This window comes from Hyaena hyaena, unplaced genomic scaffold, assembly GCF_003009895.1.
Source record: "Hyaena hyaena isolate Hyena2069 unplaced genomic scaffold, ASM300989v1 scaffold_35, whole genome shotgun sequence".
Classification (NCBI taxonomy): Eukaryota; Metazoa; Chordata; class Mammalia; order Carnivora; family Hyaenidae; genus Hyaena; species Hyaena hyaena.
The window spans coordinates 1824479-1887301 of record NW_024080667.1 but is presented as its reverse complement, the minus strand read 5'-3'; the positions used below and the strand labels follow the sequence as shown (position 1 = coordinate 1887301).

Below are 62823 nucleotides of genomic sequence, written 5' to 3'. Positions count from 1 at the left end.
AGTGGAGGAAATAAAACGTACAACGACGACGCTACCTAGTATTTACCAACATTTGGATTCACAATCCTCATCAGAACAATCAGAAAGGGTTGTCCCTTTGACAGAGTAGGAAATAGGTCCAAATGGAGGACTCGCTCAGGTTGACGTGCGGAGTCCATGTCTCCCTGCTCGGGTGCCTCAGGGATGGACACGTGGGTGCGCCAGTTTAAACAACGCCAGCTCCTGGAGTGATGGCTCTACTTAAAAGTTGGGGGTGGGGCATTTAGCTGGTAAATAATATCCAGTGTTTTGATGCTAACATAAACGTCCTATGAACTTGAATGAGGTGACACACATTTGCATGATCAAGCGTGAAACTGCAAAGCGACATTGTGCTGGAGGGAGAGTTACTCTGAGCTGTTGCCCCAAACCCACAGGAAACACGAAGGAGGTCTCCCTCCTGCCATAAGTCATTGAGGTACATGGATGGTGGAGCAAGGATTTCACGTTTTTCCTGATCTCAGTTCCTGTACTTGAAAATGGAGAATTTTAAGAGTTCCAGAGATAGTGGTTTGAGCATGGGCTTCAGCAGAACCCTGAGCCTGTGGAGATGAGGGTCATGTGAGAGAACATTCCAGGCTAGGAGATGGCATGAGCAAAGGACCGGATGCAAGAAACTGAGGGCTGTGTAAGGAGGACAATGGTCTGAGGGCCAAGGACGGGAAGATGCATGAAGGGAAACAGAATTAGAAAAGTGGACTGTGAGGCACCTGGGGGGCTCAGTCGGTTAAGTGACCAACTTCAGCTCAGGTCATGGTCTTACAGTTTGTGAGCTCAAGCCCCGCGTCGGGTTCTGTGCTGACAGCTCAGAGCCTGGAGCCTGCTTCGGGTTCTGTGTCTCCCTCTCTCTCTGCCCCTCCCCTGCTCATGCTCAGTCTCTCTCTCTCTCTCTCTCACAAATAAATAAACATTAAAAAAAAAAAGTGGATTGGCTTCATGAAGCGTTATCTGGTGGGAGAGTGGAGACACCAAGTGGAAAGCTAGAGGTGGGAAGGCTGGCACCCCAGTAACAGCAGAGGGAGCTGGTGGGTGGGGGCGGGGAGGCTTGCAAGCAGGAAACTCACAGCAGGGGGCAGAGAGCAGGACCCAGAAGGAGGTAGAAAGTCCTGAGCCACCCGAGGTGTTCTCAGAACATCCAGGCGGGGAGTTAGAAAACGGGTAGCTGGAGCCCAGGGCTGGAATCGGGGCTGCGAATCGCCTGCCTACGTAGGTGAAAACTGTCACCTTGATTTTGCAAGAGATTGTCATCAGGGAAGGAGCCTCAGGAGAGCAGGGCCACGCCTGGTGGGAGGATTAAAGGAAGGGGGTGCTCAGCAGTATCGAAAGATGGGGAGAGGCTGGAGTTATTGTCACATAGCGCCTGGCACACGAGAGGCACTCAGATATTTGTGAGAAAGAAGAAAGGCTAAGCCAGGGGGTTAGAAATCGAGAGCCGGGACGAACACTATGGATGAGATGGTGGTGGAATCTGCCCTTAGGGGTGGTGATAGGGATCCTTGCCTTTTTTTTTTTTTTCCTGGAAAACGGCAGGGACCTGCTCTGCAGCCTCTTGCGACACTGAACACCCGTGATTGACCATTACGAAACTTTGCCCCTATCCTGCGGGGTGGAGGCGGGCCCTGTGGGTTTAAGGTGTGACGTACATGTGAAGGTTATGAGTTAAAGCGGGCCTTTTGCATTCAATTTCAACTTCTAGAGATTAAAAATGTATATACCACCACCATATGCCTCACATAACTTCATTACAAGTCACATTTTCTTTCCCTGGTGTCTCTCCCCCCCACCCCCCCCCCCCCCCCGTAGAAATGAGAAGGACTGCAGATTAAGGGGCCCCCTGGCAACGTGACCTTCACCACGCTGGTCTCTAAGTCCTTTAAAAAAAAAAGGTTATTTAGAAAGACTCTACCTCCTGGGGTGCCTGGGTGGCTGCTCAGTTACACAGGCCTCTTGATGATCTCTCAGGCCATGATATCGTGGGTCAGGTGTTCAAGCCCAGCCTGGGGCTCTCTGTACCTGCTTACGATTCGGTCTCTCCCTCTCTCTCTTGCTCTCTGCCCCCCTCCCCTGCCCATGCTCTCTCTCTTTCTCTCAAAATAAGTGAACTTAAAAAAAAAAAAAAAACCAAACCAAAAAACACTCTACTTCCCGAGAATCTTACCCCAGACATTTCATAATATATTAATTTAAAAAATGCATTTCCAATTTCTCTTCCTTAGAGAAAGCTTTTTCCCCTTCTTTAAATCTGTTTTTAAAACTATTACTCTGAAAGGGAGAAGCAGGCGCCAAGGGCCTGTTTCTGCGGGGCGCAGACACCAAGGGACAGCGTGGTGGCCGCGGGATGGGGGCGGGGGATCCCCGGGCCCGGTTCTATTTACCGAGGGAGCCAGAGGCCGAAGTCCGAAGAGGGGGCGGGGAGAGTTCGGCCCCTCGCTCTCGATCCCCAGGCCGCCGGCCCTTTGAGCACAGTCGGCGGCTGCTGGGACCCGGCGGGGGGCGCGACATGCTGCGGCGGCTGGCGTCCAGCTGCGCCCAGGGACTGGGGGCCGGCGGGGGCCCGCATCCTGCCGCGGGGCCCCGCCACCTCTGCCGCAGCGCCAGCCGCCAGGCCTCTGATGCTCCCCGGAACCAGCCCCCCAGCTCCGACGTCGTGGCCCGGCCGGTGGGCGTCTGCTCCATGATGCGGCTGCCCGTGCAGGCCTCCCCCGAGGGGCTGGACGCCGCCTTTGTCGGGGTGCCGCTGGACATTGGGACCTCCAACCGGCCCGGGGCGAGGTAAGGCCCGCAGGACTGGGGGACACGCGGCCGGCCGGACCGCCCGATGGCCCCAGGTCGCGAAAGACATACGACGGCGCCGCCCCTCGCCCAGGGTGGGTTTGGAAGAAGGCCCCTCATAGTTTAAGAGACCCTGGGTTCCCTCCTCCCTCATCCCACAATGCTGATGGCACCTGATCTAGATGTCACCCGATCAAGAATTGCTCAAATACAAGGCCTTTTTTTCTTTTTTTAAGATTAAAAAAATTGTTTTAAAGTAACCTCTACCCTCAACGTGGGGCTGGAATTTACAATCCCAAGGTAAGGGTGGTAAGCTCTAAGGACTGGGCCCGCCAGGTGCCCCCAAGGCATATTTTCCTAAGATGGTGGCAGAGAAAGTAAAATCTGTTTTCCTAATTAGTGAGCATCCCCCGTGTCTGATTCAGCTCAGCCACTTTACAGATGTAACTGCTGTATATACTGATAATCTGAAGTTTACCCGCCATCATTTATTAAATGTCCACTAAATGCAAGGCACTTTGCATAGATGACCTCAATTCTTATAACACAGTAAGGCAAATATTATTTTACAGATTAGGAAACTGAGGATCTCGGAGATGAGGAAGTTATCTAATGCCATTTAGTAAATTGGTGATGGGTGGGTTTCTAACGCTCTGCCTTTAATCTCGTCCGCATAGAGCCTGGGTTTTTAGTGGTTCTCAATCAGGGGTGATTTTGACGCCAGAGGACATTTGGTGGTGTCCTCGGAGGCCTTTTTGGTTCTCACAATTAATTGGCTCCTGGCATGTAGTGGGTTACAGACCAGGGAGGCTATCCAACAATGTACCGGATGGCCTCCCACATCAGAGATTTATCCAGCCCAATGCCAGCAGGTGCAGAGGCTGAGAAACCCCGGCCACAGCAGGGCCTCTAACCTCGGAGGGACGGTTCACAGCATATGATTCTTCCTCCTCCAGATTTGGACCCCGGCGGATCAGGGAAGAATCAGTGATGCTTCGAGCAGCCAACCCTAGCACGGGGGCCCTCCCCTTCCAGTCCCTCATGGTTGCAGACCTAGGCGATGTGAATGTCAATCTTTACAACCTTCAGGACAGCTGCCGTCTAATTCGAGAGGCCTATGAGAAAATCGTAGCAGCTGGCTGTATTCCTCTAACCTTGGGTAATAACATCTACAAGGGCAAGGGCAGTTCTCTGCACAGAGGGTTTATTTATCATGGGAAAGCTGGTCTGAATATGGAGACAGTAGGAAAGAGAATGTGTTCAATCCATTTTTTTGTGTTTGTTTATTCTTTCTTTTACTTAAAAATTTTTTTTTAATCTTTACTTATGCTTGAGAGAGAGACAGGGTTTGAACAGGGGAAGAGCATAGAGAGAGAGGGAGGCACAGAATCCAAAACAGGCTCCAGGGTCTGAGCTGTCAGCACAGAGCCCGATGCAGGGCTCAAACCCACAATCCGTGAGATCATGACCTGAGCTGAAGTCAGACACTCAACCGACGGAGCCACCCAGGTGCCCCTATTTATTTATTTAGAGTGGGGGAGGGGTGGAGAGAGAGAGAGGGAGAGAGAATCCCAAGCAGGCTCCATACTCAGTGCAGAGCCCAATGCTGGGCTGGATCCCACCACCGTGAATCATGACCTGAATTGCGATCAACAGTTCAACGCTCAACTGACTAACTCACCCAGGCGCCCCTTTAATTAATTTTTTTTACCCCCTGGGGAGAGGATATTTACAGTTTTGGATTGGTATCATTGACAAGAATGGACTAGGGTGAGGGAAGCGAGGCATTCACTTTAATGTTTATTTATTTTTGAGAGACAGACAGATAGAGCCTGAGCAGGGGAGGGGCAGAGGGAGAGGGAGACACAGAATCCGAAGCAGGCTCCAGGCTCTGAGCTGTCAGCACAGAGGCAAGGCATTCACTTTGGTGCAAAATTTAAGGGTGGGGAGAGGTGTCAAAAAAGTCAACAATAAATATGATTGGCTTTTCCCTTTTGCCTGAGGCTCTGAGAGGGCTCAGAATAGCACTGTTTCTGATCCTATCTTTCTTTAAAATTTATCATGGATTTGAGGGGACATTGATTTTGAATTTTAAAAGTATTACATTAAAATAGTATTTATCTAGGGGTGCCTGGGTGGCTTAGTCGGTTAAGCGTCCGACTTTCGCTTAGGTCATGATCTCGCGGTTCATGGGTTCAAGCCCCGCGTCGGGCTCTGTGCTGACTGCCAGCTCAGAGACTGGAACCTGTTTCAGAGTCTGTGACTCCCTCTCTCTCTGACCCTCCTCTGCTCACGCTGTCTCTCTCTCTCTCTCCTAGAAATAAATAAAACATTAGAAAAATTTTTTTAAATAGTATTTATCTTAACTACTGAGTTTTGTTTTGTTTTGTTTTTTGGATGTGCCTTAAATTTTGCATCCTAGAAAGTGCCTCTACCCAGCTCACCTTTGTCACCTCACCCCTTGATTCCAGGCTTGGGGAGCAGCTCACAACAGGGGCTCAGTTCTGAATTCTTAACTATTTCAAGAACATGCTTTTCTATGACTTTGTTTGAGAGAGAGCAGCAAAGGGGCATTTTCCTCCAAATCAGGGTTTCTGCTGATCAGTGGAGCAGTTTTCCCCTTCTCCCCCCAGCCCCCTCCCCCTCTTCCATCTCACTCTCTCCCAGTTTGCAGAGTTAAAACGACACAGACCTTTTTCTAAATATCCAAGTGTATTTTTGCCAAATGAGTGGGCCTAGCCTGCAGAACATCGTGCGTGGTGTGGGGGTGCTTCTGGAGAACACGGTGTGAAATCTCAGCTTTGCCTCCTGGCTAGTCATGCTTCATCTCCTCACCTGTAAGATGGGAGTAAGGGCACCTGCCTCATTGTATCATGTGAGCATATAATGAAAGTGTATATAAAGTGCCCTGCATCATCACTGGCATATTTTAAGCTTCCATAAATGTTGCTATTGTTGTTATTAATAGTAATCCATAGTAATACGTCTCCAGACCTGAGCTGGCCAGTGCAGTAGCCATTAGTTACATATGGTTATTAAAATTAGGGGCACCTGGGTGGCTCAGTCAGGTAAGCATCCGACTTGAGCTCAGGTCATGATCTCACGGTTCATGAGTTCAAGTCCCACGTCGGGCTCTGTGCTGACAGCTCAGAGCCTGGACCCTGCTTTGGATTCTGTGTCTTCCTCTCTCTCTGCCCCTCCCCTGCTTGTGCTCAGTCTCTCAGTCTTTCAAAAATAAAATAAACATTGAAAAAAATGAAAATTAATTAGGGGTGCCTGGGTGGCTCAGTTGGTGGAGCGACCGACTCTGAATTTCGGTTCAGGGCATGATGTCACAGTTTGTGAGTTTGAGCCCTGCATGGGGCTCTGTGCTGACAGTAAGGAGCCTGCTTGGGATTCTCTCTCTTTGTTTCTCTCTCTGCCCCTTCCCTGCTCGTTATGTCTCTTTCTCTCAACATAAATACACTTATAAAAATACAATTTAATTAAAATAAAATTAAAAAATTTCAGTTCCTCCGTGGCATGAGCTGCATTCCAGGAGGCCCATATGGCTAGTGGCCACCACACTGGCCAGTGCAGCAAGAGAATATGCCCATCACTGCAGAAAGTGCTACTGGACAGAGCTGTTCCAGACATTTTACCTGCAAGCTTTGTTTCCTCTTTTTAAAAAATTTTATTTATTTATTTTGAGAGAGAGCAAACAGGGCAGATAGAGAGAGAGGGAGAGAGAGAATCCCAAGCAGTTTCCACACTGTCAGCAGAGAGCTCGACATGGAGCTCAGTCCCATGAACTGTGAGATCATGACCTGAGCCGAAATAGGACACTTAACAGACTGAGCCACCCAGGTGTCCCCATTTTCTCTTTTAAATGAAAAATATCCAGTGGCCATTTCCCCACCACTGGACAAGATTTTACTTTAGCTGAGTATGTTATAGTTCTTCAGTCTAATCAAAAAGGGTGGCACAGTTGGACAATTTGAAGATTGTCCTACAAAATCCATGGTCCCCCCAACCCCCATCTTATTCATATTCCAGATATTTTCTTTTTCCTCTTTGCAGGTGGAGATCACACAATCACATACCCTATATTGCAAGCGATGGCCAAAAAGTAAGTCCCAACAGTCTGGTTGCACACGAGGTTTCAAAATTCAGGGGCTATGGAATGAGTTGTGTGCGGCTCCAGGGCATCAGGTGACCTCTGCTGGCTCTGGTTATTTGCGGTGACAGGAAATTCCCGTCTGAGTTGCTTCTGTGGATCAAAATTAAGGCCGAGCGAGCTCCAGGTGTCTCTTGTCAGTCACCAGCTGGGAGCCAAGACGATTTATTATGAGCACTTCTGGCCGCCCTTGCTGGCCCCGGATCTGCTCATATGCCTCTGTTTTGGGAAGATGAGCCCCTTGTGAAATATACAACCCCAGTTCACTTCAGGTTCTGTTTTTGCTTCAACGGCCAAATACACGATGATGTTGCTTGCTAGGGAGAGGCCCTCTTTCTTCCTGAGGGCACCCCTTCCCCCGAGAAAGAGAAAACGGATATTTTGCCAGGGATGAACTAACTTTAGTTAATTAGTTTGCAAAGAGGCAGGAGTGCCAAGGTGGTAGTGGCTCCGGAATTCATACGAGGGGAAGACATGAGGGTGGCATTCTGGTGGGTGGTGGGTGGGATGGTCTTTTCTGGAAGCTGGGCTTTCCTGGCATTTATCTATCTATCTATCTATCTATCTAAATTTTTAAAGAATGTTTTTTTTATTTATTTCTGAGAGAGAGGCAGCGTGAGCAGGGGAGGGACAGAGGGAGAGGGAGACACAGAATCCGAAACAGGCTCCAGGCTCTGAGCTGTCAGCACAGAGACCGACGTGGGGCTGGAACCCATGAACCGTGAGATCATGACCTGAGCCGAAGTCGGATGCTTAATCGACTGAGCCACCCAGGCGCCCCATGCCTGGCATTGATTTAGATGATATGTTTCTTTTGGGCGGCTGGCAGGGTGGATGGAGATTGTGAGAGCGCTGGATTTGAAGCTGCTTCTTGGTGCTGCTGCTGTTGTAGAAAGGGTGGGCTCTGATTGGTTCAGCGGAGCTCACCTGCGCCTCCACCCTTCCTTCCTTATCTTCCTGGGCTTCTTCCAATCCGGTGAAGAAAATTCATGGTGACAGGTAGTGCGTGGGGAGGCTGAAGCACCTGCCTGTTCTCTGCCTGACTTCTCGGAATTTAATGTTCTGAGATGCTACATGATTTGCAAACAGAAACCAGGCCGGTCACTGACGGCGGGTCTCCACTCTGTGGCTGTGACCTGTGGAGTTTGGAAGTCCGGGGAGCCTGGAGGGTGGCTGTGCTCAGGCCCCAGGAGGAGGCCTGGCCTCTGAGCTGCCTGTTGTCGTCAGGCACGGCCCCATGGGGCTGCTGCATGTGGATGCTCACACAGACACGACCGACAAGGCTCTGGGAGAGAAGGTCTATCACGGAACGCCCTTCCGCCGGTGCGTGGACGAGGGACTTCTGGACTGCAAGCGTGTGGTGCAGATCGGCATCCGGGGCTCTGCCATGACCCTGGATCCCTACAGATACAGCCGGAGCCAGGTGACACACCAAACGCCCCTTCCTCTGTCCCCAGCCTGCAGAGCGCCTTTCTGTCCGGTGCCCACTCAGTGACAGCTGTAGATTCACCAGGGGCTTTAGTAACCAAATTAAAAAAACGGCACAGAAGGCCGGATTTTCCATCAAGAGGGTCAGGCAAAGGAGGCCTCTCATCGCTGGGCGGGGGAGACAGGCAGAAACACACTGATCCCTGGGGTGTCGCTGGCTTGGAAAGGAGCTGGAGAGGCCCAAGCTCAAGGCGAGCAGCCACCATTCCGGTCCTTGTCCTCTTCCCCAGCGGGCAGAGAGGCTCCTAGGTGAACACATATGACAAGCTCCCAACAGGAAAGACCGAAGTCGCCCACTTTTAGGGTGCACCGAGGCCAGTCTTCTGGACAGAGCCGTTGGGGAGGCACTAACACGAGTGGACCCGAGTTTCTGGCTGTCATCCCAGCCCAGCACCTCTCGGATCCCGTCCCCGTGGGGCAGCTTTGCCTGACTGCCTGCTTCTTCACGAGCTCTCCTTCCTTCCTCACCAGTAAAACGGGGATGATAGTTCCATCCTGGTGAAGATCGGGGGTCAAACGGGATGCGTACACAGGCACTTAGCATGGGGTTGGCACAGGAGAAAGGCCCAGTAAATGCTGCCACGCAGGGGCCTCGACCTCCTGATGTTTAATTCCTGCCTCCTCAGGGCTTCCGGGTGGTCTTGGCTGAGGACTGCTGGATGAAGTCTCTGGTCCCTCTGATGGGGGAAGTGAGGCAGCAGATGGGAGGCAAACCCATGTACATCAGCTTTGACATTGACGGCTTGGATCCTGCCTATGCCCCGGGGACAGGAACACCCGAAATTGCTGGTCTCACCCCGAGTCAGGTAAGGAAGTTCCACTAGTGATAACTCCTGGGGGGGGGGGGCGGTGGTGAAGATTCTTAGCGCTGCCACTTTCCTGGGACTTATAGTGAGCCTTCAGGATCAGGGTAAGAGCACTTAGGCCTTTACTGTGCTCAGGGCTGATCGCAGGGTGAACATTCTTCTTGCGCGAGGAGTGGACTGATTTTGACAAGGGCCCTCATTTCTTCTCTGGGATATAACTGTTGTTTGAGCTTTGTGCCTCTGATCCACCTGTAGTCGGTTCATGGGGACAGTTTGCAACTTATCTTTTTGGGGTTAAATTTAAAAAGTGCTCACAGTGGGACTAACTGCCTAGGTAGTTCAAGAGTTTTAGAAACACTCAAATAAAGCTCTCTCTTTTGTTTTGAAAGAGAGAGAAAGAGAGAGTGAGTACGTGCATGAACAGGGGAGGGGCAGAGGAAGAGGGAGAGAGAATCTCAAGCAGGTTCCGTGCCCCGTGCGGACCCTGACATGGGCCTTGATCTCATGACTGTGAGATCATGACCTGAGCCAAAATCAAGAGTTGGACATTCAACCGACTGAGGCACCCAGGCGACCCTGAAATAAAGCGCTCTTAAGGTGTGCTGAGTGTAAATAAATGCAGGAGGCAGAAGTGGAGTGTGGTTATAACTGGAAGGTAAGCTGCAGGAGGGTAGGGCTTTTATTTTGTTTACCACCCTACCCCTCAGTCTAGAATAGTGACTGACTTAAAGGGTAGGAACTCATAGACACTTGAGTAAATAAGTTGAGGCGACTTACACCTGATCAATCACCTTATCTCCTCTAAGAAAGGGGCATGTTAGCAGCTACCTCTTCAAAGCCATTCTCCATCTGTTCCCCTCGGAGAAATTTCTAAAACACGATCCTCAGGGGCGCCTGTGTGGCTCAGTCGGTTAAGTGTCTGACTTTGGTTGAGGTCATGATCTCACGGTTCGTAGGTTCGAGCCCCACGTCGGGCTCTGTGTGACAGCTAGCTCAGAGCCTGGAGCCTGCTTCAGATTCTGTGTCTCCCTCTCTCTCTGACCTTCCCCTGCTCACACTGTCTCTCTCTCAGAAATAAATAAATCATTAAAAAAATTTTTAAACACGATCCTCATTCCTCAGTGTATCACTCTTCTGGGCTTTTCATCAGCACCAGGGAAACTCTTTTAGATGACCGTACTCCTTGCTACTGTCCCCCTCACTTATCTAGTCTTCTGGCCGCATCCAACTACTGGTATATCCGTCCATCTTGGGGTCTCTGCATGTATCTGTCTGCCCAGCAGCCCTATCCCTACTTATCTGGTCAATTCCTTGAGCCAAGTGTTCCCACCTTGGGGAGGCCTTCCCCCAGCTCTTTGGGCTGTTTTGTATCATACTTTGCTACGCTTGTTTTTTGTTATTTTGTTTTTTAAATAATCTCTGCACCCAGCATGGGGCTTAAACTCACAACCCTGAGATCAAGAGTTGCACGCTCTACTGACCGAGCCAGCCAGGCACCCCTACGCTTGCTTTTCTTGAAGCTTTTAATGCACGGGATTGAAATGATTGGTTTGCTTGTGTCCATCATCACACGATGGACTCCTCGGGAGCGGTGGCTGCGTGTCAGTCATTTGTGTCTATGTGATGGCCGAGCTGTGTGCCTGGCAGTCGATCAGTGTTTATGGAGGGAAAGCAACAGTTCCGAGTCAGAGGGTGGGCATGCCTTGGGAGAGATCCACTGAGATCTCTGGAGTTGCTCTTCGTCGTCCATGGTTACTGCCATGGATAGCTCGGGCTCCGTCTTGAACAGGCGCTGGAGATCATCCGTGGTTGTCGAGGCCTGAACGTGGTGGGCTGCGATCTCGTGGAAGTTTCGCCGCCTTATGATCCGTCTGGTGAGTAAGCAAGAGTACCGTGACCTGTAAGCAGCTGCTTGTTTGAATTCTATTAACCCACGTAATAAGCCGAAGATGGATGCATCCTTTTGTATCAGTTGGGAACCAGCTGAGTGTGTTTTGCAGTGAAGAAGATGAACCTGTTCCCGCACACCTTACAAACAGGAGCTAATGGTCTCTAACACACACCCCTGGGAGGTGGCTCCTAGCGGCCCGGCCTTCCGGTAGCCAAGGGGAATCCAGCCGGCAAGAATAGGAATCGGGTAATTGTGATAGGGTAGCACAGTCCCCTCCTCCTTTGCTGTTTCCCCGAGGAGAAGCCTAAGTAATATTTGTTAGTATTAAAAAAGTGGGCGGTTAGCTGGTTTAGGAGAGAGATTCAAAGCAGATGCCGTCTCAATAATTTCAATTCGGAGAATTTACAGACTGAGGCCTGTTAGCTTCGCAGGGTAGGTGATAAATACATTATATACGGTTATCATAGGCTTTCCTTGCAGGGGTGGGGGGGTGGAATCTGTTCGTAAACAAAGAACCTTCTGCATTTCAGAATACTATTTCTGAAGGAGGCCTGCTGGAGCAGAGCACGGGGGGGAGGCGTGCCCACAGGGTGGCTGGGCAGCCCCGCGCGGAGGGAGGGAAGCCGGCGGGGGCCCGCGAGGCTCGGCCTGGGTGGTGGCGGGCACCGTGTTCACCTTCATTGTTTTCACTTGGTAGGAAACACGGCCCTGCTGGCGGCTAACCTGCTGTTTGAGATGCTGTGTGCCCTCCCCAAGGTCATGGTCGTCTAAGCCTGTGCTCTTCCGGATAAACAGCAGCTTGTGTCGATGACAAATTCTTAGGAGTTTACGTGCCAGCGGTCTGAGTGCTCAGACTTCCCGCTAAAGAGTGTCACTGGGGACTGCAAAATCAGGGCATTCAGAAGTCAGACCCGACAGCTAATACTTCTAAGGAGTCTGATTTAACTAAAAAAAAAAAGAGAAGCATGTGTGTTGTTCTGACGAAAGATGGTGGAGGAGAGAGGGGAAAAGGGACGGAGCATTTAGTTTATCTAAAAACTGGAGAAATGAAATAATAAACAAGCGTAGGACAGAATGCCATACAGACCGCTCCTATCTCTAGTGTCTCTTCCTTGACGCTGTAGCTTCTCCTGAGGAACTCGGGGTTTCAGGCCATCTGTGAATGGAAACGAATAGTTTGAAAGTACCATGTAGGCCCTGATCAAGAAACTGCCCGCCCCAAAGCCCAGGAGGGTGCACGGAATGTGTTTTCAACCAGACACTAGGTGGCCTCAGAAGTGCCCGTGGGGACACTTCCATAACCCAGTCCCGGACTCGGTCTGCCCTGCCTGCTCCTCCCCGCCCTCGAGGTCAGCAGCAACTCCTGGAATCTGCACCGGACACTCCGGCCTGTGCCCCGTTACACAATTTTGCTGCGTGCGGGTCCGCGATCAAGTCGTCCTCCCCCGAGGCAAGGGCGACGCGTAATCGTCACACATTAAAATAGTTTATTTCTGTCTCCAGTCTGTAATAGTTTTAGAACAAAAATAACATCAGCTTCAGTGCCTGTGCACAATACAAAACAGAAAACAACATAAAAAAAGACACCATTTGCCAAATAAGTTATTTGTTCCTAAGAGTATCAAAAGTGCAAAATATTCACCTTCTTTTCAGACTGCCCTCTAAGGTGTCATCCTCCGCCGCGACAAACCGAGTGGACAGACTCACAGCTGCCACCCGGCATTTGTTTCCAAGGGACAAGGTCAGGCATTGGGACGCAAGTGATTATATTGTCTGTTAAAGACATCCTGCGTCAGCTTCTACAGAATTTTACTTGGGAAAAAATTCGAGTGTTTGCTTCCAGTCTCTTTTCCCAGACAAAGCAAACACTTAAAATGCATTTAGATTTCATTTCTTTTTAAATCCAGAAAACATATGTGCCAAACGAGGAGGAAATCAACCCATTAATTTGAAAAGTACAGCCGGATTTTCATGGTGGGCAAGTGATGGCGGAGACAGACCCTGGTGCCTAATGGAGGTCATGGCCATCTTACTCATCGAAATGTGGCTGAGTCAGAGCTGACAATCTCTTAGACCAATTATGCCACCAGCACCTGGATGATGAAAAAAATCTTTTAAGTGGGCGTGTGTTCTACAAAGACTTGTTTTGGGCCCGTTTTCATCCCCATCTGCTAAACATGATGCATAGTCTCTATCAACCAGGAAACCCTACTTCTAAAAATAAAACAACATTGACAGTCTCAACATACTTAAAGGCCGGGAAGTGCACCTAAAACCGAAATTAGGCCTGTGTGATCACGCACAAGAGGTGGCATTGGCTGAGCGTGACAGTGGCTCATACATTTGACACAAAAGCAAATAAATTCAGGGAAACGGTCAAGAGGAAAGGCTTGGGTGGTCGTGGGCGAAGTTCAGTTTAAGTAAAACCTCCCTAGTGTCCTCTTGGGGGACATTTCTTTCAGCCCCAAACAGACCCATGTAAGAAGTTTGGGACTGAAAACATTTGCCGGGAATGTTTAATCCTATCCTCACTCTCCTTTCCTGGTGCAAATTGAGGGTGTGGGTGCCTGTCGGAAGGTGCTTTTGATTTTAATGAGAAGCGTTTTTAAAATGAACAGAGCGGGGGAGATTTTGTTTTCAGAAATCAAGGTCATGGGTCCCATCAGTACCAGAAGTTAAAAATAAAAACCCACCACTGAACCAAAACACTTAGCGCAGCAGCAACTTGGCCATAGAAGATCTAGAAAATCACTTGGAAGATGGTGCCTCAGGGAACCCTGTGAGTCCCTTAATCACGCCCGCCTGGGCCAGGCGCCAGGACAGCCAGCCACCTGAGTAAGCAACCAATTTTTAGAGGATCATGTGGAAAAAAAAGCAGCCTGGCAGTGATTTCTTTTTCTTTCTTTCTTTCTTTTAAAATAAAGTTATAGACTCCACGGAAACTACAGGAATTCCCGGGCTTAAATAATTAATCACTTGTCTCTATAGCTCGAGATTTAAATTATTCGAGATCCAAATTGCTTCGTTTCAAGCAGTTGTGATTAAAGAAATACTAACTCAGTAAATGTCCCATCAGTGATTCTGCCCCTTCATTTTATAAAAGAGCAAACTTACTTTGATGTGTGAACTGACCGCTCTTTGAAGTTGTTTCAACTCCACCGGTGCTTTTGCCCTTAAAAAAAAAAAAAAAAAAAAAAGAAAGAAAGAAAAAGAAGAAAAGGCCAGCTCTGTCACTGGCTGCTGTGGCCCACTGCGCACTGGAGCTCGGCAAGCTGGGTGCTGATGGCAGGCCGGACTCTGTCACTGGTGGAGCAGTTGTGAGTTAGGAGTGAAAGCGACCAAGATATGGGAATAGAGGCCAGAAGCCCAGAGGAAGCCTTTTGCCAAACAGGGGTCTAAAACAAGTCTTGGCTCCCCTGTCACAAAAGAGGGCCCCACTTTTGGGGGAACGGTGTTCAAAACACAGCTGTCGAGAAGAAATCGGAAGTTCCTTGATACAAAGACAGGTCTGGTATTTTACTAGGGGGACCCCACCGGAGTGAAGAGGTTCCTTGGGTGCGGCTCCCGGCAGGCGGGAAGAGGGTGTCTTCAGTGTAGCATCTACTGGCTTAGAGCAGCTTAAGTCTACATCCGGAGAACAAGATCACAGATTATGGCTCCTAAGATTCATACCCTAAAAGTGACAGGGGCCGAAAGGCATGTGAAAACGTACACATGAATGGCTCAAAGTCATTACAGTACTTGCTGCCGTGCAGATCCCTCCCTGGCGACCTTCGTGCTGAGGTGGCGGCTGATGGGACGCCATGGAGGGGTCACATCGGTCACTGCCCAGCCCTCCTTTCTTCTGTTGTGGGAAGAAAACCACACTCCCACGCAGAGGCCCCACCCGTCCCCAGCCTTTGAAAACGGTGGCTGCTGAACTGGGTGGGGGGGGTACCCCTCATTTTAGCCACTGACTATGGGAAAAATGGTCAAATGTTAAGACTGCCTGGAGCCAGGCCACTTTTGGGATGCAGGGCCCAGAAGCTGCTGTGGGTTGTTCCAATGAGAGCATGCGCCGGGGCAGGAGCACAGCGGGGGTGGGCCGGGGGCGGGCAGCAACCCGACCAGCACTCCGGGCTCACGGGGTTCCATCCAGGTACCACCCCACGGCTCTCCCACAGCACAGGGACAGCACAGGGGAGGGAGGTGAGCACACGAGGGGATGACTAAGGAAGAGGGGATGAGCAGTCTGCCTTAAATCGTGCGGCATTCAAATGAGGCGGGGGCGGGGGGGGGGACCCAAAGGAAAATATTTTGATCTGGGGGGAGTTGAGACTTGAGGTGTTTTTCACTCCTAGGTTAGAACAGGACAAAGGCAGGATTCTTCTAGCCACTGTTCCAGAAGAATGATCTAGAATCTATTCTCTGTCTGCGGTGATAGGTCGAGTCCTGAAAAGGCCTGTTCGCAGGGCCTGTTAAAAAGCCTGAAGAGTTTACGTCCCCCTCGAGCCCCTCTCAGTCTAGTTCGGGCCACGACGGGATATAAAACCTCTGTAAGGAACCTTCCAGCAGGCGCTCCATCCATAAGGACAGCTTGCTCAGTTTTCCTTTGATGGGCCTGGGTCCAAGGCCACAGGAAGATTTCCCTCGAGAATCGCCCGGATGGAGGGAAGAGTCAGGGGCCCTGCCAGACCCCAAGGCTTCCTCCTCTTCCACCGCCTTCTGGGGCTTGAAGAGGCAGAAGTACTTCTTGTGGCCATTCAGGGCCAGCACGTAGCCCGTGTAGTCACGTTCCATGAAGTGCTTGTCATACTGGTTTGGGATCGGGGCTGCGTCCTGAGCGAATTCCAGTAAGTACTCCAGCCATTCTCTGTGTTTGTCCAGGCTCAGGAAGGAGAAGTGCAGGCAGCTGCTCCTGTGGGGGGGACAGAATGGAGTCGCAGGTTCAGCCCGGCGCACCCGACCGCAGGGAGCACACGTGCCTCGGCCAGATTTCAAATCACGGGAGGAGGCTCCGCGCTGGGCGGGGCCCGAGCACGGACAGAACGGAGGGGTCCCGGGGACCCCAGGGCTGCTTCAACAGGGGCCGCGCTCTGCTCGCCCATCTCCCTGTCTCGCCCGGTGTCCGGCTTCGGGAAGACACACGAGAGTGACGGGCTAGGGCTCCCTGAAGGGCTCAGGGAGGAAGCCTGGGGTCGGGCTCTTCTGTGCAGAAGCATCGGGACATGGATTCAGCGGGAGAAGGGTCCCCTCGCGATGCCTCATGTTTCCGGGCTGGACAGGTCACAGCCAACATCTGGCTGCACGCACAGGGCCCCTCATGGTCAGAGAGGAATGTCCTCCAGCTCCCTCCTCAGCAGAACGACCCCCTGGCCCCGCGGGCTCACCCAGTGAACGTGTAGACCTCCAACGCGAACTTCTGCAGCAGGCTGGTCTTCGTGGGGCCTGACAGAATGAGGACCACGTTCATGTGGCCGGGCCTCAGGCGGACCAGGTTGCTGGTGTATGTCACGTCTGTGAGTTCCGTCACCTCCACAAAGCCCTTTTTGGGAATCTTGCTGTGGGGAAATAGTGAGGAATTGAGAGGTTATCAGGACAGGGGGACGCCGTTACTTTGAAAAGGAACAAGAGGAAGGAAACCCTCTGTTCCAACCAGCCTGGATAGCATATTTAACCTCCTGGAGCCTGGCACACTGGGCCGGACGGGGCCGGTCCCTCCTTGGTGGTCCTGCGCCTGCCCAGAGCCTTTCAGACGCTGCCGTTCAGCTGGTGCAGAAGTGGCTTTAGGACTGGATGAAAGAGGTCGACACAGTTACGGTGACGCCCTCGTCTCTGCTCCTGGCTCGTCTCGCGGCTGACATGCTTTGCTTCCTGCCCCCATTATTAAGTTTGAGATCGAGAGCCTGCAGGGACTGAGTAGAAGGTAAGCAGGTCCTGGGTCTAAAGGCTGACGGGGTCTCAGTGACCACCAGGCAGCGGCTGACTTGCCCCTAAACTCCCATCTCACGCACGAGGAGGTGGACCCGAGCGCGTGTACAGACTGGTACTGGAGCACTGCTCTGCCAGGACCCCCGCCCGGGGCTCTCCTGCTGGGGTGGGGGTTGGGGGGTGGGGGTGGGTCTGGGGTCCTGTTAGAGAGACCTACCTGCTGTTTTCTTTGGTGAAGCTTGGCTCAGTCTTCCCGGCCTTCTCGTGGACTTCTTCTTTATCTGGAGGGTTCGACTCTCGCTCATCGTTCGAGTCACTAAAGTGAGAAACAAGGAGTTTGGGGGGCGCTCAGGGGGCTCAGTCGGTGAAGCGTCCGACTTTGGCTCAGATCATGATCTCACGGTTCATGAGTTCGAGCCCCGCGTCGGGCTCTGTGCTGACAGCTCGGAGCCTGGAGCCTGTTTCAGATTCTGTGTCGCCTTCTCTCTCTGCCCCTCCCCCCTTCATGCTCGGTTTCTCCCTCTCAAAAATAAACAAACATTAAAAAAAAAAAAAGAAAAGAAAAGAAACAAGGAGTTTACAGAGGAAACAGTTCAAACAACCCTGAGGTGTGGGCGCCCCCTTGGGAAGTCCTACTGAGAAGCCACGGAGGCATTTACCTGAAAGCCTGAACGATGACAGTGCCGAAGAGGATGAAGAGGGCAGAGAAGACCAGGGACAGAAGGGGCATCATTTCCCGCCTAGAACGAAGGGAACAAGCTCTGGTCAGCTCTGGGCGTGTTGCTGTAACCTCGGCTCATGATACGAGGTGTCTTCTCTCCGGCTCAAACAAAACCAAAAAAAAACCCACCCCAAACCAAAAAGCTTTCGTATCAATAAACACTTTCTAGTTTCATACAAATAGAGATTTCTTTTGAGGGTAGGGGTGGCGGTGGGGAAAGCGGAGATTTCCCCCTCACCATTTTAATTCAGACTGCTTACTCTGAAAGCCTGATATTACGGGGCGCCTGGGGGGCTCAGTCGGTTAAGCGTCCAGCTCTTGATTTCGGCTCAGGTCATGATCGCATGGTTTGTGAGTTCGAGCCCCATGTCAGGCTCTGTGATGACAGCGTACAGCCTGCTGGGGATTCTCTCTTCCTCTCTCTCCCTCCCCTGCTCATGCTCTCTCTCTCTCTCTCAAAATAAATAAACTTAAAAAAAATTTTTAAAAGCCACACAATTTTGATATTTTGTCTCAACGTAATAGGTCCTGCTTACTAAGTCCTGTGGGAGGAAGTGGCAGGATTTACGCGGTGCACGTGGACGAGCACTCTGATGTCAAGGGTGGCACCGGTGACTAAAGTCTGTGGGATTATTCCCTTTATCTGGATGGTTTTTCCCTGGCTGGAGGAATTGAGACGCGGCCCAAAGCGGGGGCAGCAGGAGGAAAAGCTGACCTTGCACGATTCCCTCCAGGACCGGTGCTCTGAGATTTTAATCAGCCGCCAGCACCCCTCCAAGACCCGCCACCCGTCAGCAGCTGTGCTGGGCGCCGGGGGTCACAAACAGGAAGGAGGTGAGGCTCTGCCCTTCAGGAGCTCACAGTGCTCCGGGCGGCGGGAGTGGGCTATGCCTCCCTTCTCTGGTTACCTCACTGACGGGTTTGCACGTGTCCACGCTGGCCCCTACGCAGGCCATGGGGGCACCAGGGGCGCCTCGATGAGGAGGACGGGCCCAGGCTCCGCGGTTTGCGAGGGCGGCCCCGGGGGGTCCTTTCTCACCCGGCCAGTGCGAGAGGGCCAGTCCGCAAACACGTGAAAAGGGAAGTGACTGCCAGAGCGGAAATGGGAACAGGTGGGGAAACGTGTATGCGTTCTTCCGCTTGCCCGTATCGAGCGTGCACTGAAATCAAAGGAGGACCGAGTTTTCAAGAGGAAAACACTGGTGCTACTAGCACTGGAGCGAGAGAGTCAATCTAACAGTGTTCCCACCAGTTGTCGTGAAATACGCTGTCCCAACAGTCCGAGACGTAGTCGGAAGCGGAGTAGAGCCACCGGAGGAGAAAGATCTGTTGGGAGAGGAAACGCGCGTCGGTCAGGACGGGCCCCCCCCCCCCCCCCGAACCCGGGACGGAGAAGTCCTCGCCCGCGACAGCGTGCTGCCAGCCTCCACTCGGGCTCCTCGCGAGGCCCGCCCGGCGCCCCCCGCCCCTCCTGGCCACGTGCTTACAGGCGCCAGTTCATCGGTCAGGTCGGGGAGCACCGCCTCCGAGGACAGGAGAGCGGGGTCTCTGCGCAGCTGGTCGAGATAGCCCAGGAGGGTGAATTTATCGCTGTCACTCCCCGTCCAGGGAGCTTCCAGGGTCCTGTACACCACCCTTCCTCCCGTGGTGCGCCTTTCCAAGATCGACACCTGGTGGGAAGAGAGAGGAAGCCCTCAGAAGTCTTTGCAAAAGAATGGGAAGCTGCTGTTTGGTCTTTTTCAGGGAGGATGGAAAAAGGACCCGGCGGGTCCGCACTACGCTGGAACACCAATACGGATGGCTAGAGAATATGTGCAAGAAGGGGCGCCCGGGGGGCTCAGTTGGTTGGGTGTCCGACTTCAGCTCAGGTCATGATCTCGCGGTTCATAAGTTCCAGCCCCGCGTCGGGCTCTGTGCCGACAGCTCAGAGCCTGGAGCCTGTTTCCGATTCTGTGTCTCCCTCTCTCTCTGCCCCCCCCCCCCCCCCGTTCACACTCTGTCTCTCTCGCTCTAAAATAAACATTAAAAAAAAAAGAAAATACGTGCAAGAGATTCACATTTTTCTGGTAAAGAAGAGACTGTGGTGACTTTGCACAGCTTTTGCTAAAAGTTAAAGCTCTTTTTTCTGAGTAGACTTTTTTCTATACCCTCTGACTTAATAAAGAAACCTCTGGGGCGCCTGGGTGGCTCAGGTGGTTAAGAGTCTGATTTTGGCTCAGGTCATGATCTTGCACTCTGTGAGTTTGAGCCCCACATCAGGCTCTCTGGTGACAGCTCAGGGCCTGCAGCCTGCTTCGGATTCTGTGTCTCCTCCACTCTCCCAGCACCCCCCGCCCCCCCTCCCCGCCCGCCTCATGTTCCATCTCTCTTGCTCTCAAAAATAAATAAAACATAAAAAAAAAAAAAGAAACCTGTGTTTTTTAGAGAGATTTTCCACGATTACCAAAATGATGACATGGACACAGAAAATTTAATGCTTCTGTAGAGTGATGACAAAGGAGGGGACAGGAAGGAGAGATCAATTAAAATGGAGTGAAAGGAGGCAGATGTAAAGGAGGGAGAAATTTTGAAAGCCTTTCACTGGTAGCCTAAGCAAGATTTTCAAAGTAGGTACTCTGAGACTAGACTCACCATGGCGAGAAAACTGGTGAAAAGAACTGCACTCTTGAACCTCTACTCATAGGAAAGATGCTTTCTGTGAAGGTCTAAGGCTGAAAATCTAGGAGGTAAAATCCCTAGGGTCAAAGACTGTTTTAAGAGCAGGCTTTCAAAACAGGCTCAGAGATGTCTGAATTTCCTGGAATCTGTATTCAAAACACCCAGAGAAGGAGGAAATAGCATCAGGGGCCATGAGCTTGTCAAGAGCTCAGAGTCAGAAGAGAATCCACGACTCACCGCTGATTTTCCTTGAAACGTCTCACTGTCTGGTAGTAAGGTGTCGGCAAACTCCTGCTGCCGATGGCTGTGGACGTGCACGAATCTCACTGTGTCCTGCGTGTTCGCCAGCGCAAAGGACAGGAAAGCCTCAAAGGGTTTACTCAACTTGGTAGCCTCGGGGGTCAGTAAGACCACACAGTACCTGCACCACAACAAAAGAGAAGGCTTTACAAATCAGTCTCTGAGGCCGGGCTACAATCTGTAACGGCAGGTGAAGGTGGCGAGGAGCAGGGGCCCACCTTATAGATGAGAATATGTTTGACTGACGAAAGCTGTGTGTTACAAGTCTCCAGTGAGGGATTTCAAGTCATCAATGACCTATTTTTTTCCAGACTGGTGAGGTCTTCCCCAAACCAAACTCTACCACACTTAGGAATTTCTAAGTGTGTTTATTTATTTTTGAGAGAGAGAGAGAGAGAGCGCGCGTGAGTGCGCGCAACCAGGGAAGCGGCGGGGGTGGGAGGGTGGGGGGGGATCAGAGAGCAAGGCGGGCCGGGGATCCGGAGCGGGCTCTGTGCTGAGAGCAGAGAGCCAGATGTGGGGCTTGAACTCTCCAACCATGAGATCACAACCTGAGCCGAAGTCAGCTGCTCAACCGCCTGGACTTCCCAGGTGCCCAGGAATTTCTTTTAAGGCAATGGCCTCTCAGTCCTTGATGCAGAAGGGCTTTCAGAAGTCACTTGTTTGGTTCTCTTCTGCCATAGGCAGGGCTGTTCCAATCTATCTTGGGCCAGGGGCTCTCTGAGCCTCATTCTGAAGGGCTTCCTTTGCAATCATTCTAATGGCAAGTTTAGCTAATCATTCATTCATTCTCCCAAATATTTAGGAAGCGATTACTGTCTGCCAGCTAAGATAGACCATGTTCTTGCCCTTGAGGAGCTCAGAGTACGGTGGGAAGACGGACCACACACACACAGCTACGTCGTGACAAGCAGTAACAAGTGTTACGAAAAAGAAGAAGAGAAGGATGGAGAGTGTCCGGGGTGGGGTGGGAGTCTCACTCCCTTAGACAGATTGCTCAGGGACACGTCGCCTCCTGGAGGTGAGCAGAGGCCTGAATGAAAGGGGTCAGAGCATCCGAGGCAGAAAGGAGCGCAGGACAAAGACCCCTTGGTGGAGAGAGAACTGGGCCCAATGCCCAGTCCCAGGGAGATCACGGCTGGGGTGTGAGAGCCTTCTGGAAGGCACAGGAAGGGTACGGAAGCAGAGATTGGCTAGAAGGCTAGCAGGGTCTCGACAGGTGCCGGTGGCCTGCTCTGGGGCGGCAGTGGCGAGAAAGGGGAGAAGTGCGTGGATCTGGGATATTTTTTGAGGGCTACGTACACAATGATGCTTAGGGTCCAGGATACACTTCTTTATATCGAACTAAAGTCTTTCTTCTCTCTTAATGTTACAAAGGAATCAGACAAATCTGGAAACCAGGACATTTTCTCACTTTAAATCATATTTTGGTTATATTTTCAAATAAGATGAGCAGTACGTTTTCCTTTCGTATCTAGACACGTTTTGCAGTGAACTAGCCCTACGTTTAAAGCCACTGATCCATTAATCTGAGAGATGTCTATTTTAAATAAACATTTTCCCTGTATTTCCAGACTTTCTGGATACCCTGTACGAACAAGTGAGCCTCAGCCTTCCCACTCCCAGCTAATTATCTGACCATTTCCTCAGTGTCCTACTCTTCCCTGGGGTTAGTTGCTGTCCCAGCCCTCCCGCCCCCCTCCCCCCCCCGCCATGTGGGATGTTCATGCAGAGCAGTGGCTCCTCTCGTATCCATGCTTCTTTAAAAGGACCCAGACTCTCCCTGACAACTGGCCCAAGTCTATTCATCCTTCTGGCCTCCGCCAAAGGATTATGAATGAGGGAGACCTTCTCTGACCCCTGGCCCAGGCTGGCACCCTGCATTCACACAGCCCATAGTGGGGGCTCAGTATCTGTTATACACAGAGTGAGTTCTGATGGTCACGGGTAGGTGTTTTTTTTTTTTGTTTTTTGTTTTTTTTAATTTTTATTTATTTCTAGGAGAGAGAGAGAGAGAGAGAGAGAGACAGTGTGAGCAGGGGAGGATCAGAGAGAGAGGGAGCCACAGAATCTGAAACAGGCTCCAGGCTCTGAGCTGGCAGTCAGCACAGAGCCTGACGCGGGGCTCGAACCCACGAACCGCGAGATCATGACCTAAGCGAAAGTCGGACGCTCAACCGACTAAGCCACCCAGGCGCCCCATAGGTAGGTGTTTTAATTGCCCAGTAGAATAATGGGCCGTGGCCTCTCTATCGCAGTGACAGACAGGGACAAAGCCTTGAGTTCTTACTTCCTCTGTCGGTGAGACCGTTTCACAGGGCACAACTCGTGGAAGAGCTTCTGGCTGGTGAGCCTGGCTGCCAGCAGATACTTGTTTTGGGTGATGAAGTCATCAATGACCTGTTTCTTCATACCTCGGGCCTGCAGAAAAACCAACAAACGGTGGATTTTTAGTCACTTTCCTCACTGCAAAAGGGCTTTACTTAGAAGCTTAAAAAACACGTGGCTGATCGTGAAACTCTAATAGCATAGCAAAGTGACAGCAGATGGCGGCCACACAGGCGGTGAGCACAGCATACAGAGGAGCTGGGTCACTACCTTGTACACCTGAAGCTGATGTAACATGGGGTGTACATGATCCTCAAGAAAAAAATTATATATAAAAAAATAGAACTGAAAGAAAAATGTGGCCAACCCTGACTAGAGTAATACAATAAAGAAGACAGATCTGTGGGAGCAAATGAACAAGTGGTGATCTGTCTCAATGGTGTGGGGCTGGAAGCAACGACGGGGCTAAGTCAAGTCAAAGGAAAATCAAGTGCTCTTTCCACGCAGAGTTTCTGCATATGTTTTTTTTTAAAATGTTTGTTTGTTTATTTATTTATTTATGGGTGGGGAGAGGGAGAGTGAGCACATGCAGGTGCACAGTGGTGAAGGGGCAGGGAGAGAGAGAAGCCCAGGCAGGTTGCATGATGTCAGCACAGAGCCTGATGTGAGGCTTGGACTCATGAACTGTGAGATCATGACCTGAGCTGAAATCAAGAGCTGGGGGCTCACCCAACTGAGTCACCCAGGGGCCCCTGTATAAGATTTTATGCTGGCAGATTTTTTAAAATGTTTTTACTTATATCTGAGAGAGAGAGAGAGAGAGAGAGACAGTGTGAGCAGGAGAGGGGTAGAGAGGGAGGGAGACACAGAATCTGAAGCAGGCTCCAGGCTCTGGCTGTCAGCAGAGCCTGATGTGAGGCTTGAACCCATGACCCGTGGGATCATGACCTGAGCCAAAGTCGGACGCTTAACTGACGGAGCCACCCAGGCGCCCCTATGCTGGCAGATTTAAAAAGTCATTTTTTAAAAAAATATTTTATTTTTAAGTAGGCTCCACACCGAACATGGGGCTCAAACTCACGACCCCAACATCACGAGTCATGTGCTCTACCAAATCAACCAGCCAGGCATCCCTTAGAGTTATTTTGATTTCCAGGCAAAGTTACTTCCATTTAAGCTTGGCAGTAAACCAAACAATTAAAAATAAACTCCAAAGTACCAGAGTTACTAAGTATAAAAGGCAGACTGCAAAACTGTACGGTGGTCACTTTGTTTTTACTAATTTTCGTGCATTTTGAAGAACTGAAATTCTACATATAGCAGATTGACCACAATCTAGAAATCCATATAAAACCTTGTATTTTAAGAAACACACTTTGAATCACCTACTTAGCTAAGAAGAGCCTATCAGATATTAAAAAAATACTCTGAATACGAGTAACTCGTGAAAATACTATTTATTTTTATTTATTTATTTATTTATTTTTTAATGTTTTATTTATTTCTAGGAGAGAGAGAGAGAGAGACAGCGCGAGCAGGGGAGGGTCAGAGAGAGAGGGAGTCACAGACTGAAACAGGCTCCAGGCTCTGAGCTGGCAGTCAGCACAGAGCCTGACACGGGGCTCGAACCCGTGAACCGTGAGATCATGACCCAAGCGAAAGTCGGACGCTTAACCGACTAAGCCACCCAGGCGCCCCGTGAAAATACTATTTATACACGCTCGAGTGCACATAAAGTAACACTTGGAGGGTAATGTTAACATGAGTAAAACAGAAAATAAATTAATGACCTAGAAGCCTATATCCAGAAGTTAAAAAGAAACAGCAAAAAATATGAGAGAAAGAAGGAAATAATAAAACAGGAGATCCATGAAGCAAAACAAACATAGAAAAAGAAGAAGAAACAAAGAAGCAAGAAAGCCAAAGCGGGCTCTCTGGGAGAAGCTAATAAAACTGACAAATCTGCGGTGAAACCCATCCTGAAGATGAGACAGAAAGCACGAATGACCATTATCAAGGATGATGAGGAGGCATCACCATCTGTGTTGCATAAGTTAAAAGAAAGTTATTTGAGGATGTAGATGAAACAGAAAAATTTCTCGAAAAATACAGCACTATCTGAAAAAGACAGAAAATGGAAAGAGCTGTATAACCATTAAAGGAGGTGAATTGGTGGTAGTGGAAGATCTTTCCTTAAACACAAACTCAAAGCCCAGATGGTGTTACAGATGGCTTCCATGGAACTTTCAAGAGGACAATCCGATCTTACATAAAGATGCCCTGAGAATAGAAAAAGGGAGAACGCACCCACCTCACTTCAAGATGCAAAGCCTCACATGGGTCTCAGGAGAAAGAAAAGTCAGAAGCCAGCCTTGTTTCTGAACACAAATGCAAAAATCCTAAACGAAGTATTAGTGAACAGAATCCAGCGATATACCGAAAGCAAGACCCTGTTGGACTTCTCTGATCAACTCAAATTAGGTTTACCATCAGAAAATGAATTAATGTATTTAGCACATTTTAGAAGATTAAAGATTAAACAGGAAAAACCAGGATAATCTCAATGGATGTGGAAAAAACATCTGATAAAAACCAATGCCATTCAGGTCAACGATACATAGACGGGAACTTCCTTAATCTGACGAGGGTCGAGGGTCGCTGCAAAATGCCTTCTGCAAATGTCACACTTTGTTGGGGAAATGGAGATCGAGAACAAGGATGTCCATCCCCAACCCCCATCACTACATTTCTAATCTACATCACACCAGAAGTCAGCGTAAAGTAAGAAAAGAAAATGAAATAAAATAAGGGCGGGAGAAAAAGAAGCAAAACTATCTTATCTTAGATGATACGACTGTGCATTCAGCAAATCCAAAAGACAGCACAGATAAATTATTTAAATCAGTAAGAGAGTTTTAGCAAGATTGCTGGACACTGAGTCAGTGTTTAAAAATCAATTGTATGGGGGCGCCTGGGTGGCTCAGATGGTTAAGTGACCAACTCTTGGTTTTGGCTCAGGTCATGATCTTGTGGTCTGTGGGACTGAGCCCCGAGTTGGGCTCTACACTGACAGTGTGGAGCCTGCTTGGGATTCTCTCTCTCTTCCTCTCGCTCTCTGCCCCTCCCCTGTTCACATGCTGTCTTTCAAAATAAATAAATGTTTTTAAAAAAATCAATTTTATTATTATCTAATACCAGCAAACAGAAAATGTACTAACAGAGACACCCTTTTCAATAGCATAAAAAACAGGAGGCACCTAGAAGTAAGCTGGGAAAAAAGTACGATCTTTATGGAGAAAATTATAAAAGCTTATGGAGGGTTGCTTGGCTGACTTAGTCGGTGGAGGGTACAACTCTTGATCTCAGGGTTGTAAGCTCGAGCCCTGTGTTGGGTGTAGAGATTACTTAAAAGTAAGATCTTTTTTTTTTTTATTTTTTTTAAATAAAAGCTTATGAAGACATATTACTGAACACCTAAAAAAAGGGAAACAGATATATGATGCTCATGGGTTGGAAGGCTCAATTTTGTTAAGAGGCATATTCTCCCCAAATTTATATAAATTTTTTTATTTTGAGAGAAAGAGAAAGTACATGTGTATGAACAGGGGAGGGGCAGAGAATCCCAGTGGCACTGACAGTGCAGAGCCACTTGGGACTCGATCTCACAAACCATGAGATCATGACCTGAGCTGAAATCGAGAGTCAAACGCTCAACTGACTGAGCCACCCAGGCGCCCCTCTCCCCAAACTGATCTAAAGAATCAATACAAAAACCAATAAAATCCCAACAAGTTTTCTGTTGGTTTGTTTTGATGTAACTTGACAGACAGAATGTAATGTGTATACAGAATGTGCGAAAGAACAATAGCCAAGGTGCCTTTGAAGACACTTTCCTATGTCCCTAAAAAAAAAAAAACAAAAGTTGGATGATTGCTCTGTGAGATGTCATGACTATTTCCGGATGGCGTATACCTAAGTACAAAAGACAAACTATAAAGCTTTTAGAGGCTCCGTGGAAGGGTTATCTTTACTATCTTGGTGGAGGGAAAGACGTCTTAAATAGTAAACAGAACCACTCCTAAAGGACAATGCTGATATAAGCGACTATGTTAAAAGTAAGAATGTGTGTTCATCAGCATGATACCAAACACAAGAATATATTCATAGCATCACTGGTCACATAACTAAAAAGTGGGATGATCTAAATATCTGTCTGCAGCAGACTGGATATTCATGCCAATTCCAAAGACATGTGCAAACCTCACAAACATAAGCTGACAAGAGCCAGATGCACCCAGAATACACACTGTAATGAGTCTTGCTGTAGAAGTGACTGGCTACAAACCACCAGCAGAAAGGGAGACAATTCAACAGAGAAGACTGGGTAAAGAGATGTGATTGCCATGTCACCAAAGGACAGATCCAAAGGGCCCATAGTCAGCTTCCTTGTGATTAAGGGAAACGCAAAGCAAAATTACAAGAAGACACGACTACATGCTCAGTCAGCTCAGAGAAGTGAACTTGAGCTGGTGTTGGCAAGGATGTGGAGCACTGGAACTTCCACATGACTGGTGGGAATGGAAAACACCCCACCTAGACACGCTGGAGACGTGCACAGCCCAGGACCCAGCAATTTAGCAACTGGATGTACCCGAGGGGCAACGGCTCTCAAAACTGTGGTCTCAGGACACCTTTACAGCTTTTTTAAAAAGTTTTTTATGATGAACGTCAGGTGTTCCATATCACTAAATTCTACTCCTGAAGCCAATTACACTGTATGTTAACTAACTAGAATTTATTTTTTTATTTTATTATTTACAAAATTTTTTTTGGTTTTATTTATTTCTTAGAGACAGAGAGAGACAATGTGAACAGGGGAGGGGCAGAGAGAGAGAGGGAGACACAGAATCGGAAGCAGGCTTCAGGCTCTGAGCTGTCAGCACAGAGCCTGATGCGGGGCTGGAACCCACGAGCCGTGAGATCATGACCTAAGCCGAAGTTGGATGCTCAACCGGCTGAGCTAACCAGGCGCCCCTAGAATTTAAATAAATATTTGGAAAAAAAAAAAAAAGATCTTATTTTTTAAGTAATCTTTACATCCAAGATGGGGCTTGAATCCACGACCCTGAGATCAAGAGTCACACGCTCTACTGACTGAGCCAGCCAGGTGTCCCACCTTTACACTCTTAAGAATTATTGAGGACCCCAAAGAGCTTTGGTTTAATGTGGTTTTTACCTATTAATATTTATTAGCTATAAATTAAAGTAGAAAAATTTAAAACATACTTATCAATTCATTAAAAAAAAATAAACTCATACATGTTAACGTAAGTATCTTTAAGTGAAAAAAAATCCAAGTTTTTCTAAAATCAGAAATGTTTAGCCAGAAGAGTAGCAGGGCTTTACATTCTGACAATTCTTTATAACGTCTGGCCTCAGAGTAGAGACAGGTGGGTTCCATATCTGCTTCTTTATTTTTTATTATTTTTAAAAAATGTTTTTATTTTATTTTTGAGAGAGAGAGAGAGAGAGAGAGAGCGAGAGCGAGCAGACAGACAGAGGATGAGCTGGGGAGGGGCAGAGAGAGAGAGAGAGAGAGCGAGCGAGCGAGCGATGCAGAATCCGAAGCAGGTGCCAGGCTCTGAGCCATCAGCACAGAGCCAGAGTCAGCAGCACAGAGTCACATGCTCTACCAAATGAGCCAGCCAGGCACCCCTGGATTCAATGAACTTTTAATCCTTTGTTAAATTCATATTCACTGATCACCTTGCACTTAGAATGCATCTTTTACTCATGCATGAGTTTTCAATATCATTTGGAAAATACTGGTTTGCTGATCTTGCAAACGCTGACCAATTTTATTATACGTATAAAACAAAAGTGCACCACTTTCATGAACCAACCTTATCATGAAGTTCTAACAAGTTCATAAAGGCCGATACAAATCTTTCAACATTCTAATTTTCTTGGAAGCTGGAATTTTATCACTGGCAACAAATACCATCAGTTGTTTCTGTTAAAGTGCTAGCAAGGCTCACTACATTCAGTCTTTAGGAAATGTCTGCCCTAAACCCAAGTCTGAATAACCAGTCATTCTTTCAGGCACAAATAACATCCTGTCGGGGCGCCTGGGTGGCTCAGTCGGTTAAGCGTCTGACTTCGACTCAGGTCATGATCTCGCGGTTCTTGAGTTCGAGCCCTGCAACGGGCTGGCTGCTGTTAGCCCAAAGCCTGTTTTGGATCCTCTGTCCCCCTCTCTTTCTGCCCCTCTCCCCCACGTTCTCAAAAAAAAAAAAAAAAAAAATTCTGTTAAAAAAAGGGGCAAGTTCAAAACTTAGGAGTTAAGTAATCACACAAATGCTCACCCTCAAGACAATCTTTATACTTCGGCAGCAGCAGTGTTTTGTCATACAGAATATTAAAAATACCCAAGAGACATGTATTCAAGGGTTGACAGATTTGTTAATAAAATTGTACTTGTTGCTGCTCCATCAAGGGTATTAAGTGATAAATGTGTAGCTTGTTTCTATGGTGAATGCTTAGGAGTGAAAACACGTGCTCACTGGCGGTCTGGGGCCCGGGCTTTCGTTTATGTTCTGGGTCGTACACTGGGTTGTGCCCTGGGAGTTTAAGCCGCCATTGCTCCCCCACCATCAGGGCAAGTGTCAACACACTAAGGACAATCACGTCTGTGTTATTACGGAGACAGTTTTGAGCTCACAGACTTCCCACCCCCACTCCAGGGTCTGTGAACGTCACGCTGACAACTGCTGTCCTCGCGACACCCAGATGGACCGAGATACACGTTGTGCTCAGGGTGACACTGCTCTTAAAGCCCCGAAATGCCCATCAAAAGAGAATGAATCAAGATGTTACCGTGTGGCCGTACGTACTATCGAGCAAATGGAGACAAGCTCAGTGGAGGCGCCCTGAGACCAGGGGTCCTGCACCTACTAAGTGACCTGCCGTCGGGAGGCGCCACGTTTATATCCGTAATGAACACGCTGGTAAAGCATCCTTTGTGCCAGTCATTTTGTAAATGTGTTTGAGCTGCGATTTTCCACAAGGGAAAAAGGAATCATCTCACGAGTAGAAGCTATTACTGAGAAGCAATTCTGGAAGTCATCAGAGACTGACCTTGCACTGAGATGGTCTTTTCTCTCTATACTACCAGCATGTTTCCTGCCTTTCAGCTCCTCAGTGACCACTGGGCACCCCCTTTTTAATGGCCAGTGGTTGACCACAATTTTGTCCTCGGCCCCCTTCTCTCCTTACCTCACATACCATGGCTGGGAGATGGCTCCACACTGAGGACTTCCACCTGTAACCACTCACTCATGGTCCACAGATCCCTCTCCCCAGCTCACTAAGACCTCCACCCCTACACCCACCTGCACGACGGACACCTCCCCTTAGATTTCCTGGAGGCAGCTCTCATCCTGTACGTCCACAACTGAATTCGTTACCTTCTTCCTAAACCTGCTTTTCTCTCCTCAGTTCCCCTGTCTGGTTCTGTCATGCGGAATGTCCTACCCTATGCCCAGGCTCAAGTGCCCTTCCTCTACATTCGCCTCTGAATGAGTCGCCTCTGCTGCTGGCTGGAAACTGCCTTTAGGCCTCTTTTCCCCTAACTGGGTTGTGAGGACAAAAACTAACTCTGGATGTCAGAGCTCCTCTGTATTCACCATACAGCAGGCAGCCAATGAAACATCTACTGCCTGAAAGAAATACAGGATTTCACAGAATTTCGCATTCTGGCTTCCTCTGGGACAGGGTGAGTCGAGGGGTTCTTTTGAGTTTTTAAACAGAACATTCAAGAAATTAAATAATACACGTTCATTATAGGCATTTTTAAAAACCCCAATATGAAAATAAAACAGGGGCGCCTGGGTGGCTTAGTTGGTTAAGCGTCCGACTTTCACTTGGGTCATGATCTCGTGGTTCGTGGGTTCGAGCCCCGCGTCGGGCTCTGTGCTGACTGCCAGCTCAGAGCCTGGAGCCTGTTTCAGAGTCTGTGACTCCCTCTCTCTCTGACCCTCCCCTGCTCACGCTGTCTCTCTCTCTCTTTCCTAGAAATAAAACATTAAAAAAATTAAAAAAAAAAAGAAAATAAAACATAATTTTACCATCAAGAGACGTAAGAGATGTGTTTTCCCATGTGCCCCCATACGTACACACATGCACACATGTGGTTACAAAATTGAGTGTATTGTGTGTAATGTGTTAGAAACTGTGGGTATAGTTGATACGTGGTGAGATCTTTTAGTCTCTGTGCTTTATCTGTTTCAATTTTCAGTCTCCTACAGACTTCATTTAAATGATTTTGTCTGAGTAAGTAATTAACTAATATGTGACCTGCCCTGCTCAAAATGGAACTTGAGTCTGAGATGACCACAGGGTCCCCACCTGCTGCAGGGTGAGGCCCCTCAGATGTGCGTCCCGCTTGCTCTTTTTGACATGATGTCACGAGAATTATCCCCATCACTTAGTGTTCTTGAGCCGCCATTTTAATGGGCTAAATGGCTGTACCATAGTCCTTGTTAGGGCTGTACCAATAATTAGCCTACTGCTGGATATACTCTTCCCCCCCTCCCCCCGGCCCCAGTGAAAACTGCTATGAATGACACTTAACATCTCTGCGTAAGTTTTGGCTGAATTCGTAGTCCCTGAGGAAAGATTCCTAACAGGTAATCTCATTTCCCCAGGGTCTTTGCTCAAACATCATCCTTTTTTTTTTTTTAAACATTTAAAAAATGTTATTTTTGAGAGAGAGAGAAAGAGACAGAGAGACAGAGTACAAGTAGGGGAGGGGCAGAGAGAAAGGGAGACACAGAATCTGAAGCAGGCTCCAGGCTCTGAGCTGTCAGCACAGAGCCTGATGCGGTGCTCGAACCCACAGACCACGAGATCATGCCCTGAGCTGAAGCCGGTCGCCTGACTGAGCCACCCAGGTGCCCCAAGCGTCATCCTAATGAGGCCCTTCTTGGGCACTCTGCCTTAAGACATGTAACCCTGCTCTCCTGATATTCCACATCCCCCTTTCCTGCTGTTTTTCTCCCTAGCACCTGTCCCCATATGACGTGCCACCATGGAGTACGTTATGCCAGTTGTCTGCTGTCCCCACTGGAGAACAGGGCAGACCCGAGGACAGGGAAGTCAGGGGATTCTGTACAGGGCTCTGTCCCCAGCATGCAGGGCAGGGTTTGGCCCAAGCTGGGTACTCACGAGTCGTCTTTTCCTGAATGAATCTAGGCAATTTATAGATTATCACCCTACTGCTTTTCCGAAAAGTTCTGAAGCTTCCTCCAGTGAGCAAAACAAAAGAGTGTCTGCTTCTCTATACCCTCATCACTACTGAGTATCTTCGCTTTGAAAATCTTTAACGATGTGTTGGGAGAAGAAGAATATGTTAAATTGGGTTTTCTTGATTACTGAGATCTAATTAATTAAAAAAATTTTTTTTAATGCTTTTTATTTATTTCTGAGAGACAGAGACAGCATGAACAGGGGAGGGTCAGAGAGAGAGGGAGACACAGAATCTGAAACAGGCTCCAGGCTCTGAGCTGTCAGCACAGAGCCCGATGCGGGGCTCGAACCCACGAGCTGCGAGATCACAACCTGAGCGAAGTCGGACACTTAACCAACTGAGCCACCCAGGTGCCCTGAGATCTAATTTTTAAAAGTGCTTCTCAGTTGCTGGAATTTCTTCTCAGAATTTTGTTCATATTCTCAGTCCATTCTTCTTGAGAAGTTTTACTAAAAAAATTTTTTTTGAGGTGAAATTCACATCCCATAAAATCAACTATTTTTAAATGTACAATTCAGTGGCATTTAGTACATTCACAGTGTTGTATAACAATCACCTCTCTCTAGTCCCACACATTTCCATCACCCACAAAGAAAACTCTGTACCCATTAAGGAGTCACTTCCGGGAAGTTTTGTGTTGATCTCTTTGATTAGAAGAAGCTCATGAGAAATTAGAGATATCTTTTTTAGATTGGTTGTAAATATTTCTCTCAGCTGATCGTTTAACTTAAACATTTTTTAAAAACTCTTTTTAATATTTTATTTATTTTTGAGAGAGAGATAGTGACAGCATGAGCAGGGGAGGGCCAGGGAGACGGAGACACAGAATCTGAAGCAGGCTCCAGGCTCTGAGCTGTCAGCACAGAGCCCAACGTGGGGCTCGAACCCACAAACCATGAGATCGTGACCTGAACTGAGGTCGGACGCTTAACCATCTGAGCCACCCAGGCGCCCCTACCTTAAACATTTTAAAGTATTTATGTACAATTTTAAACTTATAATCGAGTTAAGATCTTCCAACAAGATTTTCAGCCGTTTATCTTGAATTTATTTTTGTAACTTATTTTAGAAGAACATTATTGCTTTTCTGACAGGAGCACTTTAGAAGTAAAAGATGATTATTGGTTCTTATTTTACTTTTGTGGCAAAATACACATGATGTAAAAGTGACCATTTAAACCATTTCCAAGGGCACAGTTCTGTGACATTAAGTATATTCACACCGTTGTGCAGCCATGCCCAGAACCATCCATCTGCAGAACTTTTTCCCTTCCCAAACTGGAAGTGTACCCATTAAACACCTGTATCTTCCTGCCCAGACCCTGGCATTACCATCATTCTAGTTTCTGCCAAAAGATTATTTTTTGAGCAAGATAGCACCAAATCAGATAAAAAACAGACTCAGTGTTAAATTTTGTGCCACTTGGGGAGCCTGGGTGGCTCAGTCGGTTGGGCATCCGACTTTAGCTCAGGTCATAATCTCGCAGTTCGTGGGTTCGAGTCCCGCATCAGGCTCTGTGCTGACCACTAGCTCAGAGCCTGGAGCCTGCTTTAGATTCTGTGTTTCCCTCTCTCTGACCCTCCCCTGCTCATGCTGTCTCTCTCTCTTTCTCTCAGAAATAAATAAAAAACATTAAAAAAATAAAAAAAAATTTTGTGCCACTGAAGGAAGAAATTAAAAGCGAATTTCTCCTCCTCACTTGCCTTGTTCACTTCTGCTGTTTATTTATAAAGGCCCGAGATGAAACGGAGACTCTCACCTACCTGGATGACATCTGCAGGCTTGTTTATGTGTTCTTTAAAGATCAAGATGGTGGGGGCGTACACGTTGACATTGTACTGCCGCATCATCTCTTCGGCTCCTCTCAAGCCGACGTGCACATATCCAAATGACAAGTAATCTTTGTATGCAAAAGCAGTCAACTGTTAGGGTGCGACAAACAGGAAGAAGTTAAGTTGATGGCACAGAATCACACACACCAAGGGTGACTTGTTCATACCAGCAGGTGACGAATGCCAGCTTGTATAGCCCCACTCAGGCTGCTAGCCCCTGGTGCGCCCAGAGGAATTCTATGGTGTTCCATGCATGCAAACTGTACCAACAAAGCTAAACACAGTGATTTGAGTGTGGGTACAAATAGAGGAAAATATTCATTTTACTGAGATCTACACTGGGTCAGAGGCGTGGAGTGTTTGAGGAATTACCTCAACCCCGTGAGATGGCAGTGACCACGCCAAAGGTTAACGGGGACATTTTCCTCCCCCATCTCATGTCCTGGTGCCAACAAGAGGTGTGTCTGAAGCGCGGTACTACAGGGTGCCATTCAGGGCGCGGGTCTGGAGTCAGACACGCTTCAAGGGAATCACACAGTCACCACGGGGGTCGGTTATACAACCTAAGCTCTGATATCTTGGCCTATAAAACAGGGAAGACGTCTACATGGCTGGGCTCTTCTGAAGACTAACCACTATCACGTGCGGGGCAGGCACCCGAGCGCAGTAACGGCATCCGTAGGTGCTCAGTGGCTGGTGGCTACGCAAATTTCTGGTCTTTATAAACATTTCTTTTTGGATCTGCTCTTACTCACGGAAAGGGCAAGTGGATTACAAGTTCACTGCACCAAAAAAAGAGCACCCCCGCCCCTCCCCCCCACTCATAACATACCTTGTACAGCAGTGGTGCGACGGGCATTTGGTCAAACAGAAGGACGTGGGGTTTATTGTCCTGCTGCCACCCAGAGAGGAACCGGACGTAATTTTTATTTGTAACCTTAAGTGGAAAAGAGGATGTTAGATTCAGTATTTGGTTCTCAACAGCAGCATTATAATGCAGTCAGGAGATCATTAAACAAAATTGTGTATGTGTAAAAGATTGTTTTGTAAAACATAAAAAATGCAGACGATGAATCTTTCGTCTTCCTTTGACTAAAACGCTTTAAAAGAACAGTTATGGGTTTCGTATTTTCATGTGGCCCACTCTGACAGACTGAAATCACATCTTTTCTGAAACAGTTACTGAGCACATTATGAAAAAAAAAGGAATTTTTGAATTACAGACTGTGCTTTGTAATCTTACTGACCTGCGGAAGATAATGCAACGACTGCTCTTTTAAAATGGCTTAAAAAAAACAAGTTGGCCCACTCGGTCTATACATTACACGATTTCATTCATTATCGTCTGATTTACTACTTTTGTGCTTCCCTGTTTATGCCTTAAATAATCCAACTGAGAGAATAAAAAAACATGAATAAATTAAAAATGTACCTAGAAATTTTTCATAGTTAAAAAAAGGTTTATCTTTCCATTCTGCTTCCAGAATGATCTATATTAAACCTCAGTCTGGTCATTTCACTCCCCGCTCAGCCCCCTTCAATGGCGCCAGCACCTATAGGCCAAGGCGCAGCTCCTCAAGGGCGGCCAGGCCCTCGGGGGCCCTCCAGCCTGGTCCTCTCCTGCTCCTGTGACTGCTTCCTCCAGAACACGCTGTTGCACGTCGCAGACCTCCTGGGGCCCGGAGCTCACCCCCAACCACCCCTCCTCCCCTGGCAAACTCGGGCCCTTTCTGCCAGGCAGCCATTCCCAGCTCTCTGGGACAGGCTCTTAGCATATCAGATGGAAATAATTATTGCTAGACTGGGAGCTCCTTGAAAAGTGTCCACTTACAGTGCCTGGCACAGAGTAGGTATTTCTTTTTTCTTTTTTTAAAATTTTTTTTTTTTAATATTTTTATTTATTTCTAGGAGAGAGAGAGACAGCGTGAGCAGGGGAGGGTCAGAGAGAGAGGGAGACACAGACTCTGAAACAGGCTCCAGGCTCTGAGCTGGCAGTCAGCACAGAGCCCGACGCGGGGCTCGAACCCACGAACCGCGAGATCATGACCTAAGCGAAAGTCGGACGCTTAACCGACTAAGCCACCCAGGCGCCCCACAGAGTAGGTATTTCATAAACGTTTGAGGACCCATTCAAACAACTCTGATCACTCTAGGAGCCTACCATGCTCTTGGACAACTTCCTTTCGAGCGAACTCCAACAAATACTTCTTCGTGGGTATTCTATGAATAGAGCACGTGGAAATAGGATGCAAATGTTGGTATGTTCACTCTCCCACGTATACAGTTAAAGAAATGAAACACTTAAAGCAAACAAGAATTCTGTTCTTGGGGTGCCTGGGTGGCTCAGTCAGTGAAGCGTCTGACTTCAGCTCAGGTCATGATCTCACGGTTTGTGAATTCGAGCCCTATATCGGGCTTGCTACTGTCAGTGCAGAGCCTGCTTTGAATCCTCTGTTCCCCTCTCTCATGGCCCTTCCCCTGCTCATACTCTCTCTCTCTCAAAAATAAATAAAACATTAAAATGATATATAAACTTGGGGATGCCTGGGTGGGTCAGTTTAGGTTAGGTGTCCGACTTTGGCTCAGGTCATGATCTCACGGTTCGTGGGGTTGAGCCCCACATCAGGCTCTGTGCTGACAGCTCAGAGTCTGGAGCCTGCTTCGGATTCTGTGTCTCCCTCTCTCTCTCTGGCCTTCCTCTGCTCGTGCTGTCTCTCTCCCTCCCTAATGTTTAATAAACATAAAAAAAATTAAAAAAAAAAAAAAACTTGAAGCATTAAAATCCTATTCTAGTTCCTTTGATCCCTAACCTAAGATGCTGGGGGAAAGAATGCTAAAGTACAAAAATCATAAACTAGTATGAACTTTGTGCCTGGCTTGTTTAGCTCAACCTTTTGTTTGTGAAATTATTCATATTGTTGCATTCCTCTAAGTTCTGAGAGTTCCAAAAATGGGATTTGATTTCGTGGAATCTTGTGTATTCCACAGATGTGACTGTTAAATACATAACCAAATGTAAGGTGCCTCCTTAGCACAGCAGGCAGCGTATCAGTCTCATGTAACCAAAAGCAATTCAATTTGAAAACTTTCATTGGACAAATACCTTCAAATGAACACATTCACGAGTCAGAAAGAGATCCTTCATCCTCCCTTGTGATCTGATTTTTGTTTACAAATGGAGAGTCCCTGTCGTTTTGGGCTCAGATCCCCACCACCGGTAGAAATGTGCACAGTGGTTACTAACAGGGAGGGAATCCTTCTGTTTCAATTTTCAGTCTCCTAGAGACTTCACTGAAATGATTGCGGTTGTGTGATTAACTGATTAAGGTATGGCTTGCCCTGTTCGAAACGAACCTCAGGTCTGAGACGCCCACTGAGAAGCATCAGGGCAGCCAGGTCCTAGGTGCCTCATAAATGTCTCCGCCAGGTACTTACTTTCTCCACCAAGTTTCCCGGAAGAAGACTTTCTACAAACTGCCGTAGGTTCTCACGGACGACTGCGTTATGGAAGAAGGAGATTTTCCCATTTATGATTCCTAGGATGGAGGGGGTGCTGTGCGCTCCCAGGTGATGGGCCAGGCGCCGCTCGTACCCAGCGTGGACCACACCGATCCCTACACCTGGAAAGTAGGGAAGACCCGCATGAAGCCGTTTACACCCCAGTGGGAGGTGAAGGAAGGCTGGGAATTTTCTGATGTGCAGCTGAAATCCGTCCTGACTTAGCAGGGGAGGGTATCTTTTCCTAATAGGTTATCTGGCGTTGTTTCCACTGCTGACATTCTCAATCGGTTCAGTTTTTCTGTGGAATAATCTGGTAGTATTTAAGAGCTACAAGTCTTCCTTTTAGTCTATTAGTTCGAATTCTGGAAGTAGAACATGAGAAGATGCTTCGGAAGAAAAGAAAGCCGTCTGCTCACAGGGTTCCGACACACAAAGGAAAAAACCTGCGAGCAATCTAAGGGCTTGACAATTCGGGCGTGGTTGGAAAAAATGATTAGGATTTATCGATAGAAGTCATGGTCTCCTTGCTCTTCGGAGCAAGTCTCTCTCTCAGATAAATTACTTTGTAGAGATATTAGGAAGTGCACGTTCTCAAAAGGAGAAAGAAATTTGCTTAAAATCACTGAGAAGCCTAACCTCATATATCTACTGTTACTATTTTGGTATCTAGCTGTGCCTTTTCTTAACTAAACACGTGTGTTGACACACACATCTATACATAAAATAAAACAGGACATGTGATACTCATTTCACTTGAGAATTGAATCATTTTCCTTGTTCATTCAATGGATACATTTGGAGAGCCAGTTCCTCTGCTGGACACTAGAGGCACATGAGGCATTAAGAGCCAGCAAAGACACGCATCTTCTCTGGGAGGCCCAACAGACTTCTTAAGCTTAACATTTCCCAAACCCAGCTCCTGATCTCCTCCCCCGGGCCTGTCCCACGCAGGCCTCCCCTGGTCACGGACGGGGCCCCTTCCTTCCTGTTACTCGGATGGAAGATGGGAGTCATCTTCCACCTCTTGCCTCTCACACCCCACGTCCAATCTGTCAGCAAGCCCTGTTGGTTTCGTTTTCAAAATATACCAGGAATCTGTTTTTCTCCATTTTCTTTAGACTCTCCTCTCGGAGACCTCATCTCTCCTCCCCAGGGGCTGTGATACCCTCCTAATGGTCTTGTTTCCCCCAGTCTCCCTGCGGTCTATTGTCAAGATCCCTTCTAACACACAAACATGGATCAGGGCACTCCCCTGCCCAAGCACTGCAGGGACTTCCCATTTCACTGAGAATAAAAGCCCATCTTCACAAAGGCCAGCAAGACTCTCTGGGATTTGGTCCCCTGGTTCCTTTCTGACCTCCTTCCCCTCCTCCTCCTCCCTCACCTCACTCCGGCGCCCAGCATCCTTCTCTTCCTTAAACACACTGACATGTTCCTGCCTCAGGGCCTTGGCACTGGCTCCTCCTTTTGCCTGAGTGTGCACCTCCCCGACGTCTGTGCAGCTGACTCCTTCGCCAGCTGCAAGTCCTTCTCAACGAGGCCCACTCGGCTACCATGTTTGAAACAACACTCCCCACGCTCGGGATCCCCCTCAACCTGCTCACTTTCCTGTTTCCCATAGCACTTCCCGTCTTCTAACATATCACACACTTTCCTTTCTCTGTCGACTGCTGTATACCCGCCCCTGCTAGGATGCAAGACGGGCAGCTTGGTTGGGTTCACTGGTGAATTCCAAGTGCCAGATCAGAGCACGGCACACAGCAGGGGCTCACTGAAACCGGGCCATCAATTATTTGGTTTTATTTGTTTTTTTAAATTTTTAAAATTTTTAAGTAGGCTCCACGTCGTGTGGAGCCCAATGTGGGGCTTGAACTCACGACACTTCGATTAAGACCTGAGCTGAGATCAAGAGTCCAACGCTTAACCAACTCAGCCACGCAGGTGCCCCCCATCAATGATCTGATTACTGAAATTGCTTTTGGCTTTCACTATTACAGGGACTATTCTGATGGGCATCCTTGTACGTCTGTGTGTACATATCTTTCTGCACTTGTGTGCTTTCTTAATTGAATTCCAAAAATGGAATTGCTAGGTAAACAGCAGGGATCACAAGCTTAATACGTTAAAATTGCTGAGCAGACCAAACAAATCTATTTGCAGGCTGCCTGACTCTGACCTTTGGAGTATCTCAAGGGCAGGAAAGGGGGAACCTTGAACACCACATGGTCCACCCCTCATTTTACAGACAAAGCGAGCTGCAGGGGGATTACGTGATCCCAGCTGGCTGAGCTGATAACACCGTAGAGTGAGAATCCAAACCCGATGTTCTAGAGCCAAGACTAGTACATTACATCACCCTATAGACATTATGAATATCTATGGAATAAGTTCAACAAATGGAAGCGCATGTAAGAATTTTGTGAGAAGAACAAGAATGTAGCAGTCACATGCACCGAGAGGTTTGGTTTTCTGTAAGTTCAGAAGCGACATCCCTAGGGAGGTCAAGGGGCCACACGGCAAAGGCCCGAGGGCAGAATGGCTGCGTCCTGAACACTTTCTAAGTTAGGTGGCACGGCTATAGCTTTATAGACATTTTCACTTTACATGCAAATATCCTGAGTGGCCAGTGTGGTTACCTTCATGGATGAGGACAGCAGTGCCTGGAGAGGCTGAGGACAACGGACCTGGCATTACGGTTTGCGTGCAGTGGACCCAGGACTTGGACCCAGCCCTGGCTCTTGCCTGCTTGGAACAATTACCTCCTCTGTCCTAGGTTCTGAATACTGGCAGGATCAATTTCTTAGAGAGGGACTCCCCCTAAACAGTCTTATATAGACCAGATGCCAATTTATTATACAATCCCAAGCAGTATGCCCAGGCACCTGCGCCATTCCAGGTGTCCTGTACCGCGTTTCAGGACACATGGGGACTAGAATTAGCAGTCAGCAGGGTGGCTGGTGGACCTGGAGTCAGGTGAGGCATGCAGGCAGTCCTGGGGAGCAAAGGGAAACTGGAAAGATCTTCCGAGCTTGCTGTTCACTCTACTCTTCCGCCGGGCGTCCCTGAAGCTCACGGTCACACGCCTTATGGGCTGCCGCCTCAGCAAGGTCTGCCCTGTCTGCCTGATTCCAGCCCGGCACCTGGCCCTGGTCTTCTCTAGTACCTGCCCTGCTCTACCGTGCTGTTGCCCTTGACGGACTGTCTCGTTTAGTCGTGCGCAGTCACTATAACAGAGCTCTAGGAGTTCCGGGAGGTTTGCTTACTTGGTTTACTGGCATCCAGTTCCTGGCACCTCGTGGGTACTCGATTTTTAAAAAAGAAGCCAGTGAATTCAAAATCTGTCAGATCCAGATTCAAGGCCCAGCTCTGCCCCTCATTAGCCGTGTAAGTTTGGGCAAGTCATGTAGCCCCTGTGCCCCGGTTTCCTCATTTGTAAAATGGAGAGAACTTGCTTTGTCAGGACGAAATGACACAACGAAAAACCACCTGATTCAGAGCCTTGAACACAGCGGGTCCCTAATTAATTACAACTGCTATTATGAAGTATTATTCCATCCAGACCAAGGTGAAGCCAGAGATGGTCTCTGCGTGGGCGCAGTTTTTGCCGTGAGGAGACGGTCTCCTCCTGCAGAGAGCGATTAGCACGTGGTTCCCCACCTTCCCTGCACTCCCATCAATACAGCTTTTTTCCCAGTTAGAACAGGAGACAAGTGATTATGCTTCGTTTCTTTTACTTAAATTACCGTTGAGTCTTTACATAAATCACCTTCATTAAATGTAAGTGTTTCTGGGGCCCCTGGGTGGCTTGACCGGCTAAGTGTCTGACTCTTGGCTTCAGCTCAGTTCATGATCTCACGGTTTATGAGATTGAGCCCTGGGTGGGTCAGGCTCTGGGCTGACAGCACGGAGCCTGCTTGGGATTCTCTCTCTGACCTTCCCCCGCTCAACTTCTCTCTTTCTCTCTGTCCTCCTCAAAGTAAATAAATGAATGTTGAAAAAAAAAAAAACGTGTTTCCAGATCCATAAAGGCTATTTCTTGGATCGTTTCTACAAAGGACCGTAATTCTTACCATCATAATCCTGTTTCTAAATTCAGGAGGAATGTTACTTCTCTCCTAGAGATTAACTAGCATAAGGATTAGAAAAGAATAAAGAATGATAAATATTTGGTGTTTCAATTCATGGTGTTCTTCCTCCGGAAAAGATATTTAGTAAGAATTCAAAATCTAACTCCGCCACCTCCCCACCCGCGCTGGGAAGAGTAAGAGAGGCTAGCAGGGCTGTGAACCTTGCGGAGACTCAAGCTGGGAAAAGACCAATGACTGGTGGTGACTTAGGGTCTGAGTCACAGTGAATAACAAGGTCTCCATTGTCTCCTCTGCCTTTGGAGTTCCTACACTTCAAAGTTCAGGGTCCATAGAGCAAGCTCAGCTAGGCCAACAGCAAGTAAAACTATCTGCGTACTCTTATTTTGATTTAGCATGGCTGGGCAAGGTGGCAGATGGGTATGCCCAAAATCCAAACAAACATGAGTAGCAAATTTAAAAGAAAGGCACAGCAGATGTGACCTCTTTCAGAAACATTATTTGATTTTCATATGGACTGATGTTTCTGGCTAGTTTGCAGATCTTGCATCATCAAAAACACTAACGTTTTCTTCTCTCTCTGAGATTGGAAGCAGTCTTTTATCCGTATAGTACGAAACATGTACCTGTGTCACGCCTGTTTCGAGGTACTAGTTGTACCTTTCATCATATGATCCTAAACACGTATTGCACCTTTTAGGGCAATTCTTTCTCTTTCTCCTCTGTTGCATACACACGCTCATTTTTATTTCAAGTTTTGCACACGTCTTCAGGAACGGTGTGGAACCAACTGGAGGAACAGGCCATTGCAAATCTGACTGAACACAAGCCTGTCAATAAAATACTTACTACGATGCAAATAATGTGAAATGGACCAAAATCAAGGACATGGAGGTAAACCAGGTTTTTTAAAACCAATATTTAGATAGATCCTTTTTCTAGACAGTATGGAACTATTACATACTCAGCAATTCCTTAAAAGAGAGGAATCATTCATTCATTCGTTTACTCCTCCTTTTAACGTGGGAAGTCATGGTGAAGAATTTCTGCAGGGTCGTCCACACTGGGTTCCCCTAAAATGATACTTGATCTCAAGACCCCCAACCTCCCTGACACCCTGCTAGCCCTGTCCACGCCTCTGCCAGGGGGCGCTCGGTGTGCTGTGATAACTCACGTGTGTCTCCCATTTGGGTGTGCTGGCGCAAAGACCACGTTTTACGTATTTCAAAAGCCGTGCAGCACGGCAGGTAAAAGTGGCCCCCGGAGCTGAGCTCCTGGGTCCATATCCCAACACTGCCACTTGTGGATAGTGTGACCTTGGTCAGTTCCTCAGCCTTCCTGGGCTTCAGTTTCCTCATCTGGAAAATGGGGCTAATAGTAGTCTCTCCCTCACTGAGCTGCTCTGGGGATAAAGATAATCCATACAAATCACCTAGCATAACGCAAAACAACTAAAAGGCTCAATAAAAACGATTAGTGTCTAACACAGTACTTGGTTCATCAAGAAGGTCTGAACAGAACTAGAATTCCCTCTCATCCTCTGCTTACTCCTGAAGGACTATGTTGTCTGCACTTGCGAATATAATTCTGTATTTGCAAATGTCAAGTGTGAATTCTCAGGGTACATTATTTTCTCTTCAACTAGACAATCAGCTCCTTAAGGTCAGGGGGCGGTGCTGACTGCTTCTGCTCCTCCTCCTCCTCCTCGGCGTGCCTGTCCATGAACGTTGGCTGCACCTGTACACTAGCGGCCATCACACTGCAGGATGGGGGCTTCCCCCTGAAGAGGCTGCAGGACTTCTCCCCGGGGGCAGATCTGCTTTATTTCATTCGCACGTGGCCGAGTCAGGCCTGTGATGTTATTCTGACATAAGGCCCCAGCTTCCCCAGACCACTCAGCTGATCTTCCTATTGACTCTGGACGGAAAATTATCTGTCTCAAAGGGTCATGCTGCCTCATCTGGGCAGGGAATGGCCAGACATCTTATCATACTGCCTGACTCACCCAGCTGTAACTCAGCGGGGCCTGTTGGGAATCTGCGACTAATCTGAATGTTCCCAAGAGGAAAATGTTTTATAGACCAAACTCATCTTTTTAGGCCAAACCTGTCTTCCAGGGAACTTGGGGGGGAGGGTGCACAGTGGGGGGAATCGACTGAGCCCTCAGTAACGGTTACTTCTATGGATCTAAATTCAGCCTCTCCCATCCATGTACTTGAGTCCTGCCTTACTACGATTACACAGTACGACAACCTAAAATGACTGGCAAGGCCTTCAATCATCACAGTTTTAAGGGCATTAAAAGGCAGGACGGCATGGTGCGCAATGCATGGATTAGAGGGCCAGAGTACCTGGGTTCAAATATCAGCTCTGCCAAACACCAACTGTGAGACCCTGACAATGTACCAAAAATGAGCTAAGTGTCTGAAGAAGATGGATGACAACAGCGCCTGCTTCAAATGGCCATCGTTTAATAAGAGTTGACTCTTACAGTAGTGCTTGGCCTATGGTAAGTTACCAATAAATATAAGCAAAGATTATAATTTTCATGTCATCGTGCTCATTATGTCCAAACGGTAGTTATTATTTAGAACAGCTCAAATCCAGCTTTTCCCTGTCGGTCCAGGAGCTCACGTCAGAATGCAGTCAGTCCCGGCCCCCCTCTCCTGTTTTCCTCATTCCTCCCATTCAGAAGGTCTCCAGGAGCCAGGTCCCTCCACACCTCCACGATCCTACCTCTTACATGTCTTACGCTTGTCCACCTCTCTCGAGTCCCGCTGTCCTAGTCGGGGCCGGTGGCTGCTGTCCTGCTGGGGCCGGTGACCCCCCCCGTCTCCCTTCTTCCTTCAATCTGTCCTTCATGCGGCTCGGACAGCCTTCCAAAGCGTAGACTGCATTAAATCATATCTCGATGGGACAGCTTTTCGGGGCTTTATCACACACTGTAAAATAAAGTCCACTTTTCTTTTCTTTTTTTTAAAGTAGGCTCCACACCTGGCCCAGAGCCCAAAACAGGGTGTGAACTCACGACCCTGAGATCAAGACCTGAGCTGAGATCAAGAGTTGGATGCATGTTCAACTGACTGAGCCATCCGGGTGGCCCTGAAGTCCACTTTTTGAGCCTGGACTTTAGCTCCCTACTTCCTCATCCCAGCCTACTCTTCCTCCTTCCTCCCCTCGCCTACACCCAGGTGACACCCTGCGACTAGCTCTTCTGTGGACCCTCTTTGTTTCTCTGCTTGTAATGTTACTCCTTGGTTTCCTACCATCCAACTTCTAATTACCTTTCAAGACTTAGCTAAACATAAGTCAAAAGTCAGTGTTGGGAGTCACTGAGAGGAAGAAAGTAGACTAATATAGTTAAGAATGATTTTTAAAAATATATAAAATGGGTACTTTAAAACTTTTTTCCTTTGGTAAACCAGAAACCTGGTTGATCAGAAATTTCCTAAGGCTCATTTTATGTTTGTGTTTGACACACGTCAGGCACTTAGTATAATTTATTGTCATTCAATCTTCTTTTTTTAAAAAAATTTTTTAATGTTTTTATTTATTTCTGAGAGAGAGAGAGAGAGACAGCATAAGCAGCAGAGGGTCAGAGAGAGAGAGAGACAAAGAATCCGAAGCAGGCTCCAGGCTCTGAGCTGTCAGCACAGAGCCTGATGCGGGGCTTAAACTCTTGAGCCATGAGTTCATGACCTGAGCTGAAGTCAGATGCTTATCCGACTGAGTCGCCCAGGCACCCCTGTCATTCAATCTTCTTAATGACCCTATTGGTTTGACATGATCACATCCACTTTGGAGGTGAAGAAACCTGGGCTAGGGAATTTGTCCAAGGACAGTAAGATAGTAAACAACAGAGCTGAGAGCTGAACACTGGTCTGACTCCAAAGCGCAGGGGCAGCACAGGTAACCAACCACAGTGCTTCGCTAAACCTCACGTTGTATGTGTTTGCCCGACGTGTTTAAAACGTAATGTTGGCTCTGATCTGACTTTGTGGGTTTTTTTTTTTTAATGTTTTATTTATTTCTAGGAGAGAAAGAGAGACAGCGTGAGCAGGGGAGGGTCAGAGAGAGAGGGAGTCACAGACTGAAACAGGCTCCAGGCTCTGAGCTGGCAGTCAGCACAGAGACCGACACAGGGCTCGAACCCATGAACCGCGGGATCATGACCCAAGCGAAAGTCGGACACTTAACCGACCAAACCACCCAGGTGCCCCAACTCTGATCTGACTTTGGTGTAGAGGCATTACCACGCTGACTTAGGCAGTGATTTATGCTCTGCTATTGGGTCTGAACGTCAGCTCCTGGTCAAATAGTTGTCAGTATACCAGGTGCTGTGGCATAAAATGCAATTATGCTTTTCTGATGAAGAAGCTATTTGACCCAGGGCCTTCTAGCGGAGCTCAGCCTCTCATTCATTCATTATGCACCACCGGCAAGCATCTGCTGCCTTCCTGCCACGTGTAGGAACAACACTGCGTTAAACTTATTTCCTTGTCTTCCTCCAAGAACTTCAGTCTCAGGAAAGCATTTTGGCAAATCTGAGTGCTGCTCAACAACTGGCTGACAATTTCTGCTTTAGAATAAACGACCTGACGGCTTTCGGTGGCACGTTCTCTCCAGAGAAATCAGGCCCTATGATTGAGTTGGGCCCTGTTTTAGTTACTCAAGAATAGGTCTGCTAATGCCCATGAAACACAACACACACACACGATTCAGTAATCCCAGCTTTTAAGAGTTGTTAAAATAAATACCCTGTCTGGATCATTGACATTTTCCTGGCACTAAGTGGTAACTATGAACACGGGAACGGTGCTCGAGAGTGGTCATGGAGTGAATCGCGTCCACCACCAGAATCCGTATGTTGGAGTCCTAACCCCCCAGTGCTTCGGTATGTGACGGCTTTTAGAGACAGGACCTTCAAGGAAGTAATTAAGTTAAAACTAGGTCATTAAAGTGGGCCCTAACCAGTATGATTGGTGTCCTTATAAGAAGAGATTAGGACATGGAAACAGAGAGAGAGACAGACGGACAGACAGAGACAGAGAGAGACAGAGACACACCAGAAATGTGCACACACAGAGGCACAACCATGTGAATGTGCAGGGAGAGGGTGGCCGTCTGCAAGGAGAAAGGCCTCGGAGAAAACCAAACCTGCCCACACCTTGACCTTGGACTTCTAACCTTGAGAACCATAAGAAAATAGGGGCGCCTGGGTAGCTCAGTCAGTTGAGTGTCCGACTTCGGCTCAGGTCATGATCTCATGGTCGTGGGACTGGGCCCTGCATTGGGCTCTGTGCTGACCGCTCAGAGCCTGGAGCCTGTTTCAGATTCTGTGTCTCCCTCTCTCCCTGCTCCTCCCCTGCTCATGCTCCCTTACTCTCATCTCAAAAATAAACATAAAAAATTAAAAAAAAAAAAAAAAAGAACTGTAAGAATCTGTTGTTTCTGTGGTATTTTGTTATGGCAGCTCTAGCAAATTAAACCAAGGAACGAAATCACACGTAGTGGGAAGGAATAACCTGCAAGTCTCACTAACACCTAAATTGATGGTTTTAGTTTAGTTTTTCAACCCATAGTTTTTCAGCTGCTCCTATATATTAGGCCCCCAGCTAGATGTTAGGAGACTCTACAGATAAGGCTGCAAGCTAGTAATGCAAAACCCAAGGGGCTGATACATTCGCCCTCTCTGAAAATGTGTCCCTGACACCAGTCACCATGAACTTGGGAAAGAAATCTCAGCTTCTTTTCCCCGGAAGCCCAGACAATTCAAGATAGGAAGGTTACCTTCTCCCATACGGACACCTCCAGCAAATAGAATGATCTTACCCAATCCTTCCAGTTCTTGAACCACTTCCTTCCAGACGGGCTCGATGTGGATGCAGCTGAAGCACCAATCTGAGGTGATCTTAATGAGGTAGGGTTTCTTGAAGCTGTCTGGGACCACTTCATTCACGTAATGTGAAAAGTGCAGTAAGTACTTTTCATCAATGGAGTCCCGCCGCTCCGAATTAAAGGGGAAGTGAAAAAACGATTCGTCGAAGTAAAAATTCTCGTGGAAATGGCGGAAGCGATACTCTCGTTGCTGCTGCTTCTGGAAGCCCTGGTTCTCTCCGGCATCTCCATAGTGATCGTAATTCGATCTCTTTTCCTCACTGGAAAGGATCTATAAGGAAAGAAAAAAAATAAGAAATTGATGAAATGGGAAAAGTTTCACCCAAAGGACTTTTCTGTGAGCAGCATGGAAGACACAGGAAGAAAATAAATGTAGAGCTACGACACGGTTAGATACTCTCAAAGTAATCTGCACCACACCAGGGGACTCTTCTCTCAACAAAAACATTAAATATGTCAAGACTAAAATACTTTGATCATATAGATACTTGTGTTCGTCCTGGCTTTAGAGATTTGGGGTTATCATAATACTCAATACACCAGTAAAACAAATAAAACGTAACGTACCAGTGCTGGATGACAAGAAAACTGACCAGGTCATGCCACTTAAGTTGGAGTAGCTCAAAGCAAGATATGAAAAGCTGCAAACACCAAAAAGTAGCCACGGGGTTGGGCTCAGTGTCTCATACATTAGCTGACTCTGTTTTATTTAGAAATAATTCTGAAATCTAAAATTCAAGGGGCTGTTTTAGGATGGTGTGCCATTCTATGAGCCAAGCACCGCCTCTTGAAGAGCATTACCCTACACAAGCTGTAAAGCCACGGACGTATCTTTAATGCACGTTCCAGAACAAGCTGCTTTAGTGGACGTGTTGGAAAATTGTTGGAAAATTCGTGCTTAAATGCATTTGTAACCTTGTGTCACTTTAATAAATTGGGAGATCAATCTTCCTTTAAGAGAAGTTCTAGTATATGTGTGCAGCCAAAGTGAGCACGTGATAGAAGTTTCTACAAAGGAAAGAGAGATCTACAGTTAGGAATTCCATGAGTTCTACAATTTCCATTAAGGCCTTTAAAATAAGCCAGTTTTTTTTTTTTTTATGAGGTGAAGTATTTAGGCACCAATTTCAACATATTGGACGTGACTAAATAAGTCTTCTCTACCATCATCTGGACACTGGGAGTGTGCCCCTTCTGAGAGGCCTTTACAAAACTGGTCACCTAAAGCATATTTTATACGAGCTAACGGATGCATCACAACTTTGACAGGATACCTCATAAGCCTTGCTAATTTGGATGAACTTGTCTTCTGCTCCAGGGTCTTTGTTTTTGTCAGGATGCCTGAAAACACAAATGGGCAGGCTGTGAGAATGGGTTTGGTGTTTTACACACAGTCAATTAACATCTTGTACACATGGCTGACTACCTCAGAAGGAAGGCTGTTTAGTTAGGGCAGTTTCTTAAAAATACATGGGAGAGGCAATCACTTGCTTCACGTGATCGTAATAATTAAGTGAAACTCTGAAACAGGCAGTTTCTACCAAAAGCACTTCAGCAGGGCACATTTTCAAAGCACAGGGGAGTACCAGAATGTTCCAGTGAGGAAAGGTGGGTTCTGCGCGTGTCTTTACATTGTTCCTAATACCGCTGAAGCTGGCCCCGGGCTAAAGTTACTGAGCCCTATGAACCCACTTCCCTTCCCAGGATGGCAGCTCTCCATCCCCAGGTTAGAATGTTATCAAGGAAGGTATTTCTTCGGACAACTCAGATGGACATAGGAAATAGCTTCTAGAACACACTGTGAATTTGTTTAGTAACAACTATGTTCCAAGTCGCGTTTTGCTGCTGATGTTCAAGTGAGAACGTTTTAGTTTCGTTATTGCTCTGCTTGTCCCTTTTTGCCTAAGATGGCCTTTCACCCATCAATGGATCATGATTTCAAGGCCCCATGTTTAAGGGGTGAGAAAAATCTACAGTTTATGCAAAGTGATTTAAACTAATATTAGAACTAATATTTGCTATTACTCACAGCTTGCAATTAACCATATGCATTTGTGGTCATTCGGTATTTTATAATCCGTCTGTGTTTATGCCAATTTCAGCTTTGGGGATTTAAGGTCCCAGCAAGTAGGGGGCTGGGTGCTACTTCCTTAGAGTCCCCTAAGCCCTAAATCAGTGTTTTCTACCCACTGGTTTTTCAATGTTCTTTTTATTAAGAGACCCTGTTACAGAACGTTATTCTTTATATAATCACCTCTGCTAACTTCCAGTGAGTTTCCCCTTGCAAAGGTTCAGGAAAGAGAAGCAATGCTTCTTCTGGAAGCAAATGACTACTAAAAACAGCACCAAGCACATTGGAATAAAGAAATTTTATAACTTGATCAACTCATTCTGCCAGGAACATGTTTGAATGAATTATACCACATATTCTGATTTCTCGAAAAATAAATTGCAAACGGTTGTCAATTGAATTTAGACATTATTCCTCCCTTAACTATTTAATTCTTCTCATGAATATTAGTGGGAAAAGAAAATCTCAGCCGGGTATAATGAAAATAGTATGACTTAAAGAAACATGATGGTGGTTCTAAAGTGTGCTTCTAAATAACAAAAAAAAAAAAAAAAAAAAGTGTTTTAAATATCCAACTTAGGCTAAAGGCTGAAAAGATAAAATTAAGCCATTACGCAAATGAAGTTTAACGTACAGAACTAGGTTGGCGCGGGGAGGTTTGAAGGAAAGGAAGGGGCATTTGAGGAGACTTAACCAAGGTGAGGGCTGTGAGAGCAGAGCTGGGCCCAAACCACAGATCCTGACCAAGACAAAACCAAGGCCCGAGAACAGGGAGGAAGCCACAAGACAGTTTCAGGTTATAAGGAATATTTTCCTAATCGTGGGACGCTGCCAATCGTGGGAGGTTGCAAGCATTCAGAAAAGGATGAATCTGGCTCTAGGAAAGCAATGCCCAATACTATTTTCAGCGTATAGGAAACATGTCACCCACTGCAATATGATACTCATCTTTTAAATCTGGAAGTGAAGGAAAGTATCGTACTTGCTATCTACTGGCTGTGTAGCTACCTCTAAGGAAATAAAAATGAAGGTAGAAAAAGCAATATAGGAAACTATTAGGCAAATCGTTTGAATGTTCCAGTGACTGACCTTGTTATACCCATTTGCTTCTGATCAAATTTTATGATGCCTTTTTCTTGGGGTGGGGTTGTTTATATTGCCAGTGGAGATGATAAAAGAAAAGTCTATTTGTTAAAACCTAATTATTAGGAGAGAGACATAGTTTTGCTGAGAGAGAGTAACTTTAAATGGTTTCACCGAGGAAGGGGAAAGAAAGCTCTTGAGGAGCTTAAGAAATGTTATTTAAGTAGTCAAACCCAGTGGAGGAAGGCTACAGATCCAACTCGAACATTAACCACTCCCCCTGCTACTGCTCATTCTGAAAAGTCAAACTGGACGCCTGCCGTTTTCAGCATCTATGAAGCCATCATGAAATGAAACAAATGATTTCAGTGACAAAACCCAGCCAGAGCCAAAACAGCAGAGAGTAACAGCATGGTGAAAATACAAAGGTGAGGTGAAATTTTAGACTTTCACTGTATGATACTCTATATAATTTCTAAGGTGATGAATTACTCCTAGAGAGAATCTAATTAAGGAAGAGGAGCATATGACTCATTTAATTAATATCATAACACCCTTTTCAGCTCTGGAAGACAGAAACGTCAAAGCTGTACATTTTAATAAATCCCACACACTCAAGCGATCATTTCTGCTTTTAAAATGTTGCCAAGGGCCTTCCGCTGCCCAAAAGAATGTTGCTACTTTATGAATTTATTGCTGATTTATGTATTTTGCTTTCAATATAAAGAGGCAAGAGTTTGAAATGATGGGGAAAGCAACTTTGCTGTAAAGAGAGTCCCTGGAAAGAGGCCACACATAACTAGATTGTGTTTTTAGTATCTAATTCTGGACTCCCTGTGATCAGAGTTTGGTTTAAAATATGTATGTATTCAAAACCTTGTATCTGAAACTATCTTTTACCTTTACTGCAAGCGGTTTAAAATGAAGATCTATCTCTCACTGAAGAATAATGGTGGCAGGCAGAGCGATGCACGGGCTACAATGTCACCTGCGGTGTGGCAGCTTTGCTCTTGCAGAACTTCCTGCCCACCTCAGCGCTAACCCACTCATTCTTACCTCTGCTCACGCGGGCAAGTGATTACGAAGTAAAACAGCAATAAACTATCTATGGCACAGAAGGTCAAGCCAGGGGTAATAAAGACTTAGTAACAGTGAGCCTACATTTCCCCGCAGGTGAAAGGGGAACAAGCAATATCCTCCCTCGTAGGGTAATTATAAGGTTTAAATAAGATAAAAAGCATAGAACCCGGGGCCTAGCATGCAGTAGGTTGGTAGGAGCCTCGTAAGAGCCCAGCATGTGTGACGGTGGTTCTCATCCCAAACCGTCTTTTATTATTTATGACTGGCTTGGCCAGCTTCTAGTCACGTGTGCCCTTCCAGTCCTCTCCCCTCGCTGCTCCCCTCCAGCTACATAATCCAGATACGTCTACCTCTTTGGCATGTCCAAAGCCTTGGTGGAAAAACCTGACGATGCCTGTCCATAAGTTTGAAATTGACTGCTATCCTGCACATTCACAAATGCGTTATGTCCACTCTTTATCATATATAAAACCTACCTATGTAGAATTATGACTTTTCTACAGAATAATTTTTAAGAGTAATGGACTCGGTTCTCGAATATTCTTGTAAAAGCGAGGGCAAAAAAGCTCTGACTCTAAATTTTCTTGAAAGCTTAAAATTAATAATGTGGAAAATAGGATTAGAGAGTCTTCCCTTTAGCATAAAGAGTTACTTTATGAATAACATCATGGGGTGGTTAGCTTACCCACTGCCAATGACATATATATTTTAAACTAAAGCTCCCTCCTACTTTAACATTAAATATGCTGGCAGTATCTAGGGTAATTCTTTAGGCCAAAGAATTCACAGAAATACAGGCTTTGGATCTCATCACTAAAAAAAAAAAAAGAAAAAAATTATAGAATAACATGAACATCATTTCTCCCAAATGAAATATTTTAGACAGATATAGATTCATTGAACATAGACACAGAGACAAATAAAAGCTGACCATAATTGAGGCTGCATTCCCCTACTCCAACTGCTTAGCTTATATTAAACTGCTATTTCTTTGTTTCACCTACCATTCCCGGGCGAGCTTCTTATAAGCCTTTTTAATATCAGCCTGACTGGCTGTTCGGCTGACCCCTAGGACTCTGTATGGGTCAAAATCCAACGCAGACAGAATTTGCAGGACCAGAACCAGAACTATCAAGAACCGCCAGGAAATGCTCAATTTTTTCACTTCCATTTCTCTTCCTTTCCAGAGCTGAAATGATTGAAGAGGCAATGAGTGTCAGCGGTAGAAACCTGGACAGTCTTGCTTTTGAGGGAAAGGGCTAAGATATATAGATGAGAAACAAAACAAACAAAAGCTATTTGGCAGGAAAAGCGTCAAGCCGTTTGACCATGGCTTTTGAAATCGACAATCTTGCTACTGTTTTCGAATATCACAGATAAGAACTATTCTAGGCGAAAAGGTGAGCAGTAAGACTTAACAGCAACTTGCCAGAGTCCTTGGATTGGGCAAAGCTTTAGAAATGACTGAAAATCAATGAGATGAAGAAATCATAAGCAAATGTGGGAAAACATACATAGGAAAATCAAGGCAACTACGTCTCAAATACACTATTTCAATTATTCAGACAATACGTTAAATTTAAAAATACGTGGCTTAAGAATACGCCACTGAGTATATAATAAATGCATGAGATCAGAAGATTTACCAAGTGCAAAACTATGAAATGACATAGTTGGGACATTCTTGGGGTTAAATAAGTACAAGCAGCAAAGTGAGATACTCTTAAAAAAAAAACAAAACCCAAAAACACTTGTTATAACATTGTGTGCCCCAAATCTAGTCTTTGTCACCACACCCACTGGAGCAAAAAAAGAGACATGATGTTCTTTAACCATCAGCAATATGGTTATTATAAATGGAGACCTAAGAGGAGAAAAACTGGTGAGATAAATTCAGTTTTCCACGTGAAGGGAGATTAATGCCAAAGGCTGTTGACCAGGCATGGTCTTCAAATGTTAAAGATCTATGTCTGGTTAGGGTGGTAACTGAACTCATGGTGGGCTAGGAAGTAATCCTGGCTGGATAGTGAACAGGGTAGTGCTGTACTGCACGGACGTTTACAGTGGAGAATTACGAACTTTGTGATATCATACAGTCAGTTTTCAAGGGTCATATTTATCCTGGCTTTTCACGAATTACTAATGTTTTAAGGTTCAAGGGTCTAAGGTGACACCTTACTGAAGGAGGGCAAATCTGTAACAGCGGTGGATTTTGACAAGTGGAAGTCAAAATACTGACTGGGAGTGATCACAAAATTGGACTGACACGAAGGCCAATTTTTGGGACTGCATGCATGCTGAACCATATCCTAAAAAAATTCATTTCTTCCTCGTTAAGGCAACCTATAACCTATAAAACATGTAGAGAGCGCTAAAACTCAGGAAGATGAGGTAGCTACTGGTTAGGCACACAAGCTCTGGAAACAGACTCAAATCGGGATCCGTCCTCTACCAGTTCATGACCTTGGGCAAGTTACTTAAACTTGCTAAGCCTCAGTGTCATTCATAAACGGAGGGTGAATCATACCACCTTGAAAAGATCAGCAAGGGAGTTAAATGTATGCAAAGGATTTACGGAACACAGGGTCAACAGTCAGAAAGGGGTACTTATTTTTTCTACCACGCAGTGCAATTGCCGCCTTATTCCACCGTGTCAGCCGCCTCCAGTGAGGGGCCCAAGGGGCGGGGGGCTGTTAAGTTCTTTGGCTGACAGTCTGGAGCTCGACAGGAAACCACCTGCCCAACAGGTAGGCTACCGCCCGCGGGCAGTATCCTCCAGACCAGGCAGCGGCTCCAGGAGGCACGCTGCAGGTCTGAGCTCCCGCCGGAGGTCGCAACCCTCCGGGAGGCGGCCGCCTCCCCCGCCGCCCACCGAGAGCCCTGGGCCGGGCCCTGTCGGCTCCCGGTTACCCCGGGCCCTGGGGAACCGGGAACGAGGAGGAACTGACGGGAAATCCCCGAGCCTGCCCGGCCCCGCCGCGTCCGCGGCTCCGCGCGTCACGCCGGGAAGGAATTACCGGGAAAGGGCACCGGCCCAACCGGCTGCCGCGTCCGTGCTCCAGTTAGTCCGCCGGGCCAGGAGCCTCCTGTCCGCACCAGCGCTGGCCCGGACCTGGGGAGGGGAAAGGGGCGGGGACGAGCGGAGGGGGTCACGTGACACTTAAAGGCTCGGCGCTCGGAAGGCACGGACAGAACAGGTCGAGGGCTTCTGCTTAGCGAGTCTGTTTTGACCCTTGCTACCCGCCGTCCGCGCGTGGACCTGGCGTGGTTGCCATAGGAACGCGGCGCGCTCGTCGGCTGGATCCAAAGGGATGATCGTGACCAAAGAGGACAAAACGTGCTTCCTAGCGAGGCGAAGTCGCGATGCATGATGGGATGCCCATAGACCTCCCCGATCCAGGAAGGCGTTTCAAAACTTACCAGGAGATGGCCCTCGTATAGCAACAGTTGCTAGGGTGGGGAAGCAATCGCTGGTCCCTGTTTTCTTTAACCCTATTCATAGAATCCTAGAGCGTCAGAGTTGGAAGGGACCTTAGGGACCCTTTCTAGTCCAACTCCTCCATAAACTGATGGGGAGACTGAGGCCCAGAGAGGGGCAGGGACTTGCCCAAGGCCTAGAATCCAGGACTCCTAAACTTTACCAAAGCGACCTCTGCCGTAGAATGTGCCAGGGACTGCCCTCAGCTCGGGAAATGGGTGTGTTTGTGGCGGGGAGGGAGGGGGGAGACTCATAGATGAATGAGGTAAACTTTCATTGAGCCAATGATATAGGTATCCTTGGGGATATAAAGAAAGAGATTTCTTATCCGCCGTCCCCCCGTTTTCATTTGTTTATTTAATGTCCTTTGCATTTATCCCTGACACACTGTATCTTTTATTTCTTTATATTGCTCACCGTCTACTCCTCCCACTGGAATGTAAGCTTCCAAGGGCAGGGCTTTCTGTTTTGTTCACCTGTATCTTCTGGGCGCCCGTGTAGACCTCAGCGCAGACAGGACCTCAAGAATGTTTGTGGAATAAATGAATAAATGGGGCTGAGGTTTTGATGCTCAGGAGAATGGATTCTAAGGTAGACTCGAGTCAGGTTCAGGTTTAAATCTTAACGGCCTTGAGCCACTTACTGCTCTGTGACCTTGAACATACATCACTTCCTTGAGCCCCAGCGTCCCCCATCTGTAAAATGAGGGGGGGGGATAGTTTTTGCTCTTCCTTTGATAGGATTGTAGTCAAGGATAAGTGAGATAACACAATGTAAAATGACTAGCACAATGGCTGGGACTTAGCAAATGCTCAGCAAACAGGAGCAATTATCCATAAGGTGGAAATGAGCTGTACAAACTGGGAGTTTAGGAGAGATTTCTGCCTTTTGTTTTTTTCTTTGTGGGAGGCGCTAGGGTGGGACGGAGGGAAGAAGGGGATTCAAGATCCTGGGATGTGGGCTTGGTTGGATGAGACAGGACAGTTTGGAACAGTAAGCGACGAGATCTGGGCACGGGGCGGGGGCAGAATTATGGTTTTATCACCGCGGGAAGGAGACTAGAGGACACTGAACCAGGGCGGGGGCTGAATGGGGCTGGACAGACCATGGCCCGAGGCATGGGTGTCCCTCTTACCAGCAGTATAACCCCCTCCGAGGTTTTTTTTTTTAAGATTTTATTTATTTATTTATTTATTTATTATTTATTTGCGAGAGCGAGAGCGCTAGTGGGAGAGGGGCAGAGAGAGACGGAGACAGGATCCCAAGCAAGCTCTGCGCTGACAGCAGAGAGCCCCATGCAGGGCTCCAACCGTGAGATCATGACCTGAGCCGAATTCAGACACTTAACCACACTAAACGGACTGAACTACCTACCTAGGGTCCGCCACCCCCACTCTCGACGCGCCCCCTCCGAATTTCTGTAAAAGCGGAGTGGTGATACCTTTTGGCTAGGGGCTGACTGCCCGGACTAGGGGTGCCCCCAGGGGGCGGTGCCGGTTGCGGGGTGCGTCTAGGGGGGCGGTGCAGCCGCGGAGGCGGAGCCGCGCGGGCGGAAGTGGTGCGGTGCCGGCCTGGGGCGGGACCCGGGGGCCAGGGGCGATGCGGGGGCGGGGCGCGTCGCGGCGGCGGGTGCCCGGGCGGGTCCTGGGCGGTGGGCGGGGCGCCGCGGCCGAGGCCAGGAAGCGGACCGAGGCCGCCGGGGTCCCAGCCGTCGGGCCGCCATGGACGAGGCTGACCGGCGGCTCCTCCGGCAGTGCCGGGTGCGGCTGGTCGGCGAGCTGCAGGTGGCCTCGCTCTGGGACGCTCTGCTGAGCCGCCAGCTCTTCACGCCCGCGATGATCGAGGACATCCAGGTGCGCCCCGCTTCGCGCGCCGCGCGCGGCGTTCACGGAGCGGCGGGGGTCAGCGAGGCCGCGCGGAGGTGGCTGCGGAAGGCACAGCGTGCCTTGAAGGCCGAGCTCCCGCCTTCCCCTCCCCGCCTGTGCCCCCAGTACCCATCCCCTTTGGGGAACCATCCTGTGGGACCTCCCTTTTCCCTACCGGCGTTGAGCGCACCAGATCGCCCAGCGGAACCGTGCAATACCAAACACCTCTTCCAGGGCTTGCTAGCGATCCCACGCCCAGCACACAGCGTGCACGGTTGGCTGCTGGAGCACGGGGCTTCTGGCCAGGATGGGGGCCTGTGTTTTACCTGCTGGCATGGAGGTTCAGGGCACCCAGCTGGTGGTGGTTGGGGGTGTGTGTGTGTCACATTACCTGGCTCTGTGTCCCTGGCTAAGTCATCAATCCACTGTGAGCCTCAGTTTTCTGGGCTGTGAAATGGGACAACAGTCGTATCGTGAGAGGTACAGGAGAGAATGGATGTGGAACACTGTTGCGTCAGGCCCAGAGTGAGGGCTTAGCTGGCTGTGCCCTGTCCTCTTTGGCCAGCCCCTCCTGTGCTGAGTTTATGCTTGCTAAAGGGTTTTAGAGATGAGGGTGCTGATGCAGGTAGTGGAGAAAAAGTGAACATGTGAGGTTCTCTTTAAAAACAGTTTCATGTCTTTGTCTTATTTGACCCTGGTCACAGGCCTGTGAGGTAAGGAGGGTCCAGGAGGTATTTCTGACCAGGAGGGGCAGTGGGTGCGTGTGGCTTTCTGGAGGCCTCTGGCCAGTGCCCTGTGGGCTGCTTGCAGACCAACTGTACATTTTCTGCATTATCCAGGATCTCCGCCTGACCTAGTGAGGAAGTCTTTAATAGGATAAGTGTCATGTGAAAAATTACCAGTGAATAATATTAAAAGAAGTCTCATGAGAATCTGCTCTGTGGCCTGAACTGAGTAGTGGAAATGGTTTGAGTCCATTTCCTTGCCTTCAGATACATTCACAGGCGTTACAAATAAAGATGCACACAGAGGCCCAATGGGTGGGCGCTACGCTGTGCAGCCCCCCAGCTCCAGCTCAGTATGGCCATTCCAGAATGCTGGCTCTGTGTTTCCAGATCTTTCACGTTATTTAAAGAGAAGCTGAAAATCCTGCTTTTGATGTTAAGTTACCTGATTTTAGATGTTAGTAACGAATTTGGATTTTTAAAGTACTATCACATGAGGAGCAGGCTGCCATTTGCCACACGTGGTTTGGCTGAGACGTGTGGGGGTCTAGGTCCTCCTCCTGGCTTTGCTACATATTAGCAAGTTGCAGTGCCTTTCTGGGACTCAGTTTCCCTCATCTGTAAAGCGAGGATAATTGTAATTTAACCGCGTAAGGTTATTGAGGGGGGACTAGATGAAATGATGCATTTAACATGGGGTCTGTCTCACTGTGAGCAGGAAATGTTGAAAGGCATGTAGCTGTTAGGATTATCTCTGCAGTGACATTATAGATCTGTGCTGTTCACTATAATAGCCATTAGCCACAGGTGGCTATTTAAGTGTAAATCTGAAGTAGTGAATGTTAAATAAGATAGAAAACTCACGGGGGCACCTGGGTGGCTCAGTTGGGTAGGTGGCAGACTTCAGCTCAGGTCATGATCTTGCAGTTTGTGAGTTCCAGCCCGCGTCAGGCTCTGTGTTGACAGCTTGGAGCCTGCTTCAGGTCCTGTGTCTCCCTCTTCTGTCTGTCTGTCTCTCTTTGAAAAATAAATAAATGTTTAAAAAACAAGTAAAAAGTAGCAAATTCAGTTCCCCAGTTGTAAGACCCAAATGCTCAGGAGTCACTAATACCCACCATATTGGACAGAGCAGATGAAGGACATTTCTATCATCATAGAAAGTGCCCTTGGACAGTGCTGCTGTAGGATATTTGAGGAGAGGGCGATGTTTTATTCCCATGGGTCCCGAGGAACTTGGCCAGAGCTGGGTCTCAAAGGACAGTTAGCGACCATCAGCTTCTTCCTCCTTTTCCCCGTGTCGGTGACCAGCCCACCATCACGATATGTGTTAACCTCGACCTTTCCTGCATCGTCACAGGCCACCCAATCGATGTCCAAATTCTGTGCATTCTCCTTCCCTATATAAAAAAAATTTTTTTAAATGTTTGTTTATTTTGGGGAGAAAGAGACTGAGTGCATGAGCAGGGGAGGAGCAGAGAGAGGGAGACACAGAATCTGAAGCAGGCTCCAGGCTCTGAGCTGTCAGCACAGAGCCCGACGTGGGGCTTGAACCCATGAACTGTGAGATCATGATCTGAGCTGAAGTGGGACGCTTAACCAACCGAGCCACCCAGGCGCCCCCCTCCTTCCTTAGTTTTCTGGTCTGTCCGCTTATTTCTCTCCATTCTTGCTGCGCCATCGTTGCCACCACCTGACCCCGCTGTGGTTCACACCCTTCCACTGTCTACCCTGCCTCCAGGATGAGTTTTCTCAAAGGCACATCTGACTCTGTCACTTTCGTAAAAGTCCTCAGTGGCTTCTCACAGCTCTCACGACACGACTGCACAAAGGCCTCCTCCCTCACTGCCGTTTCCTCCTCCAGCTTACATTTCTCATTTCTCTGAATTCACTTTTCACTTCCTAACGTTCCCCGGGGTCTCAGTGAAGACATCCCCTCCTGGAGGCCTCGCTGGCTTCCCAAGGTTAAGTTGGATGGCCCTGGACCCTCCGGGGGTCCTTTCCCGGCTGGCACTTCTCTCTTTGGTGTGTCACTGTTGATTTGTCTGTTTGCATTCCCCCCTAGGTATCTGCTTCTTGAGGACTGAGAATGTTCGCTGCTGTATTTTCACCACTTAGCGCGGTGCTGGGCTCGTAGGAGATGCCTCCAGAACACTGAATGGATAGTTACACACTCAGTGTAATTGAAGGCTCCACTTTTGCCCACGTGCCTGACCGGTTAGACTTAGATTGGATGGGAAGTGTTGTCGGGGGAGGGGGACGACACAATGAGACTCACAGGAAGTTGTGTGGATAATAGTGCCATGCCTTTCTTTCCAAACAGCATGCAGGCTCAGGATCCCGGAGCGATCAGGCCAGGCAGCTCGTCATAGATCTAGAGACCCGAGGGAGTCAGGCCCTTCCTTTGTTCATCTCCTGCTTAGAGGACACAGGCCAGAATGCGCTGGCTTCATTACTGAGAACGAGTCGGCAAGCAGAAAAGCAGAATCCACAGGCCCTCAGACCCCTGGACCTCATGCCTGTGATGGTTGGACCAATGGGCCTCAAACCAGAGGAGCTCAGAGGGAAGCAGGATCCATCAAAGCCGACTCGGGGAAAACTCACTCCAGTGGTGCTGGGGCCCGAGGAGCTCTGGCCAGCCAAGCTCCGGCCGGAGGTTCTCAGGCCAGAGGTGCCTAGGCCAGTGGACATTGGTTCTGGACCAGTCAGTGAGATCTGTGAGTACCAAGACAATGGTTGGTATGGAGTTGGAACTGTGAGGTTACTGAACTTGGATATCCAGATCTCTTCTGGTGTCAGAAGTTCTCAGCCATTTTTTTTTTAATTAAAAAAAAATTTTTTTTTAATGTTATTTGTTTTTGAGGAAGAGAGAGAGAGAGAGAATGTGAGGAGGGGAGGGGCAGAGAGAGAGGGAGACACAGAATCCGAAGCATCTCCCAGGCTCTGAGCTGTCAGCACAGGGCCCAGTGTGGGGCTCACACTCAATGAACTGTGAGATCATGACCTGAGCTGAAGTCAGATGCTTAACCTTAACCGACTGAGCCACCCAGGTGCCCCTCAGGCATTATTTTTTTTTTTTTTAATTTTTTTTTTTAATTTTTTTTTTATTTATTTCTAGGGGAGAGAGAGACAGACAGCGTGAACAGGGGAGGGTCAGAGAGAGAGGGAGTCACAGACTCTGAAACAGGCTCCAGGCTCCGAGCTGGCAGTCAGCACAGAGCCCGACGCGGGGCTCGAACCCACGAACCGCGAGATCATGACCTAAGCGAAAGTCGGACGCTTAACCGACTAAGCCACCCAGGCGCCCCAGGCATTATTTTTTTTTTAAATAAGCCTGCTACCCCTTTCTCCCTCTCTTCCTTCTTCTGGGTTTACAATAATACATAGATTGTTTCTTTTCATGATAACCCATCATGTAGGCTTTCTTCACTATTTTTTTCTCTTTGCTGAGTGGGTACTTTCGAATGAGTTGTCTTCTACTTCACAGATTCTTTCTTGTGCTTGATTCAGTCTGATGTTGATGCTGTCTGTTGCATTTCTTTCAGTTCATCCTTCAGCTCCTGTATTTCTATTTGGTTCTTCTTTTGTGGTTTCTATCTTTTAAACTTCTTGTTTTGTTCATGTGTTGTTTTCCTGATTTTATTCAATTGTCTTTCTGTGTGCTCTTGTAGCTTACGGAGCTTTCTTGAAATGGTGATTTTGAATTCTTTGTTAGGCACATTGCAGATTTCTATTTCTCTAGGGTCAGTGACTGGGGAATTATTGTGCTTCTTTGCGGGGGGTCCTATTTCCTTTATTTCTCATGTTTCTTGAAGTCATGTGTTGGCTTTGCATTTGAAGGAGGAGTCAACTTCTCTTCTCCTTGTTGATGGACTTCTTCAGTACATCCAATCTTGGATTTTTTTGCACCAGCAGTGTTTTGGAACTTCTCTGCTGAATTCCTGGACTTCCAAAAAGATGGTCTCAATTGTGGATGATGTCAAAATTGGTGTTCTTTGTTGAGGAAGACAGTAGAAAACTTACTCAGCCATTTTGATGATGTCCTTTTCTCACTTTATGGATGGACACTACTAATTTGGGGAATGAATGAATTTTTCAGTCATGGATGATAGTTATATTTTTTGGGGTGTAGTGAGATTTTGGAAACGAGCCACCAAGTTCTCTTTGTTTAAGAAAAAAAAAAGTCCTAACTGCTTTAGAAGCTGGGGGGTCATTTGACTTCTTGCTACTTGAATGAAAACTCCTTTGACACTGAAGGAAAAATGACCACCTTTACTCATTCATTCATTCTGCAAACATTTCCTGAGGACTTTCTGGGGGCGGGGCTCCATGGATTCCACAGACAGGAAGTGTTGTGCTTCCGGAACTTCCCTTTTCTCTTTCTGGTTTAGAATTTTGTACAGATGGAATGACATCGCATACACTCTTCTGGCTTCTTTTCCTTAGCCTAGTGTTTTGTGGCTGTCCGTGGCAATGCATGCATCAGTACCTCCTTCCTTTTCAGTCTGCACAGTGTTCCTTGGCTTTTATCATAAATTGTTTGTCCGTTAGTGTTCTGGGTGAACATTTGGCTTGTTTCTAATTCTGGGGATGAAGAATAAGGCTTTAAGTGATCATCCATGGCTGGCTCTGTTTATGCCCATTGCACTCCTTTCTCTTGGGTATATTCCCAGGAATGGAATTGCTGGTCAGAGGCTAGGTGTGTGTTTAACTTCATTGGAAACTTCTAAGCAGTTCTGCAAGGTGGCTGTGCCCCTGGACTCCCGCCAACAGTGCTCGACGTGTCCCAAGTTCTTGCTCTTCTGTTTCCAAAGTCCCTTGCCCTGCTCTG

The 62823-nt window shown here is 47.7% G+C and overlaps 3 protein-coding genes across 7 annotated transcripts in view; 2 read left to right on the top strand and 1 right to left on the bottom strand.

Moving 5' to 3' along the window:
- The first annotated feature begins 2464 nt into the window (after positions 1-2464).
- Positions 2465-12247, top strand: AGMAT (agmatinase). Of its 2 annotated transcripts, none has more exons than XM_039228989.1 (7): positions 2465-2811; positions 3768-3970; positions 6871-6919; positions 8195-8390; positions 9082-9261; positions 11051-11135; positions 11262-11736. In XM_039228989.1, exons 1-7 carry the CDS (start codon positions 2540-2542, stop codon positions 11315-11317), a joined length of 1041 nt encoding a protein of 346 aa, XP_039084920.1. In that variant the 5' UTR covers positions 2465-2539; the 3' UTR covers positions 11318-11736. The 2 variants fall into 2 exon arrangements, with proteins under 2 accessions (XP_039084920.1, XP_039084919.1); XM_039228988.1 differs by lacking the exon at positions 11262-11736 and adding an exon at positions 11850-12247 and having other exon boundaries at positions 2473-2811.
- A 375-nt stretch (positions 12248-12622) lies between these two features.
- Positions 12623-55028, bottom strand: DNAJC16 (DnaJ heat shock protein family (Hsp40) member C16). 3 transcript variants are annotated; one of them, XM_039228984.1, is made up of 15 exons: positions 54945-55028; positions 52932-53116; positions 48968-49034; positions 47628-47964; positions 37645-37829; positions 35042-35146; positions 34141-34299; positions 23032-23162; positions 20679-20862; positions 19271-19453; positions 19033-19109; positions 17722-17802; positions 17280-17378; positions 16522-16692; positions 12623-16049 (listed from the first exon to the last, which is right to left on the bottom strand). In XM_039228984.1, the coding sequence occupies exons 2-15, from the start codon at positions 53096-53098 to the stop codon at positions 15650-15652; spliced, it is 2346 nt and encodes a 781-aa protein (XP_039084915.1). In that variant the 5' UTR covers positions 53099-53116; positions 54945-55028; the 3' UTR covers positions 12623-15649. The 3 variants fall into 3 exon arrangements, with proteins under 3 accessions (XP_039084915.1, XP_039084916.1, XP_039084917.1); XM_039228985.1 differs by lacking the exon at positions 52932-53116 and having other exon boundaries at positions 54945-55001; XM_039228986.1 differs by lacking the exons at positions 37645-37829; positions 48968-49034; positions 52932-53116; positions 54945-55028 and having other exon boundaries at positions 47628-47695.
- Positions 55029-57070: 2042 nt separating this feature from the next.
- Positions 57071-62823, top strand: part of CASP9 (caspase 9) — a 16921-nt gene continuing 11168 nt past the window's right edge. For both annotated transcript variants that reach the window (XM_039229110.1, XM_039229109.1), the window contains exons 1-2: positions 57071-57258; positions 60316-60709. In XM_039229110.1, coding sequence (XP_039085041.1) covers positions 57127-57258; positions 60316-60709 — 526 coding nt within the window. In that variant the 5' untranslated portion in view covers positions 57071-57126. The remainder of the gene's footprint in view (positions 57259-60315; positions 60710-62823) is intronic.

What these genes read in the sequence shown, in the direction of transcription:
- AGMAT (XM_039228988.1), top strand. Translation starts at nt 2,540, where the DNA reads ATGCTGCGGCGGCTGGCGTCCAGCTGCGCCCAGGGACTGGGGGCCGGC. An exon ending in TCCAACCGGCCCGGGGCGAG is followed by an intron (nt 2,812 to 3,767) that starts GTAAGGCCCGCA and finishes TTCCTCCTCCAG; the next exon opens with ATTTGGACCCCGGCGGATCA. An exon ending in ACAGATACAGCCGGAGCCAG is followed by an intron (nt 8,391 to 9,081) that starts GTGACACACCAA and finishes CTGCCTCCTCAG; the next exon opens with GGCTTCCGGGTGGTCTTGGC.
- DNAJC16 (XM_039228984.1), bottom strand. Translation starts at nt 53,098, where the DNA reads ATGGAAGTGAAAAAATTGAGCATTTCCTGGCGGTTCTTGATAGTTCTG. An exon ending in CGGTCTCACCGACAGAGGAA is followed by an intron (nt 20,863 to 23,031) that starts GTAAGAACTCAA and finishes GTTGTGGTGCAG; the next exon opens with GTACTGTGTGGTCTTACTGA. An exon ending in TTCACCAAAGAAAACAGCAG is followed by an intron (nt 16,693 to 17,279) that starts GTAGGTCTCTCT and finishes ATTTCCCCACAG; the next exon opens with CAAGATTCCCAAAAAGGGCT.